The sequence below is a fragment of the Eleutherodactylus coqui genome, chromosome 2, assembly GCF_035609145.1.
Source record: "Eleutherodactylus coqui strain aEleCoq1 chromosome 2, aEleCoq1.hap1, whole genome shotgun sequence".
NCBI classification, from domain to species: domain Eukaryota; kingdom Metazoa; phylum Chordata; class Amphibia; order Anura; family Eleutherodactylidae; genus Eleutherodactylus; species Eleutherodactylus coqui.
Window position 1 is genome coordinate 273,671,688 of NC_089838.1, and position 72,089 is coordinate 273,743,776.

General features: G+C 47.0%; 2 protein-coding genes across 3 annotated transcripts; one reads left to right on the forward strand and one right to left on the reverse strand.

Moving 5' to 3' along the window:
* Positions 1–977: 977 nt before the first annotated feature.
* Positions 978–32,821, reverse strand: MOB1A (MOB kinase activator 1A). The gene is made up of 6 exons (XM_066593012.1): positions 32,665–32,821; positions 32,119–32,285; positions 26,638–26,731; positions 24,304–24,437; positions 4,654–4,817; positions 978–1,871 (listed from the first exon to the last, which is right to left on the reverse strand). Exons 1-6 carry the CDS (start codon positions 32,676–32,678, stop codon positions 1,794–1,796), a joined length of 651 nt encoding a protein of 216 aa, XP_066449109.1. The 5' UTR covers positions 32,679–32,821; the 3' UTR covers positions 978–1,793.
* A 21,674-nt stretch (positions 32,822–54,495) lies between these two features.
* MTHFD2 (methylenetetrahydrofolate dehydrogenase (NADP+ dependent) 2, methenyltetrahydrofolate cyclohydrolase) lies at positions 54,496–69,203 on the forward strand. 2 transcript variants are annotated; one of them, XR_010790401.1, is made up of 9 exons: positions 54,496–54,657; positions 63,202–63,386; positions 64,211–64,333; positions 65,768–65,920; positions 66,014–66,121; positions 66,586–66,678; positions 66,795–66,920; positions 67,129–68,150; positions 68,510–69,203. XR_010790401.1 is itself a non-coding variant. In XM_066593013.1 (8 exons), exons 1-8 carry the CDS (start codon positions 54,578–54,580, stop codon positions 67,278–67,280), a joined length of 1,020 nt encoding a protein of 339 aa, XP_066449110.1. In that variant the 5' UTR covers positions 54,496–54,577; the 3' UTR covers positions 67,281–69,203. The 2 variants fall into 2 exon arrangements, 1 of the variants encoding a protein (XP_066449110.1); XM_066593013.1 differs by having other exon boundaries at positions 67,129–69,203.
* The last annotated feature ends 2,886 nt before the right edge of the window (positions 69,204–72,089 follow it).

Below are 72,089 nucleotides of genomic sequence, written 5' to 3' on the forward strand. Positions count from 1 at the left end.
AGCTCCTTCGGCCTTATTAGGCTGCAGTCACACATGCAGTTTTACAAGCACTATACAAGAGTAAATACTTCTATTCTGCATCGATCTTTCCTTCATGCTTTTCCAGCTTTTTGCATCCGCTCCTATGTTCGGTTTACAGCCTTACAGGGCTGGACTGCCAATACAGCAGCTAGCAAATGCTGGAACTTCCTCTTTAACCCTTTCCAATCCATTTATTTTTTCTCATCCATTCTCCCCAGCTCCAAAATAAATTGGAGCTGGGGAGAATGGATGAGAGAAAATACATTTTCCCTTCACCCTTCTGAACTGACAGAGTTCAGGAGGGTGCAGGTGCTCACTGCACCTTTGGGGGGAATCCCTTCTGCCTCGGCGATCATGTGACCACTGGGGTCAGGTGGCATCCAGCAGTCACATGATCGCCGGGCCAGGAGGCAGAAGGGAGAATGTGGAAGTATTACTTCCGCATTCCCCCCATGGTGCAGGCTCCAGGCTCGGCGTTCATGTGACCGCTGGGGGTCAGGTAACGCTGGCGGTCACATGATCGCCGTCCGGAATCTCTCTGCATCACATAACGCTAATTGAGCGCTATGTATTGTTTAATGGAGAAGGCAGAAAGGGTTAAAAATCCTTTCTGCCTTCTCTTTGGGGGTCCTTGATAAGGATCAGTGCAGGAGTGCATCTGCACTGGATGTGTCTGATGATTGGGTGCAGATGCCCTCCTGCACTGCAGTGTCGGGCCTGTCCCGACATCGGAGCTGAGGAGGCAAAGGATGCTGTCGGGGCAGGCCCGACATAGGATTGGAAAAAGGGTTAAAATAATTCAAATGCTTTAAATACTTATCTCTCCAGCACTTGACAGGTTAATGCAACGTCTGCATCTATCAGTTTAGAGTTGAATTACAAACTGCAGTCCGTATTGGAAAACTGATCCCTCCGCCTCCTTGCATGGGATTAACATCACTTCATACGGCGTCTCACTCATTGCATTGCTCGTACTTTTATTTTTCACTTAATAAAACAGAATACAAGTTCACTCCATCCCAGAGAGTCGCTGCTCTCATTATCTTTATCATAGCAAATTTATAAAAATAGATAATTCATTGCAGGAAGTTGAGCTTGTTCCAAAAATTCTGTATATTGGACTTGTATTCAATACAAACGTCCGCTCTTCACATCTAAAGCTTATAAAAAAATGTAAGTAAAATAAAAAGACTGAAGTGGCAAATCAAGAAGAGTAACCCCCCCAAAGTCCTTCTACGTAACCCCATGTCTGCTTTACCCGTTCCTCGCCGTTCTATTGCAGAACAGGATCCACTTAAAAGCAGTTGCCTATCTTAACCCGAAGGAAAAAAAATCTTAAAAAATAAAAAAGTTTGACATGAAGCCGTCAACAGAATATAAACTGTACATACAGCAAGAGGATCAGAGTAATGCAGAAGTAATACAGTGGTATAGAAAGGCCACGTCCATTGGTTGACTTGCAGCAATAGACCAAAAAAAAAAAATGGTGGAGATTTAATTTTTTTCTCACACCCTAGCAGAAAACCAGCAGACGTGAAGACGACCGAAATGTCTAAATGCACATCTAGTGGAGTGTTCCTTTAAAGCATCTCTAGAAAAAGTTCATTACAAAAATAACGCAAGGCAATCTCTATGTAAAAGATGACTTCCAGTGGCGCCCTCCTCTGGGAATTCAGTGGTAATGGGTTTCCTTCAGGTAGCTAATGGTTATATGACAAAGGCTTGCAGCTGGTATGCGCTGTGAGAGGAGACAAGACCGCTTCTCGCTCCGCTTATCTGTCCTTGGAGCCCAGCTTTTCGATCAGTTCTTGAAGGGGCGCCAGCTCCCGGCGGTCGATCAGGTTAAATTCCTGTGTAAAAAGGGACAAGGCGTAAAAGCTGAACGCATAATATACGGCAACATCCAACTAATTTGAGACATTTGTGTGGAATTGCCCTTAGAGTGACAGCCAAATTAAAGTTGGCATCTGTGTGAGAAAATCTGTATCTAAGGACAGGTTCGCGGGGACGTAAGCGCAATAGATCGCACTTCATCTCAACGTTTTTGCGCTAAGAGTGAGGTTTTTTTGCACACTTTTTGGCATATTTTACTGTACGTTTTGTGCATTTTAGACAAACAGCTATTGAAGTGACCGATTAGTTCCAGATGTGTTCTTCTTCAACGCCTCTTTGCATATCGCACGCGCATTTGCGCACCCCCATCCCCCACTGACGTATTGGGATTTTGGGCACACAAATATGCAGAAAGATGGAGCATGAATTAGCTTTTTTTTTTTGAGGCCGAAATGCAAGAAAAAAAAACGCACATGTGAACTACGGCCACGCACACATCCATTTTTAACAAAGATTACAGCGGCGTTTTGAACCCAGCCATAATCGCGGTGAGGCTCCTATTGTTTTCAGTGGAGCCTCGCCGTCGTGCTCGAACGCAGCACTTTCTAGCACTGCGATTTTGGAACGCTGACTGCTCTACTTTGCTGTGATTAACGCACCTCATCACCCAACAGACTGATGAGTTGCGTTAAAACCTGTCGAAAACAGCGGTAAAATTGCTGCAATACGCCGTGATCAAAATCGCTGAGTTTTGCCGACGGCATGTGTGAGAGTGGCCTAACTCACTGAAATAAATGGGTTCTATTCACTGCATGTTGCACACGTATATCCATCCGTGTGAAGCCGGGCTAGAACTGACAGCAATCTGTAGCCAAACCACATATTTATGCCGTGAACAGCACGTGGATTTACCCGTCAATGGGTGAAATCTGCGTGCAGCATTTCCAACACGATTTTGCATGGAACCGCACTGGAGATTCTGCAGGTGGATCTTGCGTACAGACCGGGTCCACAGAAGGATGTGGCTTGGTTGCAGATTTCTGCCGCGGCGTTAGAGGCAGAATCATCCATGTGGCTTTCTGCCATGTGAACGTCCTTAATGTGACATGTAACAATATAGTCCTAGTGATATGGCAGCGGTAGGTCATCTGAGGCGTTCGGAATTGTTGTAACTTCATCTGTTGGCGTTTCAGGATGCATCGCGAAAGGCATAGTAAATACAAAGATTCATCTGTTCACGTTGGCCTTTTTTACAAGGAGTGACCATCATTCAGGTTCTCGCTGGATTCCCTGCCTCTACACCAGCATGTGAAGGTGCTCTAAAGCCCCACGGTGACAGTTTCTCCAGTGCCGGATGGTCCCAGCATTACCACCCCCTGAATGTTTCCCTGTGGGGGAAGTTACAGGGAAGAGGATGAAAGAACTCTACAGTCACTTTCTTTCCCATAGCAAAACGTTGAAGTCAGCGTCCTGCAGTGTATTGGAGGGCTTCCCTTGTTTATGGGGTCTAAATGACCTAGGCAAGTGTCAGGAAGCATCTGATATTCAAGTACTTGACTGCATAATGTAGGGACCAATATGGGGCACAGACTCAAATGTTTTATTTACTACACCCTTTACTGTTACTATAGTAAGAGCTAAGGTTATGACCCACCCCAATTGTTGGAATCAGGTCACTGGAAAGGACCTGCCGTTAAAAATAAATTAAAGGGGTTGTCCAGTTGTAAGCTTCTTATGGTCTAGGCATGATATGCCATAAACTGTACATCAGCAGGGTTGGTTCTACCACCGGGGATCACTGACAATCAAGCTGTTCACCGGACCACTGTGCTCATGCATTGAGTTGTTTCTGCAGGAAGTAGGTGGCTCTGTTCGCATTGCAGTGGCCAGACTTGGTATTACAGACCAAGTTCCCATTGATGTGAATTGCATCTTTACCTGCAATTCCAAGCCTGGCCACTGCAGTGGTATTGGAGCCATCTACTTCCTGCAAAAATCAGCTCGGTACATGAACGTGCTGGCACGCAACAAGCTGATCAGCAGGTATTCCCATCAGCAGACTCCAATCAATCTACTACTGGTGGCCTATCCTAAAGGCCCATTTAGACAGGACGAGCGTCGGGCAAACGCTTATGCTGCATAAACGATGGACGATGAGCTGATCGCTTAGTGTAAAGAACAGCCGTTCAGTACTGAATGGCCGCTATGTTAAGTGAATGGAGAAGAGTGGGGGAGAGCGATGAGAGAAATCTCCTGCAGCCGCCACGCTGTAAGTCAGTGATTCTAGCTCCTGAGCAGGTGCACGAGAGCTAGTACATGCGGGAACGAGTGTCAGGCATAGTTTGCCCGACACTCGTCGTGTCTAAATGGGCCTTTAGGCTAAGCCATAAGTAGTTTACACACCTTTAACCCTTTCCAATCCACTGTCTGACGTCTGAAGACATTCCGATTGAAGGCTGTACAGCTTTGATGTCGGGCCAGGTATTCTTACTGTATATTACTGGCCGCTCTGTTGTCGGGGCCTCTCTAGCATGTCATATACGGCAGTGCTGGCTCTAGCCAGCAGATGGCGCCATTGTATAATGGCAGAAAGAGAAAAGCCCCTAGGAAACCCTGAATCCAAAACTGAATTGCAAAGGGTTAAACATAAATCTGAACTGGAATTCCCAATAGTCTTGCACAAGGTTGGTCCTGGAGGTGCTTCTAACTTTTATAAGAAACAATACAACTAAGATGCAATATTGGATCTAGCTCTCCACAGAGATCTGGGATGAGGAATATTCACATCAATGCACTCACCTGTACAAAGAAAATGAAATGTTTAAATGAAGTGTTGAGATGTGCTTCTTCCTGTAGCTGCATAACAGAGTCAAAGTGCTGGTGGTAGATGTGGGCGTACACCCGGAACAGACGCTTCAGGATGGTCTTTGCCACAGACATGAAATTCTTGGGGAAAGGGACACCTAAGAACAGAGGAATCAGAACGGGTCATTAAAACCAATAGAACACAATTGCATAGCAGAAGTTTTCCTGACCCCTTATGACCGCCATAGAGCAGCGGATGAGACGACTCAAGCAGAGCCTTTTACAGATACTTGTCCTGACTAGAGATGAGCGAGCGTACTCGTCCGAGCTTGATACTCGTTCAAGTATTAGCGTGTTCGAGATGCTCGTTACTCGAGGCGAGCACCACGCGATGTTCGGGTTACTTTCACTTTCATCTCTGAGACGTTAGCACGCTTTTCTGGCCAATTGAAAGACAGGGAAGGCATTACAACTTCCTCCTGCGACGTTCAAGCCCTATACCACCCCTCTGCAGTGAGTGGCTGGCGAGATCAGGTGTCACCCGAGTATATAAATCGGCCCCTCCCGCGGCTCGCCACAGATGCGTTCTGACAGAGATCAGGGACAGTGCTGCTGGTGCCGGAGCTGCTATAGGGAGAGTGTTAGGAGTTAGTGTAGGCTTCAAGAACCCCAATGGTCCTTCTTAGGACCACATCTAACCGTGTGCAGTAGTGTGGAGGCTGCTTTTTGCAGTGTTGCAAATTTTATTTTATTTTTTTTGTATATCGGCCGTGCAGAGCATTGCACCCTGCAGTAATTTTACATAGTCCAGGGCCAGTAGTGGTGGTGAGGCAGGGACAGTGAAAGACATATCCAGTCTATATAGGCAGTGGGCTTTTCCAAAAATATTTGGGAAAAAAAAAATCTATTTGGGCTGCCTGTGACCGTCCTGACTGTACTGCGTCTCTGCTGGGGGTAGTTGTCCTAATTCATACGCAGCCAGCTAAGTGTTACAGCAGGCTTGCGCACAATTCTTTGCTGGCTCTGCTGTGCGTTCCGTAAGCGAAGTCAGCCTCCAACCACAGGCCAATAAGCGGCACATTTAATTACAGCGTTCTGTTTCTGCACTACTGGTAATACAGCATGCTGAGGGGTAGGGGTAGGCCTAGAGGACATGGACGTGGGCGAGGACGTGGAGGCCCAAGTCAGGGTATAGGCACAGGCCGAGCCAGTGCGGTGGCCAGGGGTAGAGGCAGGGCCAGACCGAATAATCCACCAACTGTTTCCCAAAGCGCCCCCTCGCGCCATGCCACCCTGCAGAGGCCGAGGTGCTCAAAGGTCTGGCAGTTTTTCACTGAGAGTGCAGACGACCGACGAACAGTGGTGTGCAACCTTTGTCGCGCCAAGATCAGCCGGGGAGCCACCACCACCAGCATGCGCAGACATATGATGGCCAAGCACCCCACAAGGTGGGACGAAGGCCGTTCACCGCCTCCGGTTTGCACCACTGCCTCTCCCCCTGTGCCCCAACCTGCCACTGAGATCCAACCCCCCTCTCAGGACACAGGCACGAGTGCCTACCGGCCTGCACCCACACCCTCGCCTCCGCTGTCCTCGGCCCCATCCACCAATGTCTCTCAGCGCACCGTCCAGCCGTCGCTAGCGCAAGTGTTGGAGCGCAAGCGCAAGTACGCCGCCACTCACCCGCACGCTCAAGCGTTAAACGTGCAGATAGCCAAATTTATCAGCCTGGAGATGCTGCCGTATAGGGTTGTGGAAATGGAGGCTTTCAAAAGGTATGATGATGGCGGCGGCGGCCCCGCGCTACTCAGTTCCCAGTCGCCACTACTTTTCCCGATGTGCCGTCTCAGCCCTGCACAACCAAGTCTCCCGCAACATTGTACGCGGTTACTGCCAAGGTCCACTTAACAACGGACACGTGGACAAGCACAGGCGGGCAGGGCCACTATATCTCCCTGACGGCACATTGGGTGAATTTAGTGGAGGCTGGGACAGAGTCAGAGCCTGGGACCGCTCACGTCCTACCCACCCCCAGAATTGCGGGCCCCAGCTCGGTGGTGGTATCTGGGGCAGTGTATGCTTCCTCCACTAAACCACCCTCCTCCTCCTCCTACGCAACTTCTGTCTCGCAATCAAGATGTGTCAGCAGCAGCACGGCGCCAGCAGTCGGTGTCGCGCGGCACGGCAGCACAGCGGTGGGCAAGCGCCAGCAGGCCGTGCTGAAACTACTCAGCTTAGGAGAGAAGAGGCACACGGCCCACGAACTGCTGCAGGGTCTGACAGAGCAGACCAACCGCTGGCTTGCGCCGCTGAGCCTCCAACCGGGCATGGTCGTGTGTGACAACGGCCGTAACCTGGTGGCGGCTCTGCAGCTCGGCAGCCTCACGCACGTGCCATGCCTGGTACACGTCTTTAATTTGTTGGTTCAGCGCTTTCTGAAAAGCTACCCACGTTTGTCAGACCTGCTCGGAAAGGTGCGCCGGCTCTGCGCACATTTCCGCAAGTCCCACACGGACGCTGCCACCCTGCAACATCGGTTTCATCTGCCAGTGCACCGACTGCTGTGCGACGTGCCCACACGGTGGAACTCTACGCTCCACATGTTGGCCAGGCTCTATGAGCAGCGTAGAGCTATAGTGGAATACCAACTTCAACATGGGCGGCGCAGTGGGAGTCAGCCTCCTCAATTCTTTACAGAAGAGTGGGCCTGGTTGGCAGACATCTGCCAAGTCCTTGGAAACTTTGAGGAGTCTACCCAGATGGTGAGCGGGGATGCTGCAATCATTAGGGTCACCATTCCTCTGCTATGCCTCTTGAGAAGTTCCCTGCAAAGCATAAAGGCAGACGCTTTGCGCTCGGAAGCAGAGGCGGGGGAAGACAGTATGTCGCTGGATAGTCAGAGCACCCTCCTGTCTATATCTCAGCGCGTTGAGGAGGAGGAGCATGAGGATGAGGAGGAGGGAGAAGAGACAGCTTGGCCCACTGCTGAGGGTAACCATGCTGCTTGCCTATCATCCTTTCAGCGTGTATGGCCTGAGGAGGAGGATCCTGAAAGTGATCTTCCTAGTGAGGACAGCCATGTGTTGCGTACAGGTACATTGGCACACACAGCTGACTTCATGTTAGGATGCCTTTCTCGTGACCCTCGCGTTACACGCATTCTGGCCACTACGGATTACTGGGTGTACACACTGCTTGACCCACGGTATAAGGAGAACCTTTCCACTCTCATACCCGAAGAGGAAAGGGGTTCGAGAGTGATGCTACACCACAGGACCCTGGCGGACAAACTGATGGTAAAATTCCCAGCCGACAGCGCTAGTGGCCGAAGGCGCAGTTCCGAGGGCCAGGTAGCAGGGGAGGCGCGGAGATCAGGCAGCATGTACAGCACAGGCAGGGGAACACTCTCTAAGGCCTTTGACAGCTTTCTGGCTCCCCAGCAAGACTGTCACCGCTCCCCAATCAAGGCTGAGTCGGCGGGAGCACTGTAAAAGGATGGTGAGGGAGTACGTAGCCCATCGCACGACCGTCCTCCGTGACGCCTCTGCCCCCTACAACTACTGGGTGTCGAAGCTGGACACGTGGCCTGAACTCGCGCTGTATGCCCTGGAGGTGCTTGCTTGTCCTGCGGCTAGCGTCTTGTCAGAGAGGGTGTTTAGTGTGGCTGGGGGAATCATCACAGATAAGTGTACCCGCCTGTCAACCGACAGGCTTACACTCATCAAGATGAACAAAGCCTGGATTTCCCCAGACTTCTCTTCTCCACCAGCGACACCTAAACAATACGTAGGCTGCACCCACGGATGGAAGCATTGTTTTCTATCACCATCAAAAACGTGGACCTTTCAGCTTCATCAATCTGTGTATAATATTCATCCTCCTCCTCCTGAAACCTGACGTAATCACGCCGAACGGGCAATTTTTCTTAGGCCCACAAGGCTCAGTCATATAATTTTTGTAAACAATTTTTATACGTTTCAATGCTCATTAAAGCGTTGAAACTTGCACCTGAACCAGTTTTTATTTTAACTGGGCTGCCTCCAGGCCTAGTTACAAATCCAAAGCGATTAATGGGTTTCACCTGCCCTCTTGGTTGGGCATGGGCAATTTTTCTGACGTACATTAGTACTGTTGGTACACCAATTTTTTGGGGCCCTCGCCTACAGTGTAATCCAATTAATTTTTTGCCCACCTGCATTAAAGCTGACGTTACATCAGCTGTGCTGGGCACTGCAATGAGATATATTTATGTACCGCCGGTGGGTTCCAGGGAGCCACCCATGCTGTGGGTCCACACGGAGTTGTAACTGCATGTGTCCACTTCTAAAGAACCCCAGTCTGACTGGGGCATGCAGTGTGGGTCGAAGCCCACCTGCATTAAACATGACATTACCTCAGCTGTGCTGGGCAATGCAATGGGATTTATTTATGTACCGCCTGTGGCTTCCTGGGACCCTCCCATGCTGTCGGTCCACACGGACTTCACAATAGGGAGTTGTACCTGCCTGTGTCTATGAATTAAAAACCCCGGTCAGGTTGGGGCATGCAGTGTGGGCCGAAGCCCACCTGCATTTAACATGACATTACCTCAGCTGTGATAGGCACTGCAATGGGATACATTTATGTACAGCCGGTGGGTTCCAGGGAGCCACCCATGCTGTGGGTGCACACGGAATTCCCATTGCGGAGTTGTACCTGCCTGTGACTATTTATAAAAAACCGCGGTCGGACTGGGGCATGCAGACACCTTGACAGAATGAATAGTGTGTGGCACATAGGTTCCCCATTGCTATGCCCACGTGTGCAGCTCCTGATGGCGGTGGCACAGGATTATATTTCTCATTGCTTCTGTACAGCATTGTGGGCTATCGCCCGCCCCTTTTAAAGAGGGTCGCTGCCTAGCCGTGCCAACCCTCTGCAGTGTGTGCCTGCTTTTCCTGTGGCAGACGCACTTATAAATAGACATGAGGGTGGTGTGGCATGAGGGCAGCTGAAGGCTGCGCAGGGACACTTTGGTGTGTGCTGTGGACACTGGGTCGTGCGGGGGGGGGGGGGGGGGGGTTGGGCAGCATGTAACCCAGGAGAAGTGGCAGCGGAGTGTCATGCAGGCAGTGATTGTGCTTTGTTGGAGGTAGTGTGGCGCTTAGCTAAGGTATGCATTGCTAATGAGGGCTTTTCAGAAGTAAAAATTGTTGGGAGGGGCCACTCTTGCCACTATTGTGGCTTAATAGTGGGACCTGCGAACTTGAGATGCAGCCCAACATGTAGCCCCTCACCTGCCCTATCCGTTGCTGTGTCGTTCCCATCACTTTCTTGAATTGCCCAGATTTTCACAAATGGAAACCTTAGCGAGCATCGGCGATATACAAAAATGCTCGGGTCGCCCATTGACTTCAATGGGGTTCGTTACTCGAAACGAACCCTCGAGCATCGCGAAAATTTCGTCCCGAGTAACGAGCACCCGAGCATTTTGGTGCTCGCTCATCTCTAGTCCTGACCAAGACTGGACAACCGGGGGGGGGGGGGGGGGGGTTTCATGCAGATTTGCCCCATCCTTCGCAATGCAAGAATTCTGTGCGATTCCATAAGATAATAAGCAGGATGTGGATTTGAATACCCAAAGCATATGCTGAGGCCCGTGTGATCAAAGCTCCATTCACACGCATCATAGTCCAAGATGGCTACACGCACATGTAGATTAGTTCAGCAGATCCAGTCTAATGTATATGGGGACAGTCCAGTGAGAGAATACAGAACGGGGCATGTAAGTCTGTAACATACTGCTATCTCCCATAACATCAGGTAACAGATATGTCTGCCAGTGGCTTATCCCTGATAAAGGGCTTGTCGGACATTTAAATGTCCCTTTACATTTGCCGATATCACTGTGCAACAAATGTAAAAAAATTTTTTCGTAACAAAGAAATTGATATTTTTCTGTAAAATTAAAACCTGATTTCACTGGTAAAACTGAATAAAAGCAGCAGCACGTCTCCTTTTCAAGTTATTTAACCCCTTAGTGACCGAGCATTTTTCTCGTTTAATAAAAATCGTAACTCCTTTATCTACCCATTGACGTCGCTGTATGAGGGCTTGTTTTTTTGCAGGACAAGTTGTATTTTTCAATGGTAGTATTTGATGTATCAAATAATGTACTGGAAAACTTTTAAAAAAGTTCTAAGTGGAGTAAAATGAAAAAAAACAAAAACAAAAAACACAACAAAATTCCACCGTTTTTCGGTGCATCTTGTTTCTACGGCGCACAAACTGCAACAAAAATGACATAACTTTATTCTATGGGTCAGTACAATTACTACGATACTAAAAACTTATGAAGTGTTTTTTTTGCTGTACTTTTTTCAAAGATATTTAATTTTTTTAAAAATTCTCTTCTGCAGCCATATTCTGCGCACAATAGCTTTTTCATTAGTCCACATAGTTGTGCTCATTTCTTGCGGGACGTCCTGTAGTTTGCATTTGTAACATTTTGGAATACATATGACTTTTTGATCACTTTTTATTGCATTTTTTCTTGGAGACAGAACGACTAAAGAAAGCGCATTTCTGGCTTTCATGGTTTTTTTTTTCCCTGGACGACGTTCGCCGTTGCGGGGTAAATAATGCGTTACTTTGATAGATCGGACTTTTCCAGACGCAGCAATACCAAACATGTATTTTTGTTTTAGGATTTTGATTCATTTAGGCCTCATGTCCACTAGAAAAATACAATCTGCACAGATTTCTGCAGCAGATTCCGTGCGGATTTGCTTGAAATTGTATTTTTTTTTTCATGTGGATATCAGCATCTATTGATAGCAATGGGGCCGATCTGCGCGGAATCCGCACTAAAATGGAGCATGCTGCGTTGTTTTTTTTTTGCGCGTAAAAAACGCAAGTCGATTAAAATGCCATCCGCGGGTGCAAAATTCTATTTAATTGACCTGCAGATGGCCAATGATTTTCTATGGGCTGAATCCCCAATTCAATTTTGCTAGTGGACATGAGGCCTTAGTCTAACCAATGACCTGTAAAAACACAGCTCATTAATTGCAACTTACTGGTGGATGATCCGCAGTGTTTACACCACGTGGAAACATACCCTACATGTTACATAAACCTACCCTTAGGGTGCATTCACACGAACGTATATCAGCTCGGTTTTCTCTGCCACTCTGCACTATTTGCAATGGGGAGAGGCGGGAAGGGGGCAGGGCTAATTCGCGGAACTTAGCCCTGCCCCCGGCATGCCTCTCCCCATTGCAAATAGTGCAGAGGAGCAGAGAGGGGGCGGAAGCTCAGTTCCTGCTCCTGGCTCTTCCATCCTTCTCCCCCCCCCCCCTCCTGCACACGAGGACAACGTATATCGGCTCGGCGTAAAAACCGAGCCGATATACGTTCATCTGAATGCAGCCTTGTAGTGTTCAGTCAGTGCACGGTGTGTTACAGTGATTACACAATAGTTGTGCAATCACTTGTGTTATTCTTTTTATTCAGCAAGGTTAATGGCGAGCCGACTGGATGAATTGTATAGGCAGATTTCCAAAAACTACAATCAATGGCAATTGGATTACATTATTCCCCATAACTGGAAAACCTTACATGGCAGAAAAAAAAAAACAGACATCATAGTTGAATTTAGCGCACTAAAGTTACTATGAGCCGCCCATCTGCTTATCGGTTACAAAAAATTTGTGCTGCACAGTGCAATTGTGCTTCACTCGGTGAGCGATCCTCGCTCCTATTTGACTCGCAGCTGAGTGAAGCAGGGCAGCATGGGAAGTGGGGGAGGAAGTCCCAGCCAGTCGAGTACTGACAGGACGGCTGCTTAGGACAGCGTGTCCGTTAGTCTCTGTCCTTCCCCTGCTGGCCACTATGGTTTCTACAAACTGATGCACAGCATTGCCATCTTACCTGGACTGACCAAACCTGAATAGCGGGATGGGAAGGTTTATATAACAGGCACTTGATGAGATGCCAGCTGATATGTACTTGTAAGACACGGTCTCCATGGTGTCTAGATTGTCTCCTTAAAGTAAAGCCGAGCGTACAATATGGTTTATCTGTAATATCTAGGTTTCTGAAACTCAAACCCTGATGCCTGTGCCTTTAAAACTGCAAGACTCTGGGTACTAGAACACTGTATTTAAGGCCACCAGGAAAAGATGTATGGGAGGGAAACCGTCAGAATGTGCGAGCTGACCACTGGGGTGTCACTTCAGCTAAGGTAGCAACTTAACCCCTAAACTCCTGAATTGTTTCATTTTCATATGGCTCAAAAAACACGTGAGCACCGGCTTATTTTTTGGAGTCATTTAACCTCTTAAATTGCTCCATGACGCACAGTTACGTCACATGAGGGGGTTCGGGAGGTTGATTACGCTCCATACAATTCGGGTGCTGGCTGTTACTTACAGCTGACACCCGCCAGCAACAACTGCAATCAGTGCTCCCGCTGAACACAGCTGCTCATGCTTTAAATTCCCCAATCAGAGTTCGTGGGACCTGAACGGCCCCCTGCAATGAGATTGTGGGGGTTCATTTGGTTGCCATGGCAATTCAAAGCCTTCTGAAAGCCCATCCAGGGCAGCCATTGCAGAATGCCCAACAGATCACAGTGCAATGTAATACTATTGTTACTCCATCATACTGCAGGAGTGATCAAACCATTGCAAGTTCATGTACCCTATGGAGACTAAGGGGGGAGGGGGGGGGGGGGGAGAATGAGTGTGAGTGAGAGCTGCCTCTGATTGGTCACAGCCTCACCAATCAGAGGCAGCTCATTCAGCAGGCTGGGATTTTAAATCCCCGCCTGCTGAATACTACACAGAGCAGTTCAGGAGAACTGCCGGCCGCGGTGGCTGAACTCCGGCTGCAGCGGAAAGGTGAGTACACTTTTTTTTTTTTTTTTACACATTTTAGGATGATTTTCAGGTAAGGGCTTATATCTTTAAGCCCTTCCCGAAAATTCATCCCGCGCTCGCCGGCAGCCCATTGCTTTCAATGGAGCCGGCTGTATTGCCGGCTCCATTGAATTCAATGGGCTAACATCGTTCTTCTCTGCCACAGCTGTTACAGCTGTGGCAGAGGAGAACGATCGTTATGCTGACAGTGCAGGGGGGGGGGGGGTGTCTCACTCTTGCCACTATTGTGGCTTAATAGTGAGACCTCGGAGCCCGAAATGCAGCCCTGCATGTTGCTCCTCGCCTGCCCTATCCATTTCTGTGTTTTTTACATGACTTTGGTGATTTGCTAAGATTTTCACAAATGAAAACCTTAGCGGAGCACCAGTCATATACAAAAATGCTCGAGTCGCCCATTGACTTCAATGGGGTTCATTACTCGAAACGAACTCTCGAGCATCACTGAAAGTTCGACTCGAGTAACGAGCACTCGAGCATTTTGGTACGCGCTCATCTCTAGTTGTTATGTATTATACTGCTGAGGTAACATGTAAGCTGCGCTGCGATTGGTTGTTATATATTATACCACTGAGGTAACATGAAAGCTGCGCTGTGATTGGTTGTTATCTAGATATATAAAAACGAATGTATGTATGTCTGTCTTCGCAGCAACACGTGACGGGTAAGCTAGTATGTTATATTCTGCACCCAGATGAGACCCACAGACGTCAATTGTCAGTTTTCCACAGTTCTGACCGTTAACCTTGTATTCACAGGCTGCTAAACCACCTTCACTCAGCAAACACGTCTGCCCATTCAGATAACGGTACAAACACTGCACCTCCCATTTATTAAACAATCTTAGCATTTCCTTCAGAGGAAGCCACAAAGCACATTTAAGAGGAAAATCGCCCACAAAGTTCTATACTTAAACAGATTGCCATCATACAACCTAGAAATGTGCACTCTGGCACAAAAAAAATTATAATATAAATATATATATCCCAGAGAGAAATGTCGGATTGCTGCAAACCTCTGCATGCAGCCATGTCTCGGGCGGATATGTAGATGGTTACAGTTGTGGTCTGATTACACATTGGGTCTTGCTGTAAAGGTGCTTCCCTGTTGGCCTATAAAAAGTAACCTCTGGGAGCCTTTTGGGTATTGTACCTCTTGTTGAGCGATCATTGACCACTGGACGCCTCTATGATGCATCATGGAATGAGAAGCAGGATGATAAGACTCCATAAATTGCCCCACCATCTAGGCCGTTCTGAGCAAGCCGTTACGAGCAGTGGTTATGTGAATGCATGGGCACACAGGAAACAGGCTCCAGGCAGACCACCAATAGAGGGGATCGATTGATCCACCAACAAGCAAGTTTCAGTTCCAGTCACAGGTGACACCTTCATTACAAAACTTTGTCTCTGCCCGGGTTATTTCCAAGCATTAAGCAGAAGGAAATTTGGTGTCACCGCACCCGTTACATGTCCTGCCATTAACAACCCAACAATGTCGCTTTGGTTTGCAGTGGTGTCAGAGAAACCGGAACTAGAGTCTGGATCTGTATGGTCTTCAGCAACAGATCCAGGTTGTGTTGGAGTATGAAGACCTCATGGTGAGAGAGTCATCCTGCCTTTGCAGTGGAGCAACACGCTGTCCCAACTTCTGGTGTGATTATCTAGGGAGTCATCGCATACGATACTTTGTCACCCCTTCTAGTGGTATATGGGACAATGACAGCTCAGTGATATGTTCAGGACATCCTGCAGCCACATGTGTTCCTCTCATGGCGACTTCCAGTAGGATAAGGAAGGCTATCTTTTCTCCTTAGGGAGAGCACCTTAGGGTGAGTGAGGGAACTTATAAGGCCATTCATGGGTAATATGCAAATAAGGGAGATGGTACAATACCTCTGCAAGGCTTGCATAAAGAGTCTAACATGACTTGCAGGAATGCTGCCTTCCAATAGGTGGCGCTGCAGAGGTCTTGTTCCATCTCCCTTATTTACAGCAGGATGATGCTCGGCTGCACAGAGGCATTCCCAAGAATGCCTCCACCAGGTTGCCAACACTTCTCTGGCCTGCCCAGTCTAGATTTATTACCAATCGATGATTTGTGGTACCATCTGGGATGCCAGCTTCGGCAGCCTACAAGTGTGCAGGCTGTAGAGGCCCAGTTGCAAAACTTGCCGACAAATGTGCCGCAGGATGATATACGGGCACTGTATGCCTCCATGCCGACCATATCTCATTATGTATCCAGGCTAGAAGTGGCCCAACAGGGTACTAGAGCTTACTTCCCTCCAATATTGTAATCACTCCCATAGATCATCATTACATTCACACACTAGTTTAATTGGATTCCAACTCCTTCTTGGTACATTATTTTTTGGTCATTGACTATTTGCAGTTCATCCCAACCAGCCCCAATTTCACAGTCACAGAAGTTTGAACAATGAGCTAAAAAAAAAACAACAAAACAACTCGCTGGTCTGCAGCCTTCTGGCAAATGTGAGAAGTTAAAGCACTCTGAAAATCAATTATGTCAATGGGAGCCGTGCCTACAGATACAAGCGCCAGCCACTACATGGCAGGCCGGCGCAGAGGCTTCCGCTCCAACCTCTGTATTTGAGTGGAAGTCTCCGCACCAACCTCCCATGTTGTGGCCAGTGCGGCCCCCATTGATTTCGATAAGAACCACTACAAGGAGGTCAACGTGGAGGCTTCCACTCCGACCTCAGTGTTATTGTGGCACTGACAGCATGCACCCGCTCAGCTGATCGGTCAGGGTCCCGAGCGGCAGACCCCAGCCGATCAACTATTGATGACAGGTCATCAGTAGTATTTCAGTGGAAAACCCCTTTAAGAGCGCAGACGATATTTTTGTCTTTCCTCATCATCTTGCCTGAAGAATATAAAATCTATAATTCAGAACGTTAATTTCTATTTCAGATTACAAACTTCTGTGGGAATTACTGATAATAGTCATTGCTTTTCAGTGATCATTGATCCTAATGCTAGTTGATGCAATGGGCCGTACATAGAAATGTATACTTTTAACCCATGGATCAATTCCTCTAATCTATGTGGATACATGAGCATTGGGATGATCTGGTGACATCACACGCTGCCCCGCTTCCTGCGCTCCGCTAGAATGGAGCAAGTGTATCAGTCTGAGGAAGGAGTCGTTCCAACTAGGAAAGAAGTGGCTAATAAAGTTCTTTTGCTTTCTAAGCTTGGATCTCTGGTCCCCTTTAACAGCAGCGCCAATTATTTCTCCTGTTATCCTATGGCTAGGCCAAAAATATACTCAGAAAGTCGCCGACTTGCTGTGAATTTTGTTGCAAATCTGCAGCAGATTTCACCTCTTCAATCTGCATTCAACTGCAAGGGTGAAATCTGCTGCAGATCTGCAACAAAAACCGCAGCAAATCAGTGACATGTGACTGTACTCTAAGGCTGAGTTCACATGGGGCGGAATTGCCGCCGAAAGTCCACACGGCATATCCATCCGCGGCTCCTAATCCTGGGATTAGCCAGCAAAGTGGACGAGATTTTGCAAAAATCTCGTCAACACGCTGCGGCCCATCCTTTGCGGCAAAGAAATGAAAACTGACATGCGGCGCAGAATTCAGTTCCGCAGCATGTCAATTTTTTTTTGTCTTCCGCAGCGGCCTCTCTTCTCTCCATGGGGAGAGAAAGCTGCAGCGGAATGCCGACGACGAAGCCGCTCCTAATTCTGTGGCTAAAGGCGGCTGGTTTTAAAGCTGAGCTTATCTAATTTTTCGGTGCAGTCATTCCGCAAGATTTCCGTCCCGTGTGACCCCAGCCTCAGAGCTCTACCCAGTAAGTTGCACAATAAGGGCCTATTCACATGGACAATTTTAATGTCAGAGTTCAGCCCAGAGTTTGAAACACGGACTCATTAGCGTGCAATCACGTGTGATTTTTTTTTTCCCACTGACTGCTGATCTGTGGAGTTAAAAAATAATTAAAAATCACAGCATGTGTTATTCTGGTGCAATTATTGGCTAAGACTTGCCCATTCAAGTCAATGGGTGAGGGTTTAAAAAAAAATAAATAAAAAAAATTTTTGTTTTGCATTCACGTGTAAATAAGGCCTAGCACAAAGCTTTTATAGTTGGGAGCGGCAATATTAATTATATGACTGCTCCCTTTACAAGTCCAATCATTCGGTACTAATCAGTGGGGCTGACGAGTATTTTTAATGACTTGCCTTAAAGACAGCAGCAGAAGAGCCGTGCAGAGCAGCGGACGTAATGGAGAACGCAGTGAAGCCAGCAGAGAAGGCATCTGTCTTTATTTAGAGATTAGGCAACATGTTACATTTCATCTGCACATTGGTTTGACTCAACTTCCTGACTCGGAACCACAAGCAAGTTACGAAATTAGCCATTTCTATAGGCATGAGCTCAGAATAAGCCGCTGTCAGCTGGAAGGCTATTAAAGAGGGAAGTGCCAGGTTGGAGCAACTTTAAAAACACTGATAGAAAACTGCTCACAGTGCAGTTCCATAAAGATCCGAATCACTTCCCCTGCAGGCGATAAAAGCCCATTGTCCATATACACTTACTGGAATGATCTCACATGGAGACAGAAGCATTTAGAGAAGTGAGTGGAGGAGATTTAAAGGGAACATCTCAGAAAGTTACACAATCTAAATCACCTCATTATGAATATGTATTTTAGCTTTTTAGTTCTCTACATAACCCTCACATAGAGGTCTTCAAGTGGTCCAGTTTTCACACCAGGAGAGCACACACAAAAAGCCCACATTTTCAGTTGTCTAGCTTATTTAGTAGCTTTGCTGTGCAGGCTGTGACAGAGTCAGCAGACGATTAAAGTGCCTGTACACAGACTGAGGTTCAAGAAAACCGATCATTCCAACTGCACCAACATTTGTCAGGTGATATGTACTAACAAATGATTATTTTACCCAACGATAACACTAATCTGATTAAGAAAAAAATAAAAAGTTGTTGGGGCGTCTTGAAAGTTTTGTCCGATTGCTAGTAGTCAATTGTATATAGGCCACACATCTGATTCACGAATGGTTCTTCCTGATTGATCTTTTGCCTTTCTATACATCAGCAATTACTAGACCGGCATCATTAAACCTGTATGGCCACTTTAAAGAAGAAGCAACCGACTTCAATGAAGACGTCCAACTCACGGCCCGTCCGTAATTGACATTGTGGAAAGGCTGTGGGTCCCCGCGTCATCACTTAGCAACTGTGTGGGAAATACTCTTTTTTTTTGAAAAGCTGTGCTGCACATGACTGCCGGCGAGCGTCCGCGGTCATCCGCCTTACAGATAAAATAAGGTATGTGGGGGTCGCCGGCGGGCCACAGAGCCGGATTCCGCTGCCGGCTTCCACATACGGAATCCGACCCGTCTGAGACCGGCCTCTTGTGTATGGCCAACTTAAGTGAAACACTCCATTTTACCGCTATAGACCTAGATAAGGCAAACTAGCAATATTCTACACACAGATAAGGCCTTGGATACAGCGGTCACCCTCTGCTCCCTGGGGACTAAGGGCCCTTTTAGACGGAATAATAACTCATATTAAATCGCGGGAATCTGAATAAGCGCTCGGTGTAAATGCCGGCAGCGAATGACAAACGCCAATCCGTTCGTCTTTCAATTTTCATGCCTGCAGAAACTGAACGACGACCTGGCCCGTGTAATCAAACAGTAAGGGTGAATGCAGACGGCCCGGTCCCGCTGCGAGAATTCTCACAGCGGGATGCGACTCGTACCCCTGCAGTGACCCACAGCACACCTCCTCCAGGGTCTTTTATCTGCTCTGCGATGTGCCGGCTGGCACACAGCTGCACATGCGCTGAGCAGAGCCGGCGTGTTAGCGGTGGTGTTTCTGTGCGGGCCTCTGCGAAGCTCGCACAGAAATAGGACATGCTGTGATTTTGTTTACTGTGTGAGTTTCACACGGTCAAATTGCGGCTGTCTGCATAGGATTGTATAAACCAATGCAGTCCTATGGCAGTGTGCGGAAATTCTGCGGGAAATCTCGTAGCGGAATTTCTGCCCATGTGCATTCACCCTAAGGAAGTACGTCTCCAATAAGGCCATTCTCTGAAGTTTGTTTTTAAATCAACTAGAATTAAATTAACAATTTCTCTTGTCTAGACTTTCACATTTTGAGCTTACGTCGGCATACACACGACCTCTCAATATATACTGAGGACACGCTGTGACATAACCCATTGTATACACCATGTATCGCCTACAGGCTCCCATTGTGAAAAAAAAGGAACAAAGTATAGCTTTGTATGGAACAGCACAGTCTACTACTCTTTCATACTGAAGAAAAAAAAAACTAGAAAAGGTATAACATACTAGCCCAACGTAGACCAAAAGGATCCACTTTTGGCGTCTAGGCGATTGGAGCATTATGGACAGGTTGGTGTAATACAGCATGAACAGGGCCTGCATGCCATAATGCTCCAGAAGAACTCCAAGGAGTTGTCTTCATGTTACTATCTGTATAGAATAGCGCAGAACGCACTTTTAGCCTCCGTCAGGTAAATGAGGGCCTGCGGTTATGGTAGGCATACGGTATGAATGCTCTCAGAGCTAAATAGCGACACTTTAGTACAAGGGGCCATCGTGGTCACCGGTGTTAAACCGAATACAGAAGGCGTTGCAGTGAGTTGACAAGTGGGCTTAGTACACATTGTACAAGGATCTCACATCACGCATTTAGCAGCACTAGATCAGCGTACACCGTGCGGTCGTGGTTTTTCCTACAACTATGGTGTATTTAATACAAAATATAATCCTATTACCCGCAGCTGGAGACTTGTCTTATCTGGCCTGTTACTACTTGCAGAAGGATAATGACAAGGAGTGAAATACCTCCACCAATCACCGACGCCGCAGAAACTTTCACGGTACTAAAAGTGGAAGAGGGGGGAGAAACACAGGACCGAATTTACAGTAGCAGCAGAGTGGGTGAGATTTTGAAATTCCGCCCCATGTGGCCCCAGCCTAAAGGGAGCCCGTCACATCCCCACAGCGGTATCAACTAATGCCGACTTCAGACTGGGCGATTCTTGTTCAGTTTTGTTTGTTTGAATGATGATGAGAATCGCTCAGTTTTGGTCACTGTGGACAGGGAAGACATCCTGAAGATAGGGGTGCAGATGGTCAGCTAACGGGTTCATGTAGCATTTACCATTCAAGGATTGTGTATGAGGACCAACAGTCCTAGACCATTCCAGGACAACACTCCACAGTCTGTTGAAGTCAACAGCACACCCATGGGATATGGCTTCAAGTCGTTTACGCCAGATGGGGACTCAATCACCCATATAGTTCAGCAGTAAACAGGACTCGTCAGTCCAGAAGACCTTCTGCCATGTGTACAATGACCATTGAAGTCTTTCCTGGACCCACGCGAGGCACTGCTGATGACACAGGGTCTTCAGGGGGCACCCTTGTTGGTCTTCGGGTAATGAACCCTAATTGATGCAGGTTACGCCGTATGGTGATTGCGGAAGTTTGTCCAACGTCAACGCTGTTTGTACTGCCGGTTCAGTTGGTCCGCTGTGGCATGTCAGTGCTGAGATACTAGACATGCCAGCAGTCGCCCTAGGATCAACCACACATGGCCTGCTGCTGTGTGACCTTCTGTTGGATGTCAGTCCATGGTTCTACTAGTCTTGATATCATTGGTCGGGAACAGACTAGTTGGATGGTTTCAGAATTAATGGCACGACACCTCCGGGCACCAAAAAACTGCCTGCGGTCAAAAATCACTCAAGTCATGTTTATCTACGACTACCAAATGTGGCCTTCGGCTTCGCAGAGGAGAGGTCAGCACATTATCTAAGAGCAGGCAGTGACATGGCCATCATGTGGTATCACAAGATGTCACACGCCACTGTTCCTAATGTAGTCTGAAGGGGCAATAACCGTCCGCAGCTGCTTTGCCCATTTGGGCGCTCGTGTTTGCGATGTGACATCTTAAGGCCATGTGGTTCGTTCACAGCTGTAAAACTGCTTGCCACTTAGGCAAAAGGTCACATCTAAATGGAAGGCGCCGATATACCGAATGAAAAAGGGGAAGCAAAATAGAAGACATCATCTCTTCTCTGTCCAGAAGACTTCTCTACTCTATACAAGCCTTTCTAAAACACTGAACAGCGAGAACGTCAATATAGGCTTCTACCCTCTGCGATTCCTCCTAGGCTATAATGAACGGTTTTCCCACATCATAAAGGATTTCCTGGAAGTGCTGCGATCAGTGTAAACACGAGACGGCTATCCGCTTCGCTAAGAATACAGACTGCACTAACCTGTCATTATCTAGAATGCTCTACAAAAACAATGGGCAAATGCAGACTTGTCTGAGATGTGCAGATGTCTCCCCAGACAGGGCCAAGAAGTGAACTGAGAGGGTTGCACGCCATCACTTAAGTCTTGACATGTTGGTGCAAAGCTTTTCTTTTTGCAGGCCCGGACTGTGCGGCTCGAGATGTAATGCACCGGTCGTAAGATTAAAGCCATAAAGAACTGTAAATCTAAGAAGTTATATGAGCTTTAGGAGTAGTAACTTTGTATAAGATCACCACAGTAGCATCCGTCCACGCTGAAGTCGGAGGCCGCTGTGCGGTTGTGATCTCATGATGGTATTTCCTGTTCTCATTTTAGTAATGATCAGTGAAATCCCAAAAACCACCGGCCTTGTGCACAAAATCTATTGTTGTGGGCAATGGAGACCCTCACTGACAAGGAATGATCTCATGGCAACACTTCCTGTTCTCACCACGACAGTTGGTTGAGGCTTTGGGCTTGTATCATGATGTGCCGATTACTCATTAGAAATACGCCATTCCAAATCCATCTCAATGCAAGGTTGGGTCACAATTATACATTGCATTATATCGTAAGAGAGGTTTGTGGTTCTCATGAAGGACGGCCATATGAAGCAGGTCTATACATGTGTGGGGATTAGAGAACGACACCTACCAGTGTTTGCATCAGAGGACGAAGCAGCATACAACTGTACAGGCCAGCTGATATACAGTTATAGGGCGTACAGGTAGAATGCCATCAAGCAAACAGCATAATAAACCTCTAATGATTAACAAATGCACGAGAAGAGGAGGCACGTATGTAATGTACCTGCCTGGCATCGGTAACAAACAGCCATAAAATACAATGAGGAAAGCAGATATAGATATGCATCTGGCTTGGGAACAGAAGAACAACAAGTTTTAGAGTGAAATCCCATGCAAAAAAATATTACGTTGGCCCCATAACCTTCACCTACCAGCTAGGGGTCAATGTAGAGATATGTACCTTGTAGGCCTGCGACAGGCGTGTGCACTGAATGCTGCAAAGCAAGCCAGCTACATGACAGACCTGCTGGGACGCCTCAGTGGGTCTCTGCACCGACGCCAAGCAGGTACGTTAAAAATGATGTAAGAGCCAAAGCAGCTATTGTGCACCATTTGTTTGCAGTTCGCTGGCTGCTCACTTTCAACCAGCATGAAAATCATCACCGGCTCGCTGAGCAAGAAGCCATCGGGGAGCCGTTGAGGATCTGCCCATCTAAATGCTCTGGCGTTGTTAACCTTAGCAGTGACGTCAGCACTTGTGGAGTCATTTAGGCGACTGTCGTCCTATCTAAATAGGACATTAGGCTCCGCCCATAGCGCACACAGTGCACCAGATGCATAATGGTCACTTCCCCTATGACAGTTAATGGAGGGGAAAAGGGGTCGCCCTGGTTGCCTAAAGCCTTCAGCGACAACTATAGACTGGAAATAGCCGCAGTCAACCTGACAGATCGTTAGTCTGTTGGTAGGTAAAGAACCCAGAGGTGGGACAGGCAGCCAGACATTACGCCTATGTATATACCATAAGTGTGTAACATGAGTACCTCTTTAAATAAAGGTGGTAGAAAAAAACCGAAAAAACAGTGACATCAGGTTCTCCTGGTGCGATATCACATTAATGAGGTTTAAACTTGGAAACTTAAATACATACTTTAGAGGTTCCTCACCGCTCAGAACCCCGGAAGAAGCAGGCTCGTGATCACATGCCACACATTGTGGACGTGACCGCCCAGGCCAGCTAACTTCTTCCAAGTCCACTGAAGCCTGCGAATAGCTGAGCGGTCACATGCACAATCCCAGTCTATGGCACATGACTGGCCATCAGAAACCGGGGCTCCAGTGCTGATGAGTCTGAAGCATGTATGCATTACACACACAATATATATATATATATATATATATATATATATATATATATATATATATATATATATATATATATATATATATATATATATATATATGTATGTATGTATAAGTCCCCAAAAAACTTTTTCGATTGAAATCGCCTTCCAGTTTGACAAGTTTGCTACCCCACTCTGGTCATTTGCTCATTTCCCAAATATAAAACCACACAGGAATGATGGCAGAGTCCTATAAGCCATGTAATGTGACAGCAGCGTGCACCAACAGCCTGCCGCATACTATCTGGTAAATCTGACAAATCAAAAAATTTACATCCGCGATAACGAATCTAGTTTAGATTTAGAAACTTATCTACATAACATGAATGTCAAAATATTCCATATTATGACAATGGAGATTCATTACCCACATCTACTGGACTTCTTCCATTTTGCTTTTTGCATGTCAAAACTAATCAGTTGTGTCCTAGTAACTGCAGACTGACTTACCTATCTTGGAGGGGAACAGAGTCTCATCATCAAGTTGGTCTTGGACCCAGGTCATCAGGTAATCAATGTATTTTGGAGCAGAACACTTGATGGGCTTCTTTATGTTTGTGCCATCTGCCCAGTGATATTCATACCTGGAAGATATATAAGCCAGTACATGAGTTAACGCCAAGTCTATCAACCACACCCATCTTAAGAGGATTATAGGTAAGAAGTGAACAGCAACTCTGAATTAAGGGGCAGCAGCTTTAACTATTGCCATTGTTGGGATGCATTTAGTGGAAAATCCACATCAAACTTCAACCCTTTCAATTTAAAGGGTGTGAATCCCCATCAAAAAAGGTAGAGATTTTAGTGCGCACCCAAAATACTCCATGGCATCGCCAGGCACCCCAATCAGTTGTTCACTAGGCTGGTGTGCTTGAGCATAGAGCCTGATTTCTGCACAAAAGCCTTGAGTAGAGTTGATCAGTCGGAGTGCCTTCCGACAGACCCATGCCAATCTACTATTGATGACCGATCCTGAAGCTAGATCTTCAATGGTTTACAGCTGGTCAATCCCTTTAACCATGCGACTGAAGCGGGCTGTCCCATGAAAGCAACTTATCAATTATCACTGGATAGTGAAAATATCTGACTGGTGGGGGTCCCAGGAGTCAAACATGTGAACAGGGGTCTTGGGCGTCCCCAGATCTGAGGCCAGTGACACGTACGAGTGTCCTGGCCCGACTGCAGGCATCCTGAGCCGAACTCTGAGAAGGTCAGGCCAGGATACTCAGGTGATAGACGCATAAATGCATCCCTAATACGCTCGCGTGTCTCCGGTCTTATGAATCATATGAACTAAAACCTAATCTAAATCACCAGTGCAAGAAAACTTGTGAACAGACACTTCCCACGGCAACAACATGCATGAGCTCAACAATGGCGCTGTCTTCACTTCTAATATCTCATCCAAATCCCATGATCTCATGTAACCTGGAGGAAGAAGACGAATAGCTGACTCATCTGTACATCATATATGAGGAGTCCAAGACCTCCAGCAAACTCTCCACCTAACCAGTGCAGCATCGGAGCATTGCCCAGAGAAAGCTTTATAAAAGAGTTTTCTCCCAAAAGACATTTATAGAAATATCCGAACTACCTGAGGGCATTAGAGGTGGGACACCAGTTATCAGACACTTATGACCTATCCAGTGAATGGGCCAAAAATATCTTGTGAGCAAATCCCTTTAATGCAAAAGGGTAAATTAACACGACACATCTGTTAGAGATTTCTGGGACTATCCCATACATCCCAATGGATATTGTGAAAATCACGGTGCAGAAATAGCTCTATAGTGATGTATGGGGCAAGTGTTTCAGAATGCAAAATTCCTACAAGTCTTTCACGGTGGGAAGCAATAAAAATACTTCATCAGTTGTACTGTTAGTCACAAAGGCTTAAAGGGGTTGCACAGTTGCAAACTATTAAGGAGCCATCCTCAGGATATCTCATTAATAGTAAATCTGTAGGGGTTTGCTGACTGAGCCACTCACTGATCAGCTGCTTTGCGGGCCAGTGTGCTCCTACACTTAGCCTATTTCTTTAGGAAGCATACAGCTCTGTTCTCATTGTAGTGGCTAGGCTTGTTATTGCAGGCTAAGTTTCCATTGAAGTCAATGGGATCTTTGCTTCTAATACCACATCTGGCCACTGCAGTGAGAACAGAGCTGTCCACTTCCTGCAGAAATCAGCTCAGTGCACGACACACCGGCCTAGAGAACAGCTGAACAGCAGGGCTCAGACAGCAGACCCACAACAATCTACTATTAGTGGCTTATTCTAATAATAGTCCATTAGTAGTTAACTGGACAACCCCTTTAAGGTAGCTTTACAAAGGGAGATTATAGCCAGAATAATCAATTGGAACAGCGATTTTTGGCAATAGTTGTCCCGTGTGTGCACAGCCACCGGGAGGGCACTGAGCAAGAAATTGCTCTGTAGTCATTACTAGCTTTATTTCAGCTCCGTGAAACAAAACAACTAGCAAGCGATTTTTCACTCAGCGCAAACAGGAGTTGTTCAGTCTTTGAATGACTGCCTGTTCATTATGAATGGAGGCAGGGGGGCAGCTGGAAGAGAACTCGGGCACACTCCCCAATTATCGCTCCTGTGTGAGAGCTCAGGAGTGATAGTCACTGGGACAGCTGTCCCATGTAAAGGTGTCTTTAGACTACACAACTCAGACCGGTGGTCAGGCAACAGGAGAAGCGCCCAACAACCTGGAAAACCCAGATATTCCCATTACATGCCCATATCTTGCATCTATTTTCGGTTTCGCTGAGCTGTACCTGGGTCCGGCCGACATCACTGAACAGCTGGTCTCCGTGCAGAATTCTGTGATGGTGCCATACAGCATGTTGATCTGGTTGAAGAAATCCACAGCTGAAGAAAAATAAAGAAGAGTTACTGAGGACATTTAATTCTCATCTTGAAGACAACAAGAAGGTAACTATCACATACGGGCGGATTTCATAGGGTTTCTCTCCTACGTCAGGGACACACATCGGCAGAATGTCCTGAAGTAAAGCTCTGATGGACGTTGCTGTACGGGCATACGATCTCATCCCATGGCCATAGGCTACATGTTAAAGCATATACTGTGCACTACACGTCCTTCTCACTGGATGACGCTGCACAGAATAGTGGAGTTGACTACGATAGTCTATAGACGCAACAAGAAAAAGCGTACAGATGTGTACTGATATACACCGACAACATCCCCAGCGCATAACCCACATGGACACGGTGAAACCAGGGTGAAGGCATCCTTGCCTGCATACTATATCTTACAGAAGGAAGCAAAACTTGCAGGTCACAGCAGAGCTAATGCTTACATTAGTTATAAACACTTGTATAGAAGGTACTAACACTCAGGACAACCATAGTTCATAAGTTGTATGACAGCATTGAGACATCATAGATAAAAGGCAATCAACTTGGGGCCTTCTAAATGGACAGCAATGGGGGTATTGGTGTATCTTGTCTCCACCAGAAGGGATAGGTGGAGACAAGCATCAGTGAAAGGGAAAGCCCTGCTCACACCCCCACACGTGGGTTGGCTGGCATGCACAGCGCTTGAGGGGGTAAGGGTAAAACCGGCTTTACATGAGTGACGGCAGAGAGCAGCAGCCGTCCAGGAGCTTCAGGGAGGGCAGAGAGGAACAGCCGTCCAGGAGCATGTGTAAGAGCGGCGTCGGTGGGAATTCTGGCAGGGGAAAACATGTCAGCGCTTCTCAGGGGAATTGCCAGCGTACCCAGCGGCAGGCCTGGATGGGATTGGAGAATCGAGGGGGAGCCAGCTGACTGAGCAAAGACAGCTGGAGCATGCATGACGGGTGAGCCCAGGGAGACAGGTGACGGAGCGAAGAGTGGCAGAGCATGGAGGGGGTTCTCCGAGGAGACAGAGCGATGAGGCAGGAAGAGGGGGCCTGGTTTCAGCGGCATGCCACCTGAGAGGTGGGGAGCGGACATGCCACCCCGCCAGGGCAGGAGAGTGACAGGGTCGACAAAACTGCAGATTGCAGCCTAGCGGGGAGCAGTGTAACTGTCGGCCGCTGTCAGTGTGTTAGCGGCCGGCCAGCAGTATAGAACCCTCCACGCTCAGGTCAGCCAATTGGCAGCTAGGGGCCTGACATGGGCGTTCCCTCTGTCAAACCCCTAGCTTCCGGTGTCGACAAGATACACCAGTACTGAGCAATGGTTCTCAACCTGGGGTATACAAGATGGGAGGATGGAAAAATATATCCAGTATGCCCCAGTGTCCAGTTATATGTCATTCCTGGCTGCTGGGGCACCAAAGTGCATTATTATACAGGCTGGACTAGATGGACATTGTCTTCATTCAGCCTTACGAACTATGTTACTATATTATAAAATAAGAACGGGTGGACTACTTAGTTGAATGCATTGAGCGGCAGCTTCCAGCGCTCACACCGAGGGAACGACGGGGAGGTAAAGTATAACACTTACATCCCCGGACTCCATGAGTCACCTATCAACCCATAAGCTAAAATCTGATTTATCAGGGCAGTGCAGTAGCATGAAAAATAAGTCCTGGCAGGCGTAGGCCGTACAATCATGCTGAAGTCACACTGCCACACCGATGACTAACATGGAAACCAAATGACATCACTAAGACTTCCTAACCAAGAATGGGGGAGGCACATGGACGGCAACGAGTGTCACCACAGTCTCCTGACAGCTTCATTGGCTACAATTTCACAGTAAAGTAACAAAAAGATAAAGCGGTTTCAATAAAAATGAGAAAATCTATGACTGAAGAATTCTTGCAGTTGACAAAAACAGTCAGATTACTACATTACATGCAGGTTACTAATGGAAATACTCAAGTAGTACTTGCTGTAATCAACACTGATCCAGGAGGGAAGCATACTGTCCACAGTGTGGTCAGGCAGCAGGGAAAGCACGTAGGAAGCTGGGCTGTGTAGCTAGAGGTATAACCAGTAGAAAGAAGGAGATTGTGATCCTGCTGTTCAGAGCTCTGGTGGCCCCATATCTGGTATACTGTGCTCAGCTCTGGAGACCTCATCTACAGAAAGACACTGATGGAACAGAACAAGTCCAAAGACTGTCTAAATTTGTCTAGAGGGGGGAGGGGGTGGGGGAGACGACGTGATGGAAACCTTTATATATGTTACAGGTATAAATAAGGTTTCTGAGGGAAGACACGAAACACTAGAACAGGGGGGCACATTCTGAAATTAGTTAGGGGGGGGGGCAGAAGCAACATCAGAAAATATTAGTAGATGCTTAGAATAAATTTGTAGCAGATGTGGTTGGAAAATAATAAATTCATTGAAACTGCCTCCATCCCAAGGGATGAATAAGAATTATATAAGGGCAGGCTAGATGAACAAGGGGGGGGGGGGGGGGGGGGGGCCTTTTCCACCATTAATGTTCTAGGTTTTCTGTGGGAGATCAAAATTCCCTGCAACTGCCTGCGTGCCCCATTGCCAAATTATAGGGATCACCTATGGAACAAAAGACGTGGATTATAATACACACCTTTAGGTCATTTCCACATGAGCGTAATACGGCTGCAAGAGTGCAGAGTGTACCAAAAGTAACCTACATGCAGGTGTTAACCTATATGTAATGTCCTGAGCATCCCAACTACTAGATTATTTTATCCCGACAGACCCAACTGCTGTAACTGAAGACAAGGAGTGTGCGATCCCTACAAGTCTGACCTTCTAGACAATGGGACAGATTTATCAAAACTGTCTAAAAGAAAGGCAGTCTTTGTTGCCCATAGCAACCATTCACAGTACAGCTTCTATATCTTGTTTTGGAAACTTCACCGGTAAAATGAAGAGCTCCCCTGGGATTGGTTACAGGGGGCAACAAAAGTCTTTGTTTTAAGCAATGTGAATAGATGAGAAGACCCTCTGTGCCAAAACACAAGGCCAAAGGTCCGCCCAATAAGAAAGCGGCACAAAAAGGAAGTCTTTTCTTGTCACAAAGGGAGGAAAGAGCCTTTCAGTCACGAGGAGGTTAAAGGGAAGATGACCGGCACGGCTGAGGACACTACAGCACGCACTGCGACATTCATGGGTAACAAAGGGGCGCAGCCAGGAGCAAGTAGTGAGGGCTACAATGGGAACCCAGGGGCCACATATAGCAACCAATTCCACTCCTCTTGTGATGGGTTATCCCCGTAAGACATAATGAGTTAAAGGTCTTCTGATCAGGGAGAGAACAGGGGCGACACTAAAAGTTTTTCACTATAGTAATAACACTTAGCATTATTAGGGAGGCTGAACACAGACATATTTGCACACGTAATACGCAGAGAATATCAATGGATTCTCTCTTTTTCTTTTTGCGCACACGTCTGAAGTGTGCAAAATAATAAAAAATAGAATCTGCTCTACTTTTGCACACCAAAGCGCCCCACAGAAGTCTATGGGAATGCACACATGCAATACGCAACGGGGAGCGTGACATACAGCGCAAACATACGAGGAAAAGATCACATTTGGACCTCATTGGGCTAAATAGCCTTTTAAATCTGGTCCTGTGTGGGCAAAAAAAAAAAAAAAAAAAAAAAAAAAGTACAGTAAAATGCACTGCGCACACAAAAACGCACACACCGGCGTGAAGCTGTCCTTACAGTATTTTTAGCCTAGGAAGACTATCTAATTTGCACATTTAATTCTGGCATTAGTATATTGGCTGAAAACCACATGCGACCCCTGTAGGGGCACACATAGACCACCACAAGCCTCACACTGGCAAGTACGTTGTGGAAGTGTGCCCATGGAGTTGAGACATTAGACAATATTTAGGGTAGGCCCACACAGGGTGGATTTGCCAGACAGACCCTCCGAATGGAAAGGCCGCTGCCCAATAGCAGCAACGTGAAGGAGATTTTAAAAATCTCGTTCTCATGATGCAGAAATGGACATGCGGTACGGAATAAAAACACACGCATCAAGTAGCGTCGTCTTAGATGGCATTTTGCCCTGTAGATCCGCTGCAGGCATTCCACAGGAAGTCCGCCTAGTCTGAACAAACCCTTAGGGAAAAATCACGTAGCGCAAGTGGCGTGGATTGGTTTCCATAGCAAAAAAAAAAAAAAAAAGTAAAACCCGCGGCAACTGAAAGGATAAAATCTACTATGAAATGCAGAAAAAAACTGAGTAAAAAAATGTACAGCAACGGTACGGATTTTCCACTATGGGAGGAGGGGGGGGGGGGGGGGGGGAGAGGGGGAAAAAATGTTTAAAAAATCGGCGCTATTTCCGTTAGATGTGAACGTACCGTACCCTCAGGGCGCCTTTAAACTGGTGATAAAAATTTTCACGTGATACGAGAGCGAGTGAAAACCCAAAATTATGAAACCAATGGTTTTCTTCACATTTGCGATGTTTTCACTCATGCGATGCTGCGAGAAAAAAAAAATCACGGCGTGCCTATCTTTCTGCGTTTTTAAAAAATCTCCCATGTTCCCTATGGAGCCTCCTTTTTTACACGATTTTTGTGCGATGCGTTCCTAACATTAAAAGGTCCTATCGACTTTCAAATTAAAAAAAAAAGAAAGCAGCAAAATCGCGTGAAAAAAATGTGATAAAATCGCAAGTGGCAATGACGTTTTTGCAAGAAAAAGGAGCGCTGACGCTCAAAAATAAATAAGTTTGCCATTTTGAGGCGATTTTCCCGCGGCGATATGTGAGGAGCCCTAAGAGAACATTACTGCGAAAATAAGATTTCTTCGTGTAAAGCAACCCTCTGCGCAGAAGGAAGAGTTTAGTCTGCTGGGGGTCAGACATCAACGCAATAACTAATGGGGGGGTTACTCATCGCAGGTCTGCTGCAGACGTCGCCCCTTTAAAGCCGGGGTCACATGACCAGGTCAGATTCCGTAGGCGGATTTCCGCAGCAGAAGACCTGCGATACAGCGCAGAAAGTAATTGCGAACAGTCACAGTAATTACCGTCTGAGATGTACGCAACGCACAGCGTATCGTTCACACGGAAGACAGCGCTCTCGCTCCCTCCGCCGCTCATACGTAATGTTAGCTGGGTACGGCGACATCCATTGGCATCAATGTGGGCCGGCCGAGTGGTATCCGATGAAAATATAGCGCAGGCTGCGGTTTCTCTTCCTCTCGCGGAATCCGCAATTCCTAGCCGCACATCTAAGCAAACATTCTTGCCTTTCAACTGGGGGCCACGTATATGGCGGACACTAAACTAGGCATTATGTGGCGCCCGATGACGCCAGTCTGCCCGGCCCCGGATACTCACTGTTGACGGCGATCCACTCATTGAGATCCTCTCCCTCCGGTAACATGACCGCCTGCCGCAGGTTCCCGCTGCCCAGCGTGGCCTCCGCATGCTTCAGCAGCTCGTACTGGTGGGAGCCTTCCGGGATGTTCTTCTTGGGTTTGAACGTCTTTGAAGACCGACTACCACTGGGGAGAAAGTAATAAACACATGATGTCATCGGATGATGTCATCGGTGGGGTCAGCACTAGAACAGAAGCCCCCGCACCCTCTGTGCCCCTGCAGGCCATGACAATACTGCCACTGACTACAATACACACAAGCGGCAGCCAGGGGGCACCAGCGACCCCGATACTGCACAGCTGCCCCCTGATGACGTCACATCAGTCATATACATGTCAGCAGCTGTATGACCCCAGCAGCACCGCCCCCTGCAGTCACCCCCGGGCTGAGGATGCAGAGGAGCCCCGGGAGGGGGATGTCTGCGGCCTGACAGCCCGGGCCGCCCCTTACTTCCCCTTTCCCCCGCAGTGCACCGAGCCGGCCTCCGGGTCGCCCAGCACTTACAAGAGGAAGCTCATGTTGCCGGAGAAGGAGACTGCCTCCTCCCGCTGCTCCGCTACCGCCGCTCTTCACTGGGTGACGGGAGGACACGAACACCGAAGACTGGAAGCCACTTCCGGCCGAGCCCGCCCAACTGCCAGATCTCGCGAGACGTGCGGCACCTCACTGTGTAACCACAGAACTTGCAGTACACGCCCCCTTGAGTTAGAGAGCTGCGATTGGTCGGACGATTGGGGTGGGTGGAGCCGTCACGGCAGTGCCTGATGGACAGCGGGCGAGATGCATAGTTGCTCGCCCACTCGCCCGTCATACACTACTGTGCACTCGCCCTGTGTAATCAGACAGGACAGCGCAGAGGCCAGTAGAATAGTAGTATTACGAAGGGGCGTATTTGCGTCCGCAAAATCCGCGCAGCGAATAGAACCCATTGAATTAACCCTTCACATGTTTTTCGTTTTTTTTATGCATAGCGTCACACAAGCGTATTACATGCGCAACATGTACCTGTGTAATACGCAGTGAATAGAACCCATTCATTTCCGTGGGTTTGTTCCCATGAACGAATCTTTTGAAAAGCCGTGCGATCGATGGCAAAGTTTGCTGCGTGACCTCACTTGGTTGCACGCCGCCAGAGCCCGTTGTAATCAATGTATATGAGTAAATATGATACACGCAGAAAACCTACGGATTTGCTGCGCATATATGTGCAAAATCAATGTGATTTTGTGCATGTTTTTTCCGTGTGCGCAAATGACTATACACTGTGAGATACACAGGTGGAAGCACGTTTTGTCCGCACAGCTGCGCAGGCGAAATGCGCTTCTGTCCATGTGAACAAGCGCTAAGGAAGGACTGGTTTATCTGAGCCCCGGTCACTATGGCCCATTAATTCACTAATAGGAACACAAGCACGAAAATATGGGGGTCAGGCGGGACGCAGGAGCAGAAGCGTATTTGTGAGCGACGCGCATTTGTGGAATGAACAAGGACTTTTTGAAGGCATTGGCGTATATTTTGCGCATCCCTGTTGACTTTTATGGGGACTTTTCGTGTGCAGATATGCAGGAAAATAGAGCATGATGAAATGCCCAGGAAAAATACGTGAATATGAAGGAACCCATTGGAATCATTGGGCTCTGTTCACCGAGTATTGCCTGTGCAAATACGCCTGTGTGCCGCCGGCCTGTCAAGTACTGACTGCCCTAACTGCCTGCCTCCGCCTTGTCCTACCCGCAGGTGGATGGGCCAATAAACTTTCATCAAACTATATACAATGTCAGTGTTTTCCAAACTTTTCAGCCTTAGGGTACCCCTGGGAAAAAATTTTTACGGCGCAGCACCCCTATCAAAAGAGGATGTGGTTAGGGGTGTGGCTATGGTGTGATGGGGGCGTGACTAGGGTGTGGCTTATTACGAAGTATGATTTTTACCTCCATCATTATAAAAAGGACACGGCTTTTAAAAAAACACACAGGGAAGAGCGCTGGAGGAGCTATTGATATACATTATATTTAAAATGAACCCATTGTGGAATTATATCCCGCGCCTCATGTCTCCACACGGGTTTGTGCAGATTGTTTCCACACCGTTTGGATAATTTTCAATCCACTTTGCTGCTACAGCTGCTATAGATTCCACAACTTAAGGCCCATTTAGACACAACGATTATCGCTCAAAATTCGCTCAAAAGCCATACTATTGTTTCAGCTGTATCCCGCTCCGTGATGACAGGCTGAGTATGAAGAACAGAGCTGTCCAGCTGCATTCTCCATACACCGCACGGAGCGCTCGGCTGTATAACAGCCGGGCGCTCCATGCAGAAAACATCTGGATGCAGAAGACAAGCAGGGACACCCCGCTTGTATTCTGCATCCTCCGCTGGGAGCGCTTGGCTGTATAACAGCCGGGCGATCCCAGCGGGGAATAGCTGGATGCAGAAGACAAGCAGGGACACCCCGCTTGTCTTCTGCATCCTCCGCTCTGAGCGCTCGGCTGTATAACAGTGAGGGGGTTGGAGCGGGGGAAACAGCTGTATGCAGAAGACAAGCAGGGACACCCTGCTTGTCTTCTGAATCTTTAACTGGCAGCGCAAAGTGATCGCTCATCTTGAGCTGTAAATGACAATGATGATCGCTCAAAAGTCGCTTGAGTGATTATCATTGTGTCTAAATGGGCCCTAATCCGCCCCGTGTAGTAATAGTGTCCCCCCCCCCCCCCATGGTGGTGGCCCCAGTAGTAATAGCAACCCCCTATATTGCTGGCCCCACTAGTAATAGCGACCCCCTGTATCGCTGGCCTGGTAGTAAAAGTGACCCCCCTGTATCGCTGGCCCCGGTAGTAAAAGCGACCCCCTGTATCGGTGGCCCCGGTAGTAAAAACGACCCCCTGTATAGGTGGCCCCGGTAGTAATAGCGACCCCTATTGCGGCTCCGGTAGTAATAGCGACCCCTATTGCGGCCCTGGTAGTAATAGCGACCCCCTGTATCGGTGGCCCTGGTAGTATTAGCGACCCCCTGTATCGGTGGCCCTGGTAGTAATAGCAACCCCTATTGCGGTCCTGGTAGTAATAGCGACCCCCTGTATCGGTGGCCCCGGTAGTAAAAGCGACCCCCTGTATCGGTGGCCCTGGTAGTAATAGCGACCCTTATAGCGGCCCTGGTAGTAATAGCGACCCCTATTGCAGCCCCGGTAGTAAAAGCATCTGCCTGGATCGGTGGCCCCAGTAGTAAAAGCGACCCAGTGTATCGGTGGCCCCGGTAGTAAAAGCGGCCCCCTGTATCGGTGGCCCTGGTAGTAATTGCGACCCCTATTGTGGCCCCAGTAGTAATAGCGACCAATATTGCGGCCCCAGTAGTAATAGTGGCCGATATTGCGGCCCCAGTAGTAGTAGCGACAACATTAACCCCCCCTTCAGTAATAATATTAACCTCCCCCAAACCCATATACTTACCCCCTCCTGGTACTGGTATCTTGACGCCACCAGGAAGCTAGCCGCGATGCAGGACGAAGGAGAAGAGTGATGACCGCGACGGCAGGGGGGACAGGAGCGCATATGGGAGACCACATGGTGCGTCACCGCGCTGTAAGCGGGGCCGGCTACAATGGATCCAGGGGGACATGGAAGGCTAAATGATGTGTCAGAGTCCTGCCAGCAGCAGTGGCGGCGGCAGCAGCAGACCCAGGTGCAAGGAGAGCAGACGGCACTTAGGTCCGTGGTGGCAGAGCACTTGGGAGCCGACATAGGGTGAGAGTGCTGTCAGCGGCCGCAGTGGAAAGGCCAGTATTTAGCATGCCGGCGGGCGGGGCGGACCACAGCGCCAATGAGAGTCCGGCGGGGGAAAAACTGGCAGGATGTTACAGCACAGTGACAAAGAGCCAATCACCACCTAGGGGAATGACACGGCCGGCCCTCTATCTAAGCCCTGTCACACCCCTACCTTCTGGTAGCGTCAAGATACACCACTACCAACGTGATTTCCAGCCAGAGAGCCGTCACTATACTATGTACTTGTTGTTAGCCGTTTAGTCAGTCACGACCCTCGGTGATCCTAGAGGCTCCCTCCCTCCATGTTCTTCGGTTTTGCACTGCTTCTTTCAGTTGTGTGATATCCATGCCAGTATCAGCCATCGTGTTCTTTGGTGGCCGGGTCTTCTTCTGCCACTGATCTGTCCAAGCATTTTAGATTCTTCTAGCGACTCTGCTCACATTACATGGCCAAAATACGTGAGTCTGAACATCTTGGCCTCCAGTGATACATCGGTTCTTATACAATTCACGGCTTCTCTGTTTGTTAAGGCCCATTTACACACAACATTATCACTCAAAAACCATCGTTTTATCGAAAATTGTTATGTGTAAATGCTTCCATCTTTCACTCTTCGGCTAAACGATGATCGTTCAGCCGGAGTGACAATAACAGGGACCACACATTGTTTTCGCTGACAATTGTGCTGAATTCTCCACGGGAACTGCTGATTACATTGTATTCAGCAGAGAGCCCTCCACAGCCCCATGGCAGAACAATAGAGCTGTATGCAGAGAACAGACCAACTGCTATTCTCTACATACAACTCCTGCAGGCTCATTAACATGCAAATGAAGGTGATAAGCTGCTAATGGACATTAGTGTCCATTAGCAGCTTATGCAAAACAATTGCTCAAAACCTATGTTTTGAATGATTATCTTTGCGTGTAAATGGGACCTTACTTTTGCTGTCCAGGGCATACGCAGCAGCTTTTGCCAGCACCAAAGCTCCTGTGGTTTGCACTATCCTGTGTTTAGTTGCTATACTGATATCCCTGATTTTCCAGCCTGGACAGTTTTTGAGCCAAGGAAGATAAAGTCTTACATGCTTTCTATGACCTCGTTGTCGATTTTGATTTTAATTTGGCCATTTTTTGCAGTTGTCATAATTTTAGTCTTCTTTAAACTCAGGTAGAGGCCCATTTTTTCCCTTTCACTTTTAGGCCCCCTGCACATGCGCAGAAATTCTGCGGCGGGATTTCCCGCAGAATTTCTGCCAGTGGAAGCTGCCATAGGATTGCTTTAAAAACGCAATCCAATGCAGACGGACGTGATTTGTCCGCGTGAAATCACACACGGAAAACAAATCGCGGCATGCTCTATTTCTGTGCGGGTCTCGCAGAGGCCCACACAGAAATTTCACTCCTGGGCTGCCGGCTCCACTCTGCGCATGTGCCGGCTGTCCGGCACATCACAGAGCCGGAGCCGCGGGAGAAGGTGAGACCCGTACTGGTCCCTGCAGGGGCCGGGTCGGGTCATGCTGCGAGAATCCCTGCAGGGGATCCGTCCCGGCCGTCTGCAGGCGGCCCTTAATCTTGCATATCAGCTGCTTCAGACCTGCTTCTGTTTCTGCAAGCAGAGTTGTGTCATCTGCATAACGAAGATTGTTGATGTTTTTTTCTGCCTATCAGCAGTCTTTTTGTAAGGAAAGGAACGCACCTATTGGTTCCGTGTGTACATGCGCAGTGTATACGCAGGTTTCCTGAGTATTTCGCATGCCCATTAATTTCAATGGGCTATTATGGTGTATAATAAACACCAATATAGGACATTAGACTATCAACGTGGCAGACAAGTCCTTCAACTTCGAAAGGGGTCACCAAAAAGTCATTTTACGGTGACCCCAAGATAAGACATGCTGCGTGTTTTATTTTTTTTCACACGACTTTCGGTAAAATCCGCAGCTGTGAATGAACCCATTGAAATCAATAAGCTTTAGGCCGGTTTCCAATGGGTGACAAAAAAAAAAGCCACGATTTTGTCGTGATGCGACAGTCCTACAAATCGCATGTATGTGAAGCCCATGCTCTCCAATGGGTTCCTTCACATTAGTGATGTTTTGTCGGCTGCTACATTGCGAGAATACCAAATTGCGCCATGCTCTATACAGCCGGGATTTGCGATATTTTGTAGCCCATGTTTCCCTATGGAGCCTTCCTTTGTGTTTCATCGCTTTCGTGCGGTGCGATGCAACGTTTACAGTAGGAAGTCCTACTGTAAAAGCCCTAAAATAAGGCCTGTCTGCATTAAGAAAAAAGTTTTCAGCCAGCGCTTCCTGGTCAAGCATTAAAAATCCCACCTCCAGGAAGGGCTGGCTGTGATTGGTTCTTGAGTGCCGCGCCTCAGCCAATCACTGCAGCGCTCGATGAACCAATCACAGCCATCACTGTACAGCGCAGAACAGTTTTTGTGTTTAAACTCCTGCTTTCCAGCTGAATCCGCGGCCCGTCCACAATGTAAATGTAACGGTGCATATTGTATATATATCTAAACCTGTGAACATGGCGACCTCGCTGAAAACTGCAGCAAAGACGCACAAATATATTTCATTGCAGTTTTAAAAGTGCCGATCTGCTTGAGTCCCGTAGAAGTAAAAGCAGTGGTGGTGATATATGTGCACCACCATCCGCTCTGCCAGGGGACTTGGGGTCCACCATTCCTGGGGGTCCCTTTGGTTGGACCCCCAGCAATCATACATTTATCACCTATCCTGTGAACCTAAAAAGGAATATATGATGCACAGCAACAGAAAATAGAGGAATCCCAAACCACAATGAGCATGTGGCCTCCAATGGAGCTTAGAGGGATTTGCCTCAGTTTATGTTGGCTCAGAAGTGATTTACATAAATTAGGAAACTCCCCAATAGGCCCACATTGTATTCATACATTTATAGCATGAGTGCTGTTAATGGAGTCCCAGGAATTTGAACACAATGCTCTGCCTTCTTTCATCATTGTCGTCTTCTCCAATAGGAAACCATTTTCTTCCCAAATTTATAGCAAGACTGCTATTAACCCTTTCCAATCCATTCTGATTGAAGCCTGTATAGCTCTGATTTTGGAAGATGTCCAACAGGCTTACTTTATGTTTCCAGCAGCTCCATTCTCAGAGCCTGCATTGCATACTGCAGTACCGGCTTTAGCCAACAGATGGCATAGTTGTATAACAGCAGAAAGAGAAAGCCCTTATCCTATGAAACCCTGAATCCAAAATTGGACTGGAAAGTTTTAATGAGGTCCCAGGTCTTAAAACAGAATGCTCTAGCTCCCTAAAATAGACCTAAAAAGGAATATACATGACACAGCCATGTACAGTAAGGCTATATGCACACGGATGATGACAAGATTTTTGGGCACAACTTGCATTAAACAGCACAAGGCCACGATGTGCAGGATGCTGCACATTACATGTTGTAATCTTGTCCTGAGAATCAGACAAGAAAACTATTCGTCCAGGTAAAAATACGGATGTGAATACGTACTCAAATTGATGTCCAATTTCGAACCTATTTTTTGGGTTCAAAAACGGCCCAGAATGATGGTTCATGTGCATATAGCCTTACCCTGCGATACCACACCTTTCCGGACAGACCAAGATGAGAACTTTATCTTTCAAAACTAAATGTACACAAATGGCCAAGAATATCACCTTACATATAAGAGCTCGATACAATTTGGTTTTAATAAAGGAAATTAAATTAATAGCGTTCTGGCGGCGCCAGTTTGAAAATGTATTGGTGTAATGCAGAGGTAGGTGATGCCTCCCCTCTTTTGCCCCATAGGGCAGAGAATGCTGATAACCTATAGGGGCCAGAGAGCGGCACATAATCCTTCCTCGGTAGGCCACCACTCCTACCCTATCCCGGAGACTATTCGGGAGTGCCACGTGAGAAGGAACAGCCACACTCCGATGTCCATCAGCATGCCGAATATCACAAACAATATGAAGAGTAACACAACATAAACTTCACAGTTTAAATAAATTGGGCTCTCCCTTTATGACTGTGTGGACTATTTACGCAGAGTATTGCACCTTCAGGGACCAACCACACTCCCTGCAGCAGCTCTCTTTCACTGACAGTCCCTGTACAGATCTCCTCCGCCGCTCCAAGCAGCACCTTCTCCTCTGCCACTCCAAGCAGCACCTTCTCCTCCGCCACTCCAAGCAGCACCTTCTCCTCCGCCGCTCCAAGCAGCACCTTCTCCTCCGCCGCTCCAAGCAGCACCTTCTCCTCCGCCACTCCAAGCAGCACCTTCTCCTCCGCCGCTCCAAGCAGCACCTTCTCCTCCGCCGCTCCAAGCAGCACCTTCTCCTCCGCCGCTCCAAGCAGCACCTTCTCCTCCGCCGCTCCAAGCAGCACCTTCTCCTCTGCCGCTCCAAGCAGCACCTTCTCCTCTGCCGCTCCAAGCAGCACCTTCTCCTCTGCCGCTCCAAGCAGCACCTTCTCCTCTGCCGCTCCAAGCAGCACCTTCTCCTCCGCCGCTCCAAGCAGCACCTTCTCCTCCGCCGCTCCAAGCAGCACCTTCTCCTCTGCCACTCCAAGCAGCACCTTCTCCTCCGCCGCTCCAAGCAGCACCTTCTCCTCCGCCGCTCCAAGCAGCACCTTCTCCTCCCCCGCTCCAAGCAGCACCTTCTCCTCCGCCGCTCCCTGCAGCACCTTTTTCTCCATACATAGTCCCCTGCGCTGTCTCCTAGTGGCCAGGCAAGAAATTACCGCTACCTACAGGGAGCCTGGAAAGTTTGGACTCGCTCGGTCTCTAGGCACGCTGGCCCCAAGTAGCTGTGACCTCGCTGGGAGGGTGGAGCTTCATTCTCTCCCTGGCAGGGTCCCTAGCCATGGCCTAATGCTGTCACAGCGGCCAATGTCAGTGCTATTGTAAGCTGCTTCGGTAAGAGGAGAAAGTGGGTTATTGCTCCTCGTCTTAGGCTGGGTTCACACAGGGCGGATTCCCGTCGGAAATCTCGCGGTTTGGCCGCAGCAAAAAACGTGAGATTTCTGCCGGGAGAACCGCCGCGGTTTAAGCCGTGGCGGCTTTGAAGCGGCCCGGCCGCTTGCTTTTCCGTTGCGGCCGGCGCTCCATAGAGGAGAGCGCGGCCGTGACGAAAATAAACAAAAAAAAAAAAAGTAAATAGACATGCTGCATCTTTTGAAACCGCAGCCGCGGTTTCAACCGGATTTACCGCAGCGGATTAGCCGTCCCGTGTGGACGAGATTTCTGAGAAATCTCATCCACATGGCTGGCTAAACCCGAGATTAGCGGCCGCGGCGGGTTTGCCGCAGGCGGATCTGCTGCGGCAAAACCACGGCAAATCCGCCCTGTGTGAACCCAGCCTAAAGGTGCATTTAGACGGAACAATTATCCTTCAGAAACTCACTAGATTGTTCCAATTTGAACAATAATTGTTCAGTGTAAACGCAGCTTATTCTGACCATTACAGAGTAAAAGTACCCTAATCAGTAATACCACTTTTTGCCTTCATGCAGAAATACTGCCGATTGTGTCCCCATTTATTAATAATGCCTCGTTTTAGAAATAATGCCCCCATTTTCCTTCTTTAAAAAATGCTGCACCCAACGACCTCTTGCTGTAATTAAAATAAACAAAAACATTACAGCTGCCATATTCATACCACATGGCACTCCTTGGCAGCTGTAATGGGTGCCCTGTCCCCTCCTGACTTTTGCATTGTGCAGCCATGTGACAATTACATGATCGCTGTGGACATGAGACCAGGAATTGACTACAGCAGCCATGTGATTTTTATTTTTTAAAAGCACACTTAAAATTAAAGATTGCTATGCCTGATCTAGCAGCCGAGCCCCCCTCGTGACCCATCCCTCCGGTGGTCAGCACTTGAAGTGGGCCCGCTCTGGTTCAGTAGATTCTGGCATCTGCCTGGGTTTGCCGGCTGCTTATGCCGGGCCTGATCTCAATATTGTAAAGGGCAGCAGCCCAGAAAATGATGATAAACAAACATTTCTGTAAGTAATCCTTTTAACTGCCGAGAATGTCCTAAAATAGTAAAAGAATCTATACTCACCCGTTCAGTCGCCTACCATTTCAGTGCCACTGCTCAGGTGGGTCCCTGCCTGGGTTTGTTTACATGATTGCAGTGGTGGCGTGCCCATATACATACATGATCTGACCACAGAGGCCAAAGCAGTCAATCCTTGGCCTCAGTGGTCATGTGTATACAGGCGTGTAAATGAAGCCTGCCCACAACCATCAGCGTGGCAGCACTGGAGTGACATGGTATCGAACAAAAGATGATATACAGACCAGTTTGATAACCCGCCACACCAGCACTGGAGCAGTGGGGGATTGAACTGTAGGGAGCATTGTGTATTTTGTTGTTTTATCACCGCTCCTGAAATCGCCCGGTTTTTTATGAAACACTTAGAAGATATTCCCAGTGGTGCCGGCGGTTATTTAATGTGTTGGCACAGGAAAAGTAGCGCTAGTAACTAGATTATTTTCAGATAGGACGTGTGTGTATGGGAGGGGGGCAAGTTGCATGCGCGGCCCAGGGTTCATCATCTACCTATTGTACCCCTGCTCACGTCTGCGGATGGTTACAGTTAGGCTGCATTCACTGTTGTGCGTTACGAAACGCACTAATATGAACTCCATTCTTTTGAATGGCCGTGCAATGTGATGCTTCCCATTGAAATCAATGGGAAGTACTTGCGATCCTCTGATGCGTGTGAAACACTTGCCTGAGGATCGCAACAAATTGGCACCAAAATCTTCGTCCCATTCCACACCCTTCGGTACAGATTTTGCTGCGAATCCCATATGAGATTTAATCCCATCAATTTGAATGCCATGTTGCAAAATTTGGTCCCCATAGTGCTGATTTCAGGAATGGTTGCTGCACTTTTATGTGTATCGTGTGTGTGGATTACAATAGGTATAAGAGCCTCTCTGCAAACACAAATGCAGCCTAATTCTGCCCTCTACTGGTGAACAAGAGTATAGCTGAGCATGGTAAATGCAGAGTTCTGCTAAGTAAGCGAGGATGCCGCCTATCAGGTCTACAACTGGCTTTATCGTAAAGGAGCACTACACACGGTGGCTCTTATCCTGAACCACAGAGGCGTAGTATATCATTCCTGCGACCACGGCAGCTGCTAAATACAGTCATTCGCCTCTTTCCTGTCTATACCGTCTGCTCTTATATCAATGGAGCCATATTTTATACTGTACACTGCTACAATTTGAATAAACTATGAAGTATGATAACAATGGACCCATTCAGGTTGCTTTCACATCTGGTCAGGGGTTCCGTTTTCTGCTCCATTCGGGGAGCAGGAAAGGGGAATCCACTGGATGAACAGATCCGTTTCATAATGGAACCAAACTGTACCGATCAGACCCCATTGGTTACAATGAGGTCCATTGGGTTTCACATTCAGCTGTCCGGCATTTTACCAGATGAAAAAGTCCTGCATGTAGGACTTTTTCTTCTGCACTTTTGTGCCGGACCTGTGAAGGAACTCTGAATGGAGGCTACAGCACTGATGTGAAAGCAGCCTTAAAGTTGTGTCCTGGTCTAGCTCAAGTCCTGGCTTGAACCCAATGGAGATGAAGCAGCAGGACCTGAGATGAGCAGATCATGTTTGGAAATCCATGAATGTGTCTGAATTAAAACCATGCTGTCATTGGTTTATGGGACAAATTATTTTTGGGGGGGAAGAGTTTTTTTTTTTCTCTTTTGTGCATGTCTATTCATGAAAAAGTGAATTTTGATATAATGTGGCCCTCATGTTTACCAGTCACCCTAACAAGTCGCATTAGTGCTTCCCAAACTCTTACACTGTAGTGGTAAGTCTAAACGTAACAGAGTTTTTACACTGCGGAGAACTAGCAGTAATTTCACAGCAAAATCCGCATTCGTTGCAAGTGAATTTGGCTACAGATCCACCATGAAAAGGGGTGAGAATCTGCAGCATACTCCATTTTGTTTCTCAAAAACGTCCCATTACATGTGGGTGGCGTTTTCAAGACCCTACCGACACGTACTGTAGCTTGTCGCACTTCCGTTTCAGGACAAATGCGCCACATTTCAATGGGGAGTGCACCTCTCAATGGGGAGGGTGCAGCTATGCTGGGGGAGAAGATGGCTGGAAGGTTGGAGGAGTGTTTAAACTAGGAACTGGGGGGGGGGGGGGGGGGGGGGAGGCACCAAGAGCAATAGTGGGTAAGACAGTGACCTGGAATCAAGTAATGGGAATAGGGGTCAAGCATTAGAACTGACAGACCAGCTAATAGGACCATAAGTAGCATAATGAATATAAATAATAATAACAACCGTATAAATTGTATGGCAATGAATGCAAGAAGTCTAATCACTAAGGTGGGTGTGCGCGAAGTGAAAATTATGATATAGTAGGAATAACGGAAACATGGCTTGATGATAAGTGCGATTAGGTGGTAAATTTACAGGGTTACAATCTCTTCAGAAGAGACAATGGGAACTAGAAAGGGGGAGGGGTATGTCTGTATGTTTAATACTACTTAATACTGAAGATACAAGAAGATATAGGTGTAGGAGATGAACGTGTGGAATCTTGATGGGTAGAAATACAGGGAGGGAAAAATACCAAAATCCTGATAGGCATTTTCTATAGGCAACCAAAAATAATAAAAACTGCAAAGTTATTACTGAGGGTGCATTCCCACGAACGTATGTCGGCTTGGTTTTCACGCCGAGCCGATATACGTCGTCCTCATCTGCAGGGGGGTGTGGAAGATCCAGGAACAGGAACTGAGCTCCCGCCCCCTCTCTGCCTCCTCTCCGCCCCTCTGCACTATTTGCAACGGGGAGAGGTGGAACGGGGGCGGGGCTAATTCTCGGAACTTAGCCCCGCCCCCATCCCACCTGCTTTCATTGCAAATAGTGCAGAGGGGCGGAGAGGAGGCAGAGAGGGGGCGGGAGCTCAGTTCCTGCTCCTGGCTCTTCCATCCTCCCCCCATGCAGATGAGGACGACGTATATCGGCTCGGCGTGAAAACCAAGCCGATATACGTTCGTGGGAATGCAGCCTAAGACAAATAGAAAAGGTATCAAACCGCAATGAAGTAATTATTATGGGAGACTTTAATTATCCGGACATAATATAGGAAAACGAAACCTGCGAATCTCACAAGGAAGATAGGTTCTTGAGAACAATTAAAGATAACTATCTTACCCAACTTGTACGGGAGCCAACTAGAGGGAGGGCCACTCTGGACTTATTATTAAATAGCAAACCAGACAAAATCAAGGAGGTGCAGGTTGAGGGGCACTTGGGAAATAGTGACCACAATATAATTTAATTTCCAGCTGTCATTCAATAGGAAGCCTTATCAGGGAGTGACAAAAAAGCTAAAGCAAAATTTGATCAGCTTAGAACTGCTATCAGTAACATTAATTGGGACAGCGTCCTCAAAAATAAAAGTACAGGTGACAAATGGGAGAAGTTTAAAAACATCCTAGATACCTCATGTGAGCAGTTCATACCCTTCAAGAATAAAAGAACTACAAGTAGAAGGAAACCAATGTGGCTCGAAAAGACTGTAAGGGGGGCATTAAGCAAAAAAAAAGAAAGTGTTTAAATTATTAAAATAAGAAGTGCTGAAAACATACAGGGAAAAAAATTATGTAACGAAAAGATGAAAACTGTCAAGGAGGAGGCAGAAAGACTGACTGCCAAAGAGAGCAAAAATAACCCTAAACTATTTTTCAATTATATAAACAGTAAAAGGATTTGCACTGAGAGCACTGGCCCTTTAACAAATAGCAGGAGAAATCATAGATTCGCCTTCTCCTCATCATCTTCTATTAAATAGTTTTTTCTCAGGTGTGTTCACGAAGGAAAAAGAAATGTCACATGAGATACAGGGACATAAAATGAACCCCCGCTAAATATCACCTGCCTTACTCAGGAGGAAGTGCACAGCTGGCTAAAAAAGATTAAAATTGACAAATCGATGGGCCCAGATGGAATACACCCATGGGTTCTAATGGAACTAAGTGCTGTGATAGATAGACCGCTATTTCTTATATTTAGGGACACTATTGAGACAAAGGGTTGTACCACTGGATTGGTATATTGCCAATGTGGTTCCAATATACAAAAAGGGGTCCAAAAGAGAGCCTTGTAACTACAGGCCGGTAAGTCTCACTTCAATAATTGGAAAAATATTTGAGGGGTTTCTGAGAGATGCCATTCTTGAATACCTCAAGGAAAATAATGGTATAACTCCTCATCAGCACGGGTTTACGAGGCGTCGATCATGTCAGACCAATTTGATCAGCTTCTACAACGATGAAGTAAGTTCTAGGCTGGACCTGGGAGAGTCTCTTGATCTCATATATCTGGATTTCTCTACAGCATTTGACACCATGCCACATAATAGGCTGTATATAAAATGAGACAGCTCAGATTGGGTGAAAACGTGTGTAGCTTGGTAAAGAACTGGTTTGGAGATAGAAAGCAGAGGGTGGTAATAAATGGTTCATACTCCAATTGGGCCACGGTCTCTAGTGGAGTGCTGCAGGGTTCAGTATTGGGCCCCATTCTGTTCAATATATTTATCAACGACTTGATAGAGGGACTGCACAGTAAAATATCAATATTTGCAGATGACACAAAATTATACAATATAATCAATGCAACGGAGGACAATGTACAGCTACAAACGGACCTAGATAAGCTGGGGGCTTGGGCAGAAAAATGGCAAATGAGGTTCAATATTAATAAATGTAAGGTTATGCACATGGGCAGGAGAAACGGATGTCACCAATATACACTTAATGGGGTACCGCTAGGGAAAAGTGATATGGAGAAAGACCTAAGGGTACCAGTGGAGTGTAGACTAAACTGGAGCAATCAATACCAGTCAGCTGCTGCAGAGGCAAATAAAGTTTTGGGGTGCATTAAAAGAGGTATAGGGGCGAGGGAAATCAGCGGGAGGCATGCCTGCAGTTACAAGTGCCGGCCACTATATGGAGCTTGACGCGAAGACTTCTGCTCTGACATCTGTGTATTTGGAGCGTACGTCTCTGCGCCGACCTCCTATGTAGCTTGTAACTGCAGGCATGGCTCCCATTGATTTGATTTAAAAAAAGTATAAAAAACTAGAAATTTAAATAAACCCACCTAGAAGGGTCTGCCGCTCAAGACCCTATGCAATTAGCTGTTCGCTGAGCCATTATGTGTATAGAACCGGAAGTTGACATCTCCATGCACAATGCAGCAGCCTGGGTTGGTATTGATGACACAGAGCTGTCAGCTTCTGGCTCTGTACATACTGACAGCGATACGGCAGATCACTGATCGTCGGGGGTCCCGAACATGGTCAGATATTGATGACCTATCCTGAGAATAGTTGGTCAATAATTTGGTATCCAAAAACAAAAATGTAATACAGCTCACTGCCCTTGGTCCAAGCAATGATCCATAGCGTGCGTGTCACAGGTGCGGGGGAGAAATAGAAGGCCAGATCCCAAGAAATTAGCTGTACAGGTGAGCCCCAGCGCTACAAAACAATACATTTTTATTGAAGACTCTTTAACCCCTTAAAGAGCAGGTTGATTTGGTCCCAAAGGACCGTACAATTTTTAGCAATTTTTGCTATCAATTTTTTAATACCTATATTCCATATTTTAATACCCCTTTTCACTGAAATCATTTTTTGCTTTTTTTTATTTCATATGGGATAATTTGTACAAAAAGCAAGAAAAAGGTTTTTTAAATTTATGGGTCATTTTTTAAATTAATATATTTATGGTAAAAAAGTGCAGGAATGGGTTCGTCATATTATTTTGAATGTTTTTTTATATGAAATGTGTATAATCTTGGATGTGTATAATTCACATATCTTTATTTTATTGTTTCATTTTTTTTTTTAACTTAACTTTGTAACTTTTTTTTTTAACATTACATGTAAGACCTCTGGGGGACATTTCACACTTTTCGGGCTTATTCAGACAACCGTATATCGGCCGGGTATTCACATCGGCCGATATACGGAGTCTCTCTCTGCAGGGGGAGGAGGCTGGGAGACCCAGGAGCAGTGCTCTGAGCTCCCACCCCCTCTCCGCCCCTCTGCACTATTTGCAATGAGAGGAGGCGGGACAGGGTCAGGGCCAAGTTTCGGGAATTAGCTCCACCCTCATCCCGCCTCCCATCATTGCAAATATTGCAGAGGGGCGGAGAGGGGGTGGGGAGTTGGCGGAGAGAGGGCGGGAGCTCAGTGCACTGCTCCTGGCTCTTCCAGCCTCCTCCCCCTGCAGGGAGGGACGCCGTATATCGGCTGGCGTGAATACGTGGCCGATATATGGTCATCTGAATAAGCCCTTCCACTGTAACTGGAGCATCCATAGGAGCCCAAGTTACAGGGGAAACCATCCCCTAGTGTGACTTTAGTCACAGTCAGAACTTGTCAGGGGTCTGCTAAGACCTCGCAGCTCTGACATGCGGGGGTCCGATGGTGCTCACATGATCTCACGCACGCTATCATGCACGATCTTCCTGTCGCTTCGCAAAGGCACTTATAGATGCCACACATATGCAATGTAATTGCATATTTACAGCGTTGATTACGCAACCATAGAGACCAGTAGGCTCTCGCATGCTTAATATGCGGAAATATAGAACATGCTGTGTTCTTTTTTGCGCGCGTATTATACGCAATGAACAAGGGCGTAAGTATAGGGGGTGCAGAGGGTGCGGTCGCGCATGGGTCCAAGAGCCCTAGGGGGCCCATAAAGTCTCTCTTCCTCATATTGCAAACCCTATACTATCAATGAAGCTTTATAGTTGGGGACCCAATTCCAGATTTTGCACTGGGGCACCGCAGCTTCAGGTTACACCTCTGGCAATGAATATTCCCAAGTGTGAGTGGATCAATGAAAATCTATGTAGTCTCCATTATTGATACTCAACAGGTTTGAACTACAGAACAGACTTAATGTATGTTTATTTTGCTATTTAAAGTTGTATCGTTAGTGTTTACATTGTAATGTGCATGCGAGGTTTTCCATTGAAAACAATTGGAAGCACTCGCTGATCCTCCGATGCGGCTGAAAGCCACGCAAGAGGATCGCTACTTCACTATAGTACTTTTTGACAGAAAAACACCTCCAATCAATGGGTAAATTGAATGTTGGCGAGTGCGAAACTCAGCCCAATATTGCACTTGGCCGTCTGTAGGGGTTTTCTGGGCCTTAAAGGGATTGTCTGATTTATTAATGGCAGTGGGAAAACTGCAGTGGACTTTTAAAAAAGTGCAATGCTCACTTCCTGCTGCCACGATACTCTCCCCCCACCACGACCACTCACCGCTCTTACAGGCTTGTGGTTACAAGTGCCGCAGTGGTCATGCAAGATGTTTACTCATGTAACCGTTGCAGCCGACAGGAACATCGCTGATGCCATCCTACATGTGACAGGATTACGGGAAGTCACTAGGCCTTCTGGCTGGGTGATGTTACCTTTCAGATGAGTACGGGGGGCCCAAAACTATATAAAATAATTTGGTAAACCATGTGACATCTTCACAACAGGATTCATAAATAGTTGATCAGCGGCGGTTCACCGCTCAGGTTCCTCAATGAGCACCTGATATTGGGCCAGCTGTCAGAGCGAACAGAGCCGGAGCAGACAGCTCTGTCCGCAATGCAGCGACCTGCGTTGGTATTTCAAAAGTAGCTCCAAAGTGCCGCCTGCAATACCAATCCTGGCCACGGCACTATCTGCCTCTGGCTCTGTCCTCCATGACCGCAGACCTGGTGAACAGCTTATCGGAAGGGATTCCAAGTGGAAAACCCCCCGCCGATCAACTATTGATAGCCTCCATCCTGAGGCTAGGTCAGCAGTGGTAAAGTCCCAGAATACAACCCTTTTAACAACGCAGATTTTAAAGATACATGCACTACATTCTGGTGGACACATAGTGCCTCAGGCCAATACTGCATCCATGTACAATTGCAAGAAGAAGTAAGTGAACCCTTTGGAATTACCCGGATTTCTGCACTGATTACTAATAAAATGTGGTCTGATTGTTGTGCAAGTCACAATTATTGATGTAGTCTTATAATGTACATTGAGTGAACAGTCAAAGTGCAGGGGGAAAAAGTAAGTGACTCCTTCTATGTAATCAAAATGATAGCCTCCACATTACTGCAAACATACTGCAGAGCACTTACATGCAGAGACCTGCTATGGTGCTCTTTTGTTGCTATTCACACCCTCCAACTAAATTTTCATTTGATATGCAAAGCGAGCTGGGAATTTCTCTGGGCCGTTCCCAGTAATGCCAAGTGCTCGGGAGTTTCACCGCATTGCTCACTCAGAAGACTGTCATTATGTTATCTGCAGCACCTCCACACTGAGATCCTTGTCATGCACAGTTCGTTTGTAGCCAGTGTATGTGTGGTATGCCCCCTGTTGTGCGGATGCACTGGGCTAGGAATACACAGCACATGCATGAGGTTTTCGTGCCGAGGTAGATGGCGTCATCAAGGTCTTCTGATTGTGGGGCTGTCAATTAGGAGAGAGAGGAAGGGGCTGCACTGCACAAACCAGAGCACTTGGCACTATTGGGAATGCCCTCAGTGCACTTGCCAGCTCATTTGCATATTGGATTAAACTTTTCGGGACTGCAGGGGGAGACATGTCTCCACTTGTGCATAAATGCTCTACAGAACATATGAAGTGTTTGAAGGGCACGATTTTGATGACAAAACTCCATCCTCCCTGCAAATATGTTTTTAGTTCACCAATATTTCTGGGATGCCTTGTGCGCATAGCATCTTGATTTCTTGCAGAGGTACTGGTGCATTATGTCTCCAACGGAAGTATGGGTGGAGACATGGGTTAGCCAGGTTGAGATACAGGGAACGGGCAGGTGACGCCCACAGGTGCAGATTGGCTGATGCACGCCGTAGGAACCCGCTGTCAGCAGTGTCCCATGTCCGCTCGCATCTGCCCTGAAGACCCCGCAGCTGTCTTAGCTCCCATCTCCTCTGCCGATCCCCGCTGCTGTAGATTTCCCCTGCCGATCCCACTGCTCTCAGTGTCTGGCCTCCCATCTCCCCTGCTGCTATCAGTGTGCTATCTGCACTCCTGAATCCGCTGTCAGTGTCTGCGCTAGCTCTGCCATCAGCGGCGGCTGTGCTCCTGGCCCCACTGAGACTCTCCCAGCTCCACTGTCACTCTCGTCCTCCCAGGCGCCTCCCATCTCCGCTCCCGGCCCCTCTGTCACAGTCCCCGACTGTCCCCCGCCAGATTTCTGATGGTGTTCTGCTGCAGCGATGCTGACGATTCACACCTCCGTCCACTGCCGCCGCATTTCCGGCTCACGCCTCCATCCCCTGCCGAGTCTCTGGCGCTGCGTTCTGCGCTGTGTGCTGGGTGTCAGCCGCCGCTGTCTTGTACATGGATGATTTCATGGAGAAGTCAGCTGTGGGGATGCGACAGCAGAGACCAACAGCCAATCGACAGGTAGGGGCGTGACCGGGGCAAAACCGGGGCGTAACCTCCAGCTAAGGCCGGTCAACCCCTAGCTTCCAGTGGAGACATACTGCACCAGTACCTCTTTCAGCTGTGTAGGAAGAAGATGCCAACACTTGGGAGTTACCTGATCAGTCTTGAGTGAGTGGGTCATTCAGTGTGCGCTATACACAATGAACTGAGATGATGTGTGAAATGTGGCTTAGTTAGGGGGCAGTAATTGCGTTCAGTTTCAAACCTGCTCTATGACAGGTGGTCAGAAGTTCTGCTGAGATGCAACTACTTCCTCCAGTGATTCACAGAATGTCTTATCTATGTACGGTAGTCATAAAATTCCTTCAACCTCTCTACAGTTTTGGAGAAACAGAGCTCGTTCCACTTCAGTGCTGGTTCTGTCAGCGCTACTGACATGCTTCTGCTGCCATTTTAGAGTCAGGATTCCTGGCTTGTCCATAGAACCAAAACTACAGCTGTTTGAAGTGGGGTCAGGATTACTGAATTTACTGCTGTCTTTTCAGTGAGGTGGGTGGGGGTGGGGAAGAGAGGGGCAATGAATAAGCAGACAGCAGAGAAGATCTGCGATTTTTTTATTTTTTCCTTCATGTCCAGACGAGGGGAAAGGAAGAGTACTGTTAATACAATCACCCCCATTATCAATCATAGATCATATCTGCCCTCTGATTGTCCCAGAAGAGGATAAGAAGATGAGCACTTGCTCATCCAATCATTCCTCTATGCTGTTTAACCCTGCAGATGCTGCAGTTATTACTGACTGCAGCATCTATACGTTTTTACAGAAAGGTTTTTTTTTCCCTTTACGCAATGCTTTAAATATTGAAGAAAAATATCAAGTATAAAATCATCGTACACAAAATTGGTATCGCGACATCCGTAACCCTCTGTACTATAAAATATTACATTTATCCAGCATTGTAAATTCTGTTAAAAAAACACCTTGAAAATGCCAGAATAGCCGAATGGTGAAGGCACTGCTTCAAAACAAAGGAAGGGTGAAGTCACACGCACGTATATCGGCTCGGTTTTTACGCCGAGCCGATATACGTTGTCCTCGTGTGCAGGGGGGGGGAGGATAGAAGAGCCAAGTGCAGGAACTGAGCTCCCGCCCCCTCTCTACCTCCTCTCCACCCCTCTGCACTATTTGCAATGGGAAGAGGCGGGGCTGAGTTTCGAGAATTAGCCCCGCCCCTGTCCCACCTCTTCCCATTGCAAATAGTGCAGAGGGGCAGAGAGGAGGCAGAGAGGGGGGCGGAGAGGAGGCAGAGAGGGGGGCGGGAGCTCAGTTCCTGCTCCTGGCTCTTCCATCTCTCTGCTCCGTTTTTGGAGAGGAGAAAACTCAAATAAATTGGATCCGTTTTTTGCCCCATTGATTGCAAAGCATATAGAAAGGCCGCTGCTTTCTTCCATTCCATCAGGTTTCCATTTTTTTGGACAGAAAAATAACGCTGCAGCCTGCGCTACATTCCTGTCCAAAAAACGAAAACTGGAACCAAACTGAAGCCTCTGCGGTTCTTTTGAAACACCATTGGAATCAATGAAGAAAAAAACTGATCCGTTTATTTCAGCTGAGAGTTAGAAACCCTGAACTAAAGGCCCGTTCAGACGCAACGATTCTCGCTCAAAATTCGCTCAAAGCCGTCTTTTGAGCGATAACCGTTGCGTCTAAATGCACGGACATTGCGCAGTTTTTGTGCACAATTCATTCCTCACTCAATTCTAGTTTTTTAGAGTTGAGCGATGAACCCTTATCAGCGATGCAGGCGGTTATCACAGTCGGCAGCGCTGATAAGATTCTTGCAGCTCATGTCCCGTGAGCTGTAAGCACGGAGAACAATGCAGCTGTTTGCTTATGCAAAACAGCTGTATTGTTCGTCGAGTGATAGCGGTGATGTCCCGCTCCGCCTGCATAGCTCTTTAGTAGCTATATAGCTACTCTAGACTATGCAAAGATGATCGCTCAAAAGGATCACTCAAACTGTCAGTTGAGCTATCGGTGTAAATGGGATCTAAGCCCTAACGCAGGTGTGAAGGGGACCTTAAATTGCTTTTTCCCCCATTTACATGAAGCCAAACAAATTAGTAAGTTATTCAATACACTTATATGTACCCAAAATCTGTTTCTATACCAAGGAACCCGGCGGACTCTGGAGAGCGCAGCGCTGCTGGTCAGGTGATGCTGAAGTAACCAGCGCCGTCTCTATCAATACAGGCCGCCGGGTACCGGGTGAAGGAAGCGCCGACAGCTGAAGACTTCGGAGGTGAGCGTTGATTGTGGATTTTGAGTCTTTTATGGATGCAAAAATGTTGCGGAATTTCCGCTGCGGACATTCTGCAGTATTTCTGCCGCCCTCGGACAGCTTTGATAAGCCTGCCTGCACACGGGCGGGTTGGATTCCGCATTCTCGTACCTGCGGTTGGTCCGCACAGCGCACCGTCCAACATGTGCAATACAGATTTTTTGTTTAAACTTCTGCTTTTCCTGCGCCATTGCCTAATGACGCGGAATCCTCGACCTTTCCACAATGTCAATTGCGGAAGGGCTGCGGATCGGGCATGGTATCCGCGCAAAAATGGAGCATGCTGCGATTTTTCCTCCAAGAGCAGAAGCCGTAATTGGTTTCCGCTCATGTGCAGGAAGAATCACTTTTCCACAACATGCTATGGGCGGTATTTGCTGCGGAGTCTGGAGGCGGACGCGCAGCCGGCCTAACGCTGCCCAACGGTTATGACCGCCTGACACACCAAAGGGGAAACTATTAAGGCTAAATGAGTTATGTCACTGAGGGGTTAAAAAATACACTTAAGAGAGTTCTGCGCCAAATATAGTTACAAGAGGCGTCCATTCTCAATCTACCATAAATAGTGACTTTTTGGGGCGGTTTCTTCAGTTTTAAGACGCCCGCCTCTCCCCCCTCCGTGCTGGAGGCGACAATGACAGGCTGACGTCATCAGCGGCTCGGCACCGCCCCTAGCGGCAATCGTGGGCGGCGAGCCTTCCGTGACGTCGGCGGCCGTATATTAGTGCGGTGTGGCCGCCGCTCCTTCCCCTTTAGGAGCCGTAGAGTCTGCGGATTGAGATCTCCGTGTCACCATGGCAACCAGCAGCGCCCTGCGGTCCCTCTACTGCGCTGCCAGGATACAAGCCCGTGCCCTGCACTGCACGCCCGCCCGGTAAGTACTGCGGCAGCTATGGGAGGTCAGCGATGGGGCGAGCAGCGACCTTCAGGTGTAGGGCATACCGGCGACCTTCAGGTGTAGTGCATACCGGCGGCCAGTGGGGGGACACCGAGTCATCACTGTATAGACTGCTGGGGGATTGTATAGGACTCATCCGGCTTACTGCGGCGTCCTTTATATATAGCTGCCCGGCCGTATACAGGCTATACTGCTTGTGCAGGTGGTAGTCCCTTGCATGCATACATACATACGTTTGCAGACATATCTATATACATGTACGTATGCATGTATTTATGTATGTGTGTGTACATGTCAGTATGCGGGTACACGTGTGCCGGGCTGCACAGCTGACTGTACGGGACCACCTAGTGGTAGAAGGAGGAAGTGCAGGCGGCTGATGAAATCTCCTCCACTGGTTGCGTTTGGCTGCTACTCCCCGCCCCCTCCTCCTTATATACAGGCTGGTGGGGGTGGGGAAGACTAGGCTGTATTCTATAGGGGACATTGTACTTTATCACATACTGACCACATCCTGAATGCTTCACCACCCTGATGCAAGACTAACGTCATATAGATACTGAGCAATACCGGCATGTACGGGGCGAACGGCTAATTATCTGTCTGATCATCTTCTATCAAATAAAGGAATATGTTCCTCGCAACACACTTTTTAAAATTAGTATGTGCCTGGGGTACAAAGCGCCCCCCTTCAGCTATACAATAAATACATATTTTCAGTTTTACTGTTAAATTATACTTCAATTAAAATGAACAGTTACAATATGGCGGCTTCACATCCGCGTTGGGACCGCCGGCCGCATGTTTTGCCGCGGATCCGGCATAAAATACTGGAAGGTACAGCGATGCATGCAGCACCTTTTCTACCAGCTAAACGCAGCTCAGCGGAAAGCGAATGGACCTCATTATAGTCAATGGGGTCCGCTCGGTTCTGTCTTAGAAAGAGCTGTTTGGCTGTGGGGATTCCTCTTTCCGGCTCCCCAAACAGTGGAATCCCCAGCACAGATGTGAAGGCACCCTTAAAGCGCTGCTCTTCTTTTGTTGCAAAAATATTTAAAGGGGTTTTCCATGGAAAATACTATTGATGACCGATCATCAGGATAGATCCCCAATAGTTAATCGTCTGGGGTCTGTCGCTCAGGACCCCGACCGATCAGCTGAGCGGGCGCATGCTGTCAGCATCGCAAATACATATGGGTCAGAGCAGAAGTCTCTGCGCTGCCCTCCGTGTAGTGGCCGGAGCTTGTAACTGCAGGCTGGGGTCTCGTTGAAATCAATGGGTTCTGTTCATTGTGTATTAAGCGCACAAGAATTGTGCAACCATAAGGCCCAATGTCCACGGGCGGATTTGTTTTGCGGGTCACCCGCGTGGAAGATCTACAATTCAAGCCACCCATATGGAAGCATGGGCGCCTGCAGCTGAATTAAAGCAAGTCGCAGCATGCTCCATTTCAGTGCGGTTCCCACACGGACGGCTTCATTGAAGTCAATGGAAGCCGGCCGATCCATGGCCCATCTGCAATTGCTCTGCGGGAAAGCAGGAGTTTAAAAAGAAAAAACAAACAAACGGTACTGCGCATGGGCGCCAGCAGGGGCTTCTGTACACATCCGCAGTACAGAAAAAAGAAGACCCGGACAGGTACATGCAGTCGCTGGCTCCGGGCAGGGTCGGATTCTGCTTCGGGCTCCGATCCACCAGTGGACATGAGCCTAAAGCCCCATTTACGCGCAACAATTATCGCTCAAAATTCGCCCAAAAGCCATCGTTTGATCAATAATTGTTGTGTGTAAATGTTCCAATCTTTTAATCTTCAGCTAAACGATGATTTTTAGGTGAGCATAAAATCCATTGTTCGACTGGAGAGCTGATAGCAGGGACGCTGTGATTCTCCATGGGAGTGCTGCTAACATTGTATTTGGCTTGCAGCCTGTGGCAGAACAAAGGAACTGTATGCAGAGAACAGACCACCTGCTGTTCTCTGCATACAGCTCTGGAGGCTAATTTACATGCAAATGAAGGTAATAAGCTGCTAATGGGCATTCGTGCCTATTAGCAGCTTATGCAAAATGATTGCTCAAACTGTCAATCATCTTATATTTTGCGTGTAAATGGGCCTTAAGGCTGATGTGGCCCTTGGTAAAAAATGAGTTTGACACCCCTGCCATAGAAGCTATAAGAGAACTAAGCTTACTGCATGCAGTACCAGAGTCAAGCTTATTGCATAGATGGGAGACCAGAACCAGGCTTATATTTGTCAAAATGAAAATATATCCACTATCTGTCCTGTATGTAGGGGGGGGGGATACATGGAAAACGGCATATAGCGCAGATGTAGTCGCGTCCTCTAATTTTGTAGTATACCTCGGTACATGGTGCAAATGTAGCCTAAATTACAGGTTTCAAAAATACGTATATACATGGGGTGCGGCCACACAAGTCAGCTCTCCTAAAAAAAAAAAGTGACTGCCAAGTGAGTGACTTCTGGCTCGGTGCCCTGTCGGTGGCCACGTGGGCACATGATGACTATCGCCCAAATCTGCTGTTTCCAGCAATTATTCGGGCAATCACCCCATGTAAAGTTTAGTTGGAGGGTGGTTTGCAGCTGCCCAAACCATTGTGTGCAGAGCTCTATGTAGAGCAGGTAGTCCTATGTGTGCCCCTCCAACAGGGGGCAGGACCAACTCCTGGCTCCATGGCCCACCAGGGAGTCAACTGAGCTGATCCTTTATTATTTCTCTTGCAAATCTTTAAATGTGCTTTTAAAGCTTTTCATAGATTTTCTAGTGTTTGTAGACTCCCTATCCATTCATGGTAGCCGGTCCGTCTAGAACCGCTGTACTACATGTATGTTTTTCATCTTGTTTAGTGCTTTTTATACGGCAGTGTTTGTCTATACATTGGAAAAGTTTGTCAAATCCGCTAATTTCAATAGGATTAGCCAACTATCTGATGTGTGGGGGATCTTCTGACTCCCAACAGAGAAGGTCAAAAGAAAGAATCTCCTACTGAAGCCTTTGTTCACAGGGAAGATAAGATGTAGCCGAGGTAATTGGCAGCAACTTATTCCCCACTCAGACGACATGTTCTCCGCTCTGCCGAGCATGCATGTGCATAGGCAGGCATAGCTGTTGGCCGTATACATGGGCGCCGGCATCTATTGTAAATGTGGACAACTTATCTGTCTACTGATACGGCAAACTTCTTGATGAAAGCCGCCATAGATTGAAAGACTAAAGGCCCATTCAGACCCAACGATTCTCGCTCAAAAATCGCTTAAAGCCATCTTTTGAGCGAGAATCGTTGGGTCTAGCTGCATGGACATTGTGCAGTTTTTGTTAACGAGTCATTCATCGCTGTCTTTCAGCATGCTGAAAGAGAATGATGAGCCTTATCAGTGCTGCGGTCTCAGCGAGATACCGCTGATAATATTGTTTCAGCTGGTATCCCGCTCGGAAAACACATGCATCATCTGAATAATCACTAGAACCGGATTTGGATCCGCAATACAGAAAATGACAGGTACGTGCGGGCACAGGACCGGATTCCGCTTCGGCCTCCCGCATGTGGAATCTGACCCATGCGTGTGAGAACAGCTTGAGGAAGAGACAGATAAGACCAGTGAATTGTACAAATATATAGAATATCCGTGTATAAACTGCTTAGTCGTATGGCATCGGTGCTGTGTGCAATAAACGAGCCGCCTTTATAAGAGAACAGTGTGATCAGATTGCTGGGTTTAGCTAGAATGCTCCGTGCCTGTCAGCTGCCCTGTGCTCCGTGCCTGTCAGCTGCTGCTGCGGCCTGTTTGTATAGAGCCGGAGCTGCTGTGGGCTTCCCAGCACCCGAGGTGACATCTGTTTCATGGCGCCTACAAGCCGTAGATTTCTGTGTTCCGTTGACTTCTATGTGATGGTACAGATCCCTCTGTGGGTTCGGTTAATAATCCTGCCTGCTGGCATCTTGAATGATCACACCGCAGACCTGTCCGTTAGATGAGGCCAATATATAGGCCTCGCTCCCTATGCGCCAATTTAACCCTTCTTGAAGAATCTCTGTCATGAAAATGGCGGGTCAGGTGGTTGCGATCCTGGACTAGAACTGTGGACACACATTAAGGGTCTACGCTGCGGATATCCCTCCGCAGATCATGTGTGGAAAATACAGTATTGCGGTATAGGATGAGATTCCAAGACGGTCGTTTATTTTAAACGTCCCCTTTACTCGTCCCCTCACACGTGGGCTTGCCTCGTCCCTTACACTTCCTCACACCGCTTATTTACGTGATTTCGGACTTTGAGGTGTATCTTGGGATTTAGTTTATTCAAGGCCCAGAGCCCATTTACATATAACGATTGTCGGTCAAAATTCGCTTCAGCGAAAGTGCACATAATCGTTGCGTCTAAACGCGAGCCACCATGCGCTTTTTGTTTGTCGAGCAGTTTCAGTCTACATAAAAATCATCGCCGATTCAATCATTTCTCGTTAACTTTAAACAATCCTGCTCTGGACGGGCTCACGCGAGCGGAATTGAATTGTGGATTCCATGATCGGCGTTCGCACTGACTTCCCGCAGTAAAACGCAGGCCTTGTAAGGCATGGATTTTCGTGTTTTTTTTTCATTTAATACTAAGGGCCCGGCCTTAGTGTTTCACGTAGAATATGAAGCCCTAAACAAGAAGTGAACGCTTCTCAATGATCATCTACCTGTCTAAACATTCTGTATGAGCGCGAACTGCGAACGAATTAGCGGTGACATGACTTGTTCAAACGAGGATCGTCTGGTGTAAGAAAGGCATAAGCTATATTTCCCTCCAATTTGGGGTCTGTTATGACAAAAAGGTGGGTAATTATTGATGGCTTACTTTTTTCTAGTCACTAAGGCCAGATTCACACAAGCGTATGTGCATTTGCGCACGTATGAGCGCAGCATCTTGCGGCGCGAACGTTGTTTTGTTTTGGTTTTTTTTGCACATGTATCTGTGTAATTAATTTTACTGTAACGCGCATTTATATGAACAAAAACTATGCAGCAGCCATAATTAGTCAAATGTGGTTTTTTTCCTTGTGCAATTCCGCAGTGTTTTACGCGTTTTCTAGTGTATTTTGCGTGCATTTTTACACCCCTTCTGACTTCTATGGGGACTTTTCTTGCGCAAAAAATAGAGCATATTCTGTTTAATTTTTTTTTTTGCGTGACCGAAATGTGCAGAAAAAAATATGCGCATGTGAATGAAGCCATTGAAATGAATGTCTTCTATTGACTGCGTATTGCGTGCGCAGATACGGTCGTGTGAATCCGGACAGAGCAGACCCACCACGTAGGTACGGAAGGCAGACATGGCCCAATATTCCAGCTCCGGTCATGAGCAGCATATGAGACATCTATGTACGGTCACCTCTAGGTTCTCTTTTGGCACCTACATCAGCCTTATTCGTATTTAGGCCTCAATGCCCCCTTCTACAGAACAATGTCCCCTCACGCCCTTTAGTCTGCAGCCATGTTGGAATCTGCAGTAATAGCATTATGGGATTTGCATATAACTTGTCTCCTCCTAAGGAGCCTTGACACTCGCTGAGCTGATGATCCCATTGCAGTGGTTAGACGGGTTCCAGTTTTTACCTGGAGGTGAGAAGGAACTGCTGTGGATCCTGTTCCCAAGATGGAGAAAAGATTAGGAAATGTGGCAAGTTTAACCCTTGTGTGGACTACAATGAACAAGACCGGGGTCAAATAAACCCCATGGCACCAAATGAGGGTCTTGGGCATCACAAAGTGGTTTTTCGGACACACAGCAGACATGACTGATATATCCCCAATCCATCTTCATGGTTCTGGTTTCTCAGCTGTTACTGTAGGAATATTCCACCTCAGCAGTTATTTAGGAACACCCTGTGAATGTCTCCCCCTCCGTCACTACAACGGCTTCTCTTGTAGGCACCACGTCTGGCTTCATGTTTGCACTCTGCCAGCGCAGTCATTAGGAGACGGTTGACCATGGAGATCATATAATGCTCCTTTCTTGTAGAGTTCTCTCTCCAGTCCATATGATAGTATGTGAGAAGAGCATAAAACTATATATTTGGGCCTCTAACAGCTGTAACCCTATCGGTTCCTTCTAAATTTAGTTTGACAACAGGCTGATGCCCAGAAAGGACTGGTGGCGGTGACACTCGGTAACTGAATCTTAATAGAACGTATAAATGGTCATTAATCTACAGCGTAAACCTACGGCAAAAAGTTAGATTTAAAGAGAAACTTGCCTGTACTAGACGTCCTCCAATCTTCTTTCTGGGAATCTGTATTACAGCCGCTAAAATCGGTATAGATAACAAATACTAAAATGTAGCTGCAAGGTTGGTCCTGGCCCTATATAGTTAGTTTGGATTACAGGAACCGCAGTCAGGCTGGGACTTGTAGTCGTAATATTGGTGCTAAGATACCGCCACATTACTGCTGTCTGCGGCTTTATAGCTGCTAGTGTCGCCCAGCTTTCCCAAACTCCCTCCATCAAGATCATTACAGCCCTCTAGCTGAGCCTTGTGAACCGCTTATCAAAGGTACGACGGGCAGTATTTTTGGTCACTTGGCTTTCCCAGCAACTGATATAATAAATCAGATACTACTTTAATAGCTCGTCGGAAGGAACAGTTCAAGGACTTAATTGGCATTTTATTTTTGCGGACTCCTGACTTGGGCTGCTACTACATGCAGAGTCTCTGCTGCAAAAAGCAAGTGAAGACAGGCTGATTATGTGGTCAGCACCTAGACTCATCGGTTCAATCACCATAAGTCCAGGTGCCGACCGCAATCAGCAGAGTTCCTCCTGTGTGTTGTAGCAGATAAGCATAGTGTTTAATAGCACCCCAAGGCCTTATTCACACAGGCTTATTTGCACACACAAAATCGCATGCACAGTAAGCAGATAAATGGAATTAATTTGATTTCAATAGGTCCGTTCACATGCATGTATTTTTCCTGCATTTGCGTAAAATAAAGTAGCATGCCCTGTTTTTCTGAGCCTTTGTGCACCTATATTCCCCATAGAAGTCACGGGGGATGCACAAATTACACTAGATGTGTGAAAAATTGCATAATTGTACAGGAAGAAGACATCTGGAACTCATTAGGCTAATTGGCCATTTCAATCGATGCACGCGGATGAACATGTGGGTGCAAAAACTAATGTAAGATAAGCCGATGCGCTCAGAAAAATGCATAGTTCATTCCGCAAATACGTATATGCTTGAGTGAAGAGAGCCTTGGGGACCTTTCACATGGGACGGAATATTCAGCAACAGCGTTACAGAATATGCCCTCCTGTGGGATATTCAGCACCGAAATCGGCAAGTAGACACGCAGGTATTGGAGCCAGACACCATAGCTGTGGATTAAGCTGCGTCTTTTTAGTGCATATTGCAGAAATATTCCACTTGTGTGAAAGCCGCCGCAGAGACCAATATTTCTGCAAAACTCACGTAAAGATGCGGCTTAATCTGCAGCATATATATCCTCCATAACCCGCAGTTATACATGTGAATTTTGGTGCAGAATTGTGTCTTTAGGCTACTTGCTGTGCGTCCTGCGGCCAAATGCCAGCCATGTGAAAGGGCGATAGACTTATTTTTTTTATTAGCTAATTGTTTAAATGACTATTGCCGAATTAATTTATCACAATGAATCCCTTTAACTACAGAAGTGATTAGTAAGGGCCATTTACACACGGAGATTATGGCGCACGATTCGGTCAAAAGAACAAATCTGAGCGATAATAGTCGCGTCTAAACGCACAGCCATCGCGCACTATTCGCTTACAGTTTGTTCGCTCACTTTTAATGAGCATGAAAATCCTCGCTGTGAGTATAAACACTGTGCTTCACATAGAATGTGCAGCGCCAAGCGAGAGGTCAGCGGTGATCCGCCTGTCTAAACACTCTGCACGAGCGCTAACTAGTGGTGATGTCACCCTCTTGTGCAGTCGTTTAGATGACTCTTGTCCTATCTAAATGGGACTGAAAGGTAGCAGCCCTGATAACATGGGGGATGGTTTTTAACGAGCTTCAGGTTGCTGAATAGCTCCTTAGGACCTTTTTGCATTTTATTAACCAGTTGAATGGACTTCATCTGCAATTGCAAAGGGCCGCATCCTGTAATTCAGCTTCTGCAAATGGAGAGCAGCTATTAAAGGCTGAAACTGAACTGATCCTTTGAATGTTTGTATCGCCTGTTATCTTTGGTGATAAGGAGAGACCACAGATGTGTAGTAAGAATGTTGGGTTCTCCTTTTGTGCTTCCTACAACCAGCATTTCACTTTGACCCTCTTCTTTGAAGTTACTCACTACTTTTAAGTTTTCTGGCCTCTGGTGCAGGGTGACCCCTATTAGTACTAGCCGTTAGCCCCCGGACTACTGCAGCTACCATTCCACATTAGTGCCATTCATAGTTTTGTCTCGTAGAACTATAAACTACTCTAGGATCTAATTCAGCAGTTTGACTTTATTTTCTTCTTTTCTTTTCTAGAAATGATGCTGTTGTCATATCGGGAAGGAAGCTTGCAAGACAAATCCGCCAGGAAGCCCGGCAGGAGGTGGAGCAGTGGGTGGCCTCTGGCAATAAAAGGCCACATCTCAGTGTGGTCCTGGTTGGAGATAACCCCGCCAGTCATTCATACGTGCTCAACAAGACAAGAGCTGCCGCTGATGTTGGTAGGTATGACGCACTAGCAGGGGTTTCTGTGGTCTTCTCAAAGATGATGCCCAAAATGCATAGTATATGATTGTAAATCAAATCTGACTGGGTACAGGAGTGCTCTGTTGGAGAGGTTTCATTGTGTTGTAGGCAGGGTTGGTCTACTTTACACAACCCCTTCTTATACTGCCGCTAGAACATTATTGGGGAAGGTTTAAACTGCTAGAAGTCAGTTTGACCAGCTGTTGGTTATGGGAAATTGTAGTCTTACTGCTAGTTTTCCCTTTAGTTATGCCACGTTCTGCACATTAGTTTTGCTTGGACATGGTCTTGGGTGCCGAGACCTCCACCAACTTGAGCTGCAGGCTACGCCCCTTTGGCTATGATCAGTTATTTGCCAACTTTGGTTGGAGAGCAGTCTACAGGCATACAGAAAATTTGTAGCCACAACTTACCCGTGCCTCTTCCAGAAGAGCAAAAAAGCTGGTCAAAGCCTAAAGGGCACAGCATGCTACTGATCACTTCTATCCTTTGTTCCAGTGATTGGTGGGGTTTCAGGTTCTGAGACCTCCCCTGTTATCAGGAGTTCTGACAGGTCACAATGATATGTCAGATGTGTAGTGAAACAAGTTACCTTTTAAGAAGTACATTAGGAACCTTGGAATCTGTATGGCCACATTGACTTGTCAAATGAGTTTTATGGGGCCAGACTTGCAGTGGGGATGTGGTTATGAAAGGCTTTACTTGCTGCTCTGGTTACGAGGACAAATCTGTTTTTAGAGTTGCATTGTAATATTCTAGATACTTTTGACTTAAAATTTCCATTGTCTATAACCTTTAGGAATCAGCAGTGAAACCATTCTCAAGCCCTCATCCATCTCGCAGGACGAACTTCTGGATTTGATCGGCAAGCTGAACAATGATTGCAATGTGGCCGGTCTGCTGGTACAGCTTCCTCTGCCAGGTAAAGGCGGCATTCACAAAGGGCTGGGTTATGGTCCTCCTGCAATAATGGGAAGCTACCTTCTACAGCCGCACTAGTCAGTACTGACGTCAGGGACTTTAGTAGGTCAAGATAGATTGTTCTTGGCTATAATGAATGTAATTAGTCTGACAGTTTACACATGGCAATTATCACGGTAGTACAACATTCTGTGGAGTAGGACGTTCAGGTCTCCTTCTCTAGATGTAACTGATCTGTAGTTAAGATTTGACCACAAAATCATTCTTAAATCTGTGGGAAACTAGTCTGATGAGTTGGTTTCTGCACATGGGTCAGTACAGGTATGATGTATTCTTTCTAAAAATAAAAAACATGGAAAAACTTTGTCCAGTGCAGAAAATGCATTAGAAGGCCACCATAGAGCCAGGTTGTAAAAACGCACTGCTTACGCATTTTTGACTGTTATCTGCTTGCTACTGGTTTTCAACCCTGTTTGGTAGTGAATAGAGATGAGCGAACCTACTCATTTCGAGTAATTACTCTATCGAGCACCACGATTTTCGAGTACTTCCGTACTCGGGTGAAAAAATTCGGGCGGCGGGGGGAGGCGTGGCGGAGCGGGGGGGGAAGCAGCGGGGAACAGGGGGGAGCCATCTCTCTCTCCCTCCCCCCCCCCCCCCCCCCCCTCGCTGCAACCCCCCACTCACCTACGGCGCCCCCCGAGTCTTTTCGCCCGAGTATGGAAGTACTCGAAAATCGCGGCGCTCGGGCGAAAAAGGGGCGTGGCCGAGTACGATTGCTCATCTCTAGTAGTGAATTTTAATGCATTTTCAGATTTATTTTTTTTTTCCTTCCTGGTTCTAGATAGTTTCTCACTGCCCATTATTTACACTGTTGAGCGAAGCCCTGGGTTATCCTGATAAGGCTTCGTTCACATCTGCGTTTTGCCTTCCAGTCATAATTCTGTATTTCTATTCCGTTTTCTAAGCAGAGAAACTGAATTAAAATGGAAATAAAATAATCCGTTTTTTTTTTTCAGTGGGTCTTCAAAAAAAAAAAAAAAGAGAGCAAATCGAAAGCTTTCCACTTGCTTAGCAGTTCGTTAGGTTTGTTTTAGCTAAGCAAATACTGCAGATTGCTTGGTTGGCATTGGCGTGTAGCTGTGCCGGCCCGGTGGGGAGTGTCGTGGCCTAGCAGATTAGTTTGCTTTTGGAAACTAGTTAGTCATATTCGATTAGCTTTTAGAGGGCAACACTCTGCACACGCTTCCTAGTAGCCTGGACCCACACAGATATTGTATCTGCATAGGGAAAATACTGTATAGGCTTTTGAATTTCTATTTACATGTATCTGTTAACTCTTATGCCGTAGAATGTTGTATTTGTACTTATTTACGTATATTGCTTGACCACCATTGTCCAAAACTGCTATATAAGAAAACCATTATTTTTCTAGAACATCTCGATGAGCGAGAAGTGTGCAACGCAGTCATCCCAGAAAAAGATGTGGATGGCTTCCATGTAGTGAATGTTGGAAGAATGTGCCTTGACCAGTACTCCATGTTACCAGCCACTCCCTGGGGTGTATGGGAGATCATCAAGAGAACAGGCAAGTTCACCAACAAACACGTTTGGATTTCTACGGGGATCATAGAACTTGTCCATGTTTGACTGGTCCTTTTTTTTCCCCCCACCTGTACAGGAATCCCCACTCTCGGCAAAAATGTTGTGGTAGCTGGAAGATCTAAGAATGTAGGAATGCCCATTGCTATGCTGCTACATACAGATGGCAAACACGAGCGCCCTGGAGGTGAGTGCTTGCTCATAAATGTTGGTTGGTCTATGTGTAACCTGTTCACATTTAGTTTGGGGCACTCCATCTAGGGATGCCATCAAGCTTTCCGTTTTAAAGTCTCCAAAACGGCATACTTGGATGGGACGCTCTGTGATTTATGACCTTGACTGAACTGGAGACCAAATAGGTTTCTGTTTAGTTTCTAGTACCTTGTGCCAAAAAGATTAGCCTTGTAGTTCTATTATTTCTGGCGCAGAAACCTGGGAACAAATCGTAACCTGCCAAAACACAGACATGCTGATTTCCGTTTCAGCAGATTTTATTAATGATGGATGTTACTTCCATCCAGGTGTGCCGTTTTTAGGGATTTTAGGTAGAAACCCTGATTGAACACAAGATGTGAAAAGGGCTTAAGACAAAATAGTGTGGTGCAAATTATTAGAATCCATTTGACAGGGCATAAAATGGGTGTTTTGCAGGTGATGCCACTGTTACAATCTCTCACCGGTACACTCCCAAGGAACAGCTAAAGATGCACACGAAGATTGCGGATATTGTAGTCGCAGCGGCAGGTGAGTGCGCCCCCAACCTGCTGCCCATAGTGCTTACTGTACTGCCCAGTATCAGTAAGTAATCGGACATGTTTAGGAGTACGATAAATTACAGCTTTCCTCCTTTCGCCATCTAGGAATCCCCAATCTCATTACAGCTGACATGATTAAGGAAGGTGCTGCTGTCATCGATGTTGGAATCAACAGAGTCCAGGACCCAGTCACCGGAAAAGCAAAACTTGTGGGAGATGTGGATTTTGAAGGCAAGTTCAAGATTATAGTATAGTCCGATGCAGCATGGGAACTTCTTGACATAGGTTGGACTACTGATTGACCTATGGAAATGACAACGTATGTCAAGAAGCTCTTCTGACTTGTATGCCGGCTATACATCACATGATGTGAACTGTACCGATCATACATTACTCTTTACCACGAGTTTGCGTTAATTGTAGCCATTTCTCTACTTAGGAGTGAAAAAGAAGGCAAGTTACATCACGCCCGTCCCTGGAGGAGTTGGCCCCATGACTGTTGCTATGCTGATGAAGAACACAATAATTGCTGCAAAGAAAATGATGAAACCTCCAGAACAGCTACAAGCCATTCAAGCTGTCGCCATGTAACACACTCTGTCCAAGAACTGTTTTAACATTCCAAACCCACACCCATGAACAGGCCGACGATGAAATGCAATATTTGTATTTATTACCGAGAAGGCAGTTATTTATTGAAAGCAAGAAGAATAGAGGCTCCTGGGGGCCCGTTCCTCTGCAGTAAATGCATACTTCTCACGTGTACTGTTACAGGTGGCTGCTACTAGTTACTGTTACAAGTGCATGCCAACGCCAAAGGTATATAGACCGTTTTGCATCTAGGATGTTAGAAGGTAGGGTCTGACATTGAGATCTCTCCAATGCTGGAAAACACACCGCCCTCCACTTCTGACTGACTGGTCTCACTCCGATCAGTGATGAGTTGGGTGTCTATGGAGGACACTTTTTTTTTCAAGTAATGAAAGGGATTTTGACTTTAGTTTTTTTTTTTTTTTAATCGCTCTTGATAAATCATCACTACTAGGATGCTATTACACAGTGTTCCCCCTTGCATAATGCATGTAGAGCTCTGCTGATTGTGGCTGGCATCTGTACTCGTCAGTTAAAGACAGCATGCATAAAGGTGCCGGCTGCAATCAGAGCAGCTCTGCCTGCGTTTAGAAATGCTGCGGTGAACTAGCACCCTTATCTTTTAATATTAAGTGAATGGGTTTTCTTACCAGGTGCTGCTGTTGACTTTTTTAAAGCAGTGGATGGCTGCATGTCCATTTTGGGTACACCATCCATATAAGAGTAAGGTCTCATGTAGAAGCTGCCACATCCTAAACCTTTAAGGCTGTGTTTCCACATGCTTGTTGGGTGCTCTTGTGGCATTTTTATATGGTGGTTTTTGATGTACATGATTGCTCATCAAAAACACTGCAACTTCTACAGGTGAAGGCCGCCTGCAGACGAGCGGGTCGGATCCGGCAGCGAGAATTCTCGCCGCGGGACCTGACCCGAGAGCCTGCAGGGACTAGCGCGTACTCACCCGCGCCTGGCGGCCCCGGCTCTTTCATGTGCCGGCTGCGGCGCAGCCGGTGCATGCGCAGACCGGAGCCGGCGGCCGGGTGAGTGCGAGCCCCGCACAAAAATAGGACATGCCGCGGTTTGTCTGCCGCGCGAGATTTCGCGCGGCCAAACCGCGGCCGTCTGCATAGGAGTGCGTATTGTAATGCACTCCTATGCAAACTTTCAGTGGCGGAAATCCCGCGGGAAATACCGCCGCGGGATTTCCGCCCGTGTGCAGGCGGCCGAAGCCTATAATTTCATTGCACTTCACCTCTAGAAGTCAATCAGCTGAAAACTGCATTTCGGAATTGCGCAATTTCGTGGTAAAATGCACCCAGTTTTCAGCAGCATTTTTCATGAGCAGTGAACGTGCATACCTAAAACCGCCATAAGAAAGCTATAAAAGCACCCCATGGAAACGGCCTATGTCAACGTGGCTTGCAAATGAATTAAGTAAGGGTTAACAGACTTGGAAACTGCAGTTACCATGTTCCTTACCACTTGATTGATTTGCATACTAGGCTGACTCGCAGGGGCTCTTGCCTATATTGCACATGTGCAGCAGCTGCTATGTGATGCCGTACCCTCTGCCCAAGTAATCCGGTGATCAGATTTGGCTAGAGTGGTTGATTAGCATGCCTAGAATCTCAGTATATGTATACCCAGATTACGGCTGTACACTATTGTCAGCTGTCGGGTTTAAATCCATCGTGCATCTTTTTACAGGTTTTTGTGGAATGAGTGCAGTTGTGAATGGAGAGTGTTAAGCCAATCAGCAGTTGATACACGAGTGTCATGGAGAGCAAATGAAAGAATGTAACACAGATCTAGCTGGGAATTGCAATTTGTGTTATGCGGAAGATGTACCTGCTACTTAATTTTACCACCATGTGAGTGAAATGTAGGTGCTATTGTGACATGAATTAAAGCGAATTCCCATTCTTCTGGTCTCTGTTCCAATGAGCTTCAAGAACTTTTATTGGGTTATCAACAAAATACAGAAAGGCTAAAGTGCATAATCAGGGGGTATAAAAAAAGATGTATGGGGGTTGGCTGGGGAGAATAAAGGGAACCTATTAAGGCTGGCTGTCCATGGGCGAGGTGTCACTGCGAGATCTGCGGCGATGAATTGCATGTGAAGCTTGCATGACACTGTTTCCATAGGATAACTATAGAAAGCGCAGCCTACTGGACACAAGTGGAAAATCGTAACGATTTTTCTGCTCGATGATTAAAATTCTCCACGGTGCGCCTATCATTAATTTAGGCTCATTGCGGAGACCTTTTAGTACTCCTCCCCTACTGCGGAATATCGCTAGCGATAGGTCGCCTGTCCACGGCTGCAACAGAATAAAGAAGAAAGATAGGGGTGACCACAAATGGGCTCCTCTCCATAGGATACATTGTGTCAAAGTAGATAGTTTGAATTTCTTTTCTGCTAAACCTACAGATTTAGTACTGGTGGTTTTTGGTGATCATATCCATTATGGCAAATTGTCACTGCTTTTAAAAGGGCCACAGAAAAAAAGGAAAATTCACAAGTCTCCATATAAGTACTAATACAAGATATAAGGGCAGGTACTGATGAACACCCGCTCACATGCCCACCATGCACTGGGGGGAGCAGCTACTCTACTACACTGATCAAATTAACTGGAGCGAGGCTGGGTATATCAGCTAGTACCTTCATATAGAATACAGCAATGGGAAATACATTACTATGCTGCAGACTTGCTCTGCCCCCTTCTGCAGGTAAGGAAATATCATATGCTTTTCTTATGGACCATCTACATCTAAGGCTTTATTTACATGGCCGCGTATATGTGGCTATGTAGCCATGTTTCACACCCAGCCGATACATGCGACCATCTGAGGCATTGGTTTTCAATGCATTCGTTCACATGGGCGAATTTGCGGTGCATAAAAACGTCACACCATAAAAAATAGAACATACGTGACCGAAATCCACGCCTGCTATTATACGCTGGGTAAAATAGTTCTGGTTTTATCTTTCGACCAATACATGCTGGTGGCTCCCATAGACTCCTATGGGAGCTGGGGGAAAAAAAGGGAGGGGGAGGCAGTTTAGCAGCGTCCAATGTTACAGAAAGCTTACAGGTGCCTCTATTTAGGCATTTGAAGTCATTTTGAGGATTTATACCGGGCGAGGGATCTCTGGGCTGTGGTGTTTTTTTGTTTTTTTTGTTTGTTTTTCCGCTACTCTCTTACACCCAGCCATGTGAAGAGATGAGCAAACACTAATTAACTCCGGACTTGATCGCGGAAAATCATCCATGCATGTGAATTCAAGGCGCAGATGAGCGAATGTAAAAATGCATACCCTCATTTGAAGGAGCCCTAAGTTGCATTACAGGAAAAGATTAGCTCATCTTCCTCCATTAGTTCCTTTTTCCTATAACCCATAGAGCTGTTGCAGTCATGGAGTTTGTGAGTGTCCCCCACCCACCCATTAGAACAGATGCACAATTTCTATCAGGCTCAGTAGGTGCAATTTTTAAATTGAAACATGCCATCTTCATGTATGTGAAATTTGTAGGTTGCAGCGATACATTTTGCTTGTAGAACACATCACAATCACATGCTCGAGTCTCTTGGAGCAGCACCCCGCTCACCCGTGTAAATGCACCCTAACGAAGTCATGACTGTCAGCGCACACGCCTGTGTGAAGTTAGCCTATTGGGCTGTGAATCACAGCCTCATATTGCGCTTGCTAATGTGATTTCCCTGCAGATGTGGGGTGGTTTTATATCCAAACCACCTTATCAGTTTTCTGACAGCTGCGGCAGAGGATTGCGGAGTGTCTCCTATTGTTTTCACCTAGTATGTGATGCTGCCACCGGCCCCACTGAAAGCAATGGGCAATGTAAGGACACGCTCAAAGATGGGGCATACCGCGATTTTGTTTGTGTATGACCCCATTCAAAAGACGTTTTGTGTGGTTCCTGATGAACTGCTGCAGCGGCAGAGAAACACGTCGAAGGTTATGAACCTTATTTTGAGCTAAAAAGTATCAAATTAGAATCAGAATTATGAATGAATCTATTCTTCCAATAATTGCATCTGAATCAAAACCACAAACCAATTTGTCCTTCGTGCTGGCATCACATGCACAAGTCAGGTGTGAACATACCTGATTAATATCAGTTGGGGTTGATATCCCCAAAAATAGGCACTGCCATAGAAGGGAGCACTCGATGCTTCCTGGTTCCTACTGACTACCACCTGTCACTGCTGCAGCCAATCACTGGACACTTCTATAGCCAGTGATTGGCTGCAGCAGTCACATGTCCCGGTCAGCAGCAACCAGGATGGACAGAGTGGCTGGGAAGCAATTTTAAGTAGTGGGAAAACCCTTTTAAGTAAATATAACGGCATCTTGTATCCTGCTTTACCACATCCTGCCCATAAACTGGTCGGCCATAAAACTCATTTCTCTTAACTGTGATAGGAGCTAAGGGTAAGAATTTCTTGCATGAGGTCAGTTTATGAATCTGTGGTTTCAATTCAGCACTCCACAGCATTCCGTTCTTATTGTATGACAGATTAGCATTCTCCATCATATACCGTATTATGGAGGCATTATTACCTATAAGTATTACTTCTAGGTAATAATACGGTGCCTCATGGAGGCATCACATGGCATACCTACAGTCTACATTATATGACCTAAGTCACTTAACCCCTTGAGCGGCGGGTTTCCTACCTCCCTGTCGTGCCCACCAGGGCAGGTTTTTTTAAATGGTCTAATCATTGAATTTCAACTAATTTTCCAGTCACGTTCCAAGAGCCATAACTTTTTCATTTTTC

What these genes read in the sequence shown, in the direction of transcription:
- MOB1A (XM_066593012.1), bottom strand. An exon ending in TGAGTGGATCGCCGTCAACA is followed by an intron (nt 26,732 to 32,118) that starts GTGAGTATCCGG and finishes ATTTTTCTTCAG; the next exon opens with CTGTGGATTTCTTCAACCAG. An exon ending in ATTTCATTTTCTTTGTACAG is followed by an intron (nt 1,872 to 4,653) that starts GTGAGTGCATTG and finishes CTTTTTACACAG; the next exon opens with GAATTTAACCTGATCGACCG.
- MTHFD2 (XM_066593013.1), top strand. Translation starts at nt 54,578, where the DNA reads ATGGCAACCAGCAGCGCCCTGCGGTCCCTCTACTGCGCTGCCAGGATA. An exon ending in GGAGATCATCAAGAGAACAG is followed by an intron (nt 65,921 to 66,013) that starts GCAAGTTCACCA and finishes CCACCTGTACAG; the next exon opens with GAATCCCCACTCTCGGCAAA. An exon ending in TATTGTAGTCGCAGCGGCAG is followed by an intron (nt 66,679 to 66,794) that starts GTGAGTGCGCCC and finishes TTCGCCATCTAG; the next exon opens with GAATCCCCAATCTCATTACA.